The sequence below is a fragment of the Lactuca virosa genome, chromosome 8, assembly GCF_052849685.1.
Source record: "Lactuca virosa cultivar CGN04683 chromosome 8, Lactuca_virosa_CGN04683_v6, whole genome shotgun sequence".
Lineage (NCBI taxonomy): Eukaryota > Viridiplantae > Streptophyta > Magnoliopsida > Asterales > Asteraceae > Lactuca > Lactuca virosa.
In genome coordinates, this window is record NC_136433.1 from 213253863 (window position 1) to 213325951 (window position 72089).

At 39.5% G+C, this 72089-nt stretch overlaps 1 protein-coding gene across 1 annotated transcript; it reads left to right on the forward strand.

Annotated features, from left to right (window-relative positions):
• Positions 1-28384: 28384 nt before the first annotated feature.
• LOC145134000 (VQ motif-containing protein) lies at positions 28385-29469 on the forward strand. Its single transcript, XM_079068935.1, has one exon. The coding sequence runs from the start codon at positions 28513-28515 to the stop codon at positions 29242-29244; it is 732 nt and encodes a 243-aa protein (XP_078925061.1). The 5' UTR covers positions 28385-28512; the 3' UTR covers positions 29245-29469.
• The last annotated feature ends 42620 nt before the right edge of the window (positions 29470-72089 follow it).

Sequence of the window (72089 nt, forward strand, 5' to 3'; positions counted from 1 at the left end):
AGGACACAGAGTCAATGCATAGTTTTCTAGTACAGAACATACTTTCCAAATCAGAACTTTGGGTATACAAAACTAGAAACTTACTAGTACAGGGTTTAATCCATTTTATTAAACCATGATAAACTTCAAGGACCTTAGGTGATTAACTCTATAATACTTTAGTTTATACAACATGGTTATATATCAGTGACATCTAATAGGTAGTTGGATGTGTGCTTTCCGCCTTACTTCCTGTTCCTTTTTTGGTTGTGGGCTTAGGGCAGATTCACCCAATTAACTATCTAATCGATATTAGATCATATATAGCCAGTATAAACTAAGTGATTATAGAAGTAATCACTGTGGTCACCATTTTATTATAAGAATTAAGGCTTTCTTAAAAGAATCTTTTCATTAAATATAAAAAAACCATTACAATTAACTCCATGAGTAACAAGTGAACACGCCAGAGTTATATACAACAATGATCTAACAAACAATGGGATGTGTGCTATCCGCCCTACTCCCTGTTCCTTATTTGGTTGTGAGTTAGGGCAGATGCGCACAGTCGATTGTTTGTTTATTCTGAGTTTTATATCACTTGTATCCATTTAGTACTCAAGAAAGGATTGTAGGATCATTTTTACGTATCTTTCATCAAAGTAGAAAATATAGGATTTTCTAAGAGGAACAGGCGAACTTTTCTAAACAGAACTTACAACTCACTACATTTTTCAACTACATTTTCAACAGCAGTTTACCACAACATTTTGCAACTTACTTACATCACTAAAATCTTATGAACTCACCAGCTTAATTGCTGATCAACTCTTTCAAATAACTTGTATTCTCAGGAGCCTAGTAGACAGGTACTCGCACTGGGATTCAGAAGATGGAGCAGTATAGCTTCAAGTCTTGTTTGTTATTTGCTTATGTGTTCTATGTTTTGTGAACATACACTTTGTAAACACTTCCTTTCTAATGAAATGGTTGTTCATTACTTTGCTTACTATAATGCATGTCTTGTGATACTAAACGTGACGTCCTCCACCCCAGAACGTTTCCGCCGTTCCGGTTTTGGGGTGTGGCAGATTGGTATCGGAGCATTGTTTATAGTGAACTAAGTATATCAACCGATAAAAGATATACAACTATAAATACAATGGGGCTTAAGTGCTCTGGATAATGGTATATTTTAAGAGTATAACGATAAGTTATAAAAATATACCTACTTGCTTATACATGTACATACTAGACCAAGTATCACAAGAAGAACAGAACTAAAGTATTTAAAGGTTGAACACTGTCGTCAAACCTGAACAGTTATGTAATCATAGCTAGGATCAATATAGCCTGATCAACTATATTCATTCGAGATGTGACCGACATGTGATTGGGAGTGATGTGGTGCTGCAACAGTCTTAAAACTTACCTAAACACCAGTCAAGAGAATACTAGATCAAGTACATTAGAGTTAGAATACTATAGGAGTATTCTATGATACTATAACGCGATAACAAGTTTGAAACATACCAAGAGGATTACATTAAAATACTATAGGAGTATTTTAGGCTCTATATAAACAACTTACATGATAACTTAAAAGACCCTTGCGGATAGGTCTATAATTTTACAATGTATACTCCCAAGGTTATATATAATTGAGATTTTATAGACTTAGAATTTGTGATCTACGCTTCACTACATGTTCCTTGTTTGGTTGTGGTTTTGGAGTAGGATCACTTATTCGAAGGTCTATTTAATCTTAAGTTATATACAACTTGTATACATTGTGCAATTATAGGAGGACTCTGTAAGGATCACCCCATAAAGTTACCTTAAATCTCATAGATTCTTTAGTCACATCCATTATCACACGACAAACCCAGATAGATGTAACCACTTCCTCATAAGTAGACAACAGAAGAGTCAAGGAGGAACAAGAGCGAGTTCATGAGAAGTTTTCAAAGAGGGATCAACCGAAGTAACCAAAACGTCTTACACGTCACACTAAGAAATAATAATCTTGTTAACTAAATGAGCGAGTGGAAATACTGCTCACATTATGTGTTAGAATTATTTTCATACATGCAACTGGTAACAGTTATTCAGGTAACAAATATTCATTCGAGGATAGTCATTTCAAATTCATAGAGTTTATTAGGTATAGACTCTTTTATGAATTACTTCTAAAACCCTGTGGAAGGCAGGACCCGATACACTCAGAACTGGGATAACCTTGTCTTTTCAGCTTTCGGCTTGTGTCCACTGCTATAGACTTATTCCATCTCATCTTTGTATTCTTTTAACAAAGATGCCTCCTCGCAAATCGAACAGACGCACTATTCCAATAACTCCAACTCAACCGCCACTACCCCCGCCACAGTTCGACCTAGCTGCTTTTCAGACAGCGGTAACAGCAGCAACGATAGCCGTTCTAACCCAAATTCACGCAAGTAGTATCGGTGGATTTGGTGGCGGTGCTCGCCTAAACAACCACGGAGATACCCACGAACACCCAAGGAAATGTGTTGTCTTCTAAACCAGCCACATTCGATAGTGCCAAACGTCTGGCCCAGCGACTCATCGACCATGAAGTCCATCATGGCGTAGAAGTCCCGATTCCCGAGCCATCGAGGGAAGAGGATTATGGACAGAAGTCGAGGAACAAGAGGAAGAAGAAGCGAACAACAAAGGACACCCCGCAGGAGGAACGAACGAGTACTATGTACACCGCCACAACACCTGCTACTCCAGCACCTGCCCCAGTCAATATGCTGGAACCTTTCCGAAGTGTGGGAAGTGCAACTATTACCACACCGGAGTATGCCGGAAAATGCAGTGTCTGAACTGCCACAGAAAAGGACACACAGTCCGTTTCTACAGGGCACCGGCTCAACCGATCTCCCAAGTCCACGGAGTTGAAGAAAACCAGGCCTGCTATGGCTATGGTGAGACTGGACGACTGGACACTACCATAGGGACTGCCCGATAACAAAGAACTCAGGCGCGGATGGAAGAATTCTGATGATCACCGCAGGAGAGTCGACCTCGGAGTCGCCATCGAGCAGCGGTACGTTTCGATTTAGTAGTTGCTTTGAAAATTAAATTATATTCATATAAGATAAAAACTTGGGGATAACACTTAAAAGTAATTATAATAACTCACCGATAGGAACAAGTCACAGTATTTAAGAGAACTAAAGGATCCGTTTAGAGAAGCTATGATAGCTGAACATATACATCAGGTTTGTGCATAACTAAGATGTTGCAGACTTAGAGTGAGTAATTCCGCCTTAATTCCTGTTCCTTGTTTGGTTGTGGATTTGAGGCAGAGTTACTCAGTCGACCGTCTTATTCACCTTAAATATGCATAACTTGTATATGACAGGCGATCGTAGTGGTGCCGAGGAGGATCATGATATAAAGTATCATCACCAGTTATCACAACACTTTCATTTGTATGTATGCGCACATAGCGGTACGATACGTAGGAGTGTTAACATCAAAGGGAAAGCAGAAAACACTGGATCATTTACAAGAAGTACATTGTCGAACACGCTAAGAGTACACTATCGAACACACTAAGAGTACACTATCGAACACACTAAGAGTACACTATCGAACGCACTAAGAGTACACTATCGAACACACTAAGAGTACACTATCGAACACACTAAGAGTACACTATCGAACGCACTAAGAGTACACTATCGAACACGCTAAGAGTACACTATCGAACACACTAAGATTACACTATCGAACGCACTAAGAGTACACTATCGAACACACTAAGAATATACTATCGAACACACTAAGAGTACACTATCGAACGCGCTAAGAGTACACTATCGAACACGCTAAGAGTACACTATTGAACACGCTAAGAGTACACTATCGAACACACTAAGAGTACACTATCGAACACACTAAGAGTACACTATCGAACGCGCTAAGAGTACATAGTCGAGCACACTAAGAGTACATTTTCGAGCACGCTAGGGATACATCATCGTATACCATACATTTCTTTCCAATCGGCCAAACTTTGCTCAGCAAAGAGTCCGTTACTATCATTCGTCATGAATTGGCGTGGTCCTCACCATACTAAGTTCATATGTTGCTATCGCCTCGATCGTCAAGTTATCAAAACTTTCGTCATTCGTATCGACAGTCCGACCTAAGCCTCAATTTTACCTTTCGTATTCTAAACCCCGGAGTACTCATGCGAAGAGTACTTTGTCCTCTGAAACATTATCGTCGGATGTCCGCAGACCGTCAAGAAATACCACTCGTCCGCCAGACCAAGTTCGAGCAGAGAGGCTATGGACGAATACAGCCCACCTTTCGCTATTCAGTTTATACGCGAGGGTGGTATATGATTATGATTACGCAGATTTAGTATGTGTGTTTCCACCCTATCTCCTGTTCCTTGTTTGGTTGTGGACCTGGGGCAGAGTCGCACATCCGGCCGTCTTACTAATCCTAATTATATACGAATTGTATACACGAGGTGATGATAGATGGACCGAGTACGAATCCTATCATGAACGCCAGGGCAAAGTTGCCAGGTCTACGAGAGGGTATTCTGCAAATCAGAGGAGCGCAATCCCAGTAGTACTGTAAGAAAGCTACTTTCGGGATGAAATTCCATCTAACGGGGGGATGATGTGACAACCCGAAAAATTTTTGCTTTGAAAGCTCAGTCAGTCAACTCAACTGAGTGTCAGACTCATTGGTAATGAGTTCTAGCCTGGTTAAAGGTCATTCTAAGGAGTTTTAAGCCTAGTACACTTAAGGAATGAGTGTTAGAATGTACCTGCTAGAGACACTGTTCAACGAATCAAGCCTTAACCTCATCAAAGAGAGTTCACGGCCACAATGCCAATGAGTTTACGACCGTAAAATCATGTGATCGTAAACTCAAGTGTATATATATGACCCTTGGTCATTTCTAGCCATTCTTTCACTTCCAACTCAAGAACACTTCCAAATCCTCTCAAGTATCATCGAGTTCATCATCTTAGATCATAAAAAAATGTAAGTGTTCTTTCCTTGATTTGTTGTTACACTTCATCTCCTAGTTACACTCTTTGATTTCATCCATGAAAACATTCATTTTCATCTAGATCTTCAAATCTTCAAGTTTCACCAAGAACACCAAGAACACACACTAGTGTTCTTGGCCAAAATCGACCATTTCGAGCCTCTACATCGTAAGTACTCTTCCCTATACTTGATATCCAGTTAAGGTTCGTGCTTAGGACCTTCAAAACATCAAGAATGAAGGACCAAAAGGAGTTTACGGCCAAGCCATCTCCCATGGCCGTAAACCCCTATAAGTGTGTCATTTGAGCCTTAAACTCTTCCTAAGGCTTGGACTTGAGGCTAGAACACTCCCAGGTGCTTTGTAAGACCTTGAACCATCACTAAACTCACCATTTAGAGAGTTTACGACCCAAGAGTAAACGCCCTTGGCCGTAAACTCCTCAACACTCTCCATTGAGTTGGTCTTTCTCACCATTGTGTAGAGTAAAATTCCCTCAAGCTTCCCTAGCCTTCAAACACCCTCATATGCAACTTTGACCATGATTTTACGGCTGTAAACTCCCTTGGCCGTAAACACCAAACCATGACCTTAAACACCCTTTAGATGAATCACATGTGATTCCAACACTTGGTCAAAGTGTTTCCTAGTCCCGTGAGGTGTTTCCTTGCATTTGGTTGCTTCCAAGCACTGTATTCATGCCAAAATATGTGATTATATGTCATTTAGGACTTGTTGTGTCTCGGGACTTCATTCGTGTAACTTCTCATCCTTACACGCGTATTCATTGAATCACCCACATCAGGTGAGTTCATACCTCGTAATGAATCTTTTAACTGTTTTAAATGCTTTTAAGGGGGGGAATACAAGTTGAACACAATGTTATTTGTGTAAATGTTTGTTATAAACATTTTCAAAAGATTACTTATTTCATTTATAAGTTGTCAAATCATTTCAAAAACTCTTTTCAAGTTCTGCTACTTTATAGTTTAACAAAACTCCGTTTTTAAAGTACAAGCGTAACTTAGTGGTAAAATGAGTATTTTAACAACAGTTCAAGTACATTACTAGTAAACTATAATAGGTATAGTTTAAGGCTTCAGTTCATACTACAACAGATACATATAGAAACATACTATAACAAGTACAGAAGAGAACATACAATAACAGATACATAGAGAAACATACTATAACAAGTACAAAAGGGAAACATACTATAACTAGTACACAGAGAAACACAGCACACTAAGTACCAGGAAAAGCACACTAAGTACCAGGGAAAAGCAAATTAAGTACCAGGGAAAAGCACAGTAAGTACCAGGGAAAAGCACACCATACTAAGTACCAGGGAAAAGCACGTAAAATATATCTTTCCGTTTTGCATTAACTTTAGCACGATTACACGTGTCTGGGTTAGCAGACACGAGGTGATCAAATATAATAATATACCTTCTCAGTTACATACGAATTCACATTTAATCCTTTAATTAACCAACTTGAGATAAAAGGAAAAAAGACTCCCCGAGGTGTATTGTCCATTTAATACTGCCTGGAGTCTGTATTTTATTACTTTATAGCCAGCAGTGTCACTGCTGAGGTAAAACATTATTTTCCCTATTACATTTGCTTTGTGAACTTCTCACACATTCATTAAGGTAGAATCTATATTTAGTTAATGAGAGTCTCATGCGGGAAAATACACACTTATACAAGAACCAAACATACATAACATTTGATGCCTTGGTAGAAGGCTACGTTTAGTAGAAAGGGCCATAATGCTAATCTTATGATTCCTTATGTATACATCAAAGGATACATATATATATATCAATAGGATCCGACAGGTAATAGGATGTGTGCTCTCCGCTTCATTTCGTGTTTCTTGTTTGGTTGTGGGCTTGGAGTAGATTCACCCAGTCTATTATCTATTCGATTCTAGATATATATGTCCAGTATACATTGAGTCATCATAAGGGTACCAGGTATGGGTCAAGTCATAGGACACAGAGTCAATGCATAATTTTCTAGTACATAACATACTTTCCAAATCAGAACTTTGGGTATACAAAACTAGAAACTTACTAGTAAAGGGTTTAATCCATTTTATTAAACCAGGATAAACCTCAAGGACCTCAGGTGATTAACTCTATAATACTTTAGTTTATACAACATGGTTATATATCATTGATACCCAATAGGTAGTTGGATGTGTGTTTTCCGCCTTACTTCATGTTCCTTGTTTGGTTGTGGGCTTAGGGCAGATTCACCCAATTAACTATCTAATCGATATTAGATCATATATAGCCAGTATAAACTAAGTGATTACAGAAGTAATCACTGTGGTCACCATTTTATTATAAGAATTAAGGCTTTCTTAAAAGAATCTTTTCATTAAATATAAAGAAACCATTACAATTAACTCCATGAGTAACAAGTGAACACGCCAGAGTTATATACAACAATGATCTAACAAACAATGGGATGTGTGTTATCTGCCCTACTTCCTGTTCCTTATTTGGTTGTGAGTTAGGGCAGATGCACACAGTCGATTGTTTGTTTACTCTGAGTTTTATATCACTTGTATCCATTTAGTACTCGTAGAAAGGATTGTAGAATCATTTTTACGTATCTTTCATCAAAGTAGAAAATATAGGATTTTCTAAGAGAAACAGACGAACTTTTCTAAACAGAACTTACAACTCACTACATTTTTCAACTACATTTTCAACAGCAGTTTACCACAACATTTTACAACTTACTTACATCACTAAAATCTTATGAACTCACCAGCTTAATTGCTGATCAACTCTTTCAAATAACTTGTATTCTCAGGAGCCTAGTAGATAGGTACTCGCACTGGGATTCAGAAGATGGAGCAGTATAGCTTCAAGTCTTGTTTGTTATTTGCTTATGTATTCTATGTTTTGTGAACACACACTTTGTAAACACTTCCTTTCTAATGAAATGGTTGTTCATTACTTTGCTTACTATAATGCATGTCTTATGATACTAAACGTGACGTCCTCCACCCCAGAACGTTTCCGCCGTTCCGGTTTTGGGGTGTAACACCTTTAAATATTTTATAGCTTGGATTACGACATCCCTCTTCCAAGTTATAAAGTATTGTGTTGGGTCCTAGCCTTAATATTACATTTGGGTGTCTTATTAAGGATTCTATATCTAATCTAAACTTGTCTTTCTTCTTTTCAGATGTCTTCCAACAATGTTGCTTATGGATCAAACCCTACCAGCTCCTTCTCTCTCATGAACCTTTGTGGGAGAGTCATCTTTGATGGTTCAAACTTTAATGATTGGATCAGGAACATCAGGATGGTCACACGTTACGAGGACAAGGAATATGTCATCGACAAGGAATATGTCATCGACAAGGAGCTGAAGGAAATTGATGAGTCTACTGCTACTCCAGAGGAGATTGCTGACTTTAGGGCACATGAGAGAGATGCTACCAAGGTAGAATGTATCATGTTGGCCACAATGAAAGCTGAACTCCAGAAGTCCTATGAGGACTTTTACCCTTTTGAGATGCACATGGACCTGATGGACAGCTACCATCAAAGTGCTCGTCAAGAGAGGTATGAAATCATCTCTTCCATGATAACAACCCGAATGAAGGATGGTGAACCCATCACGGGCCACATGCAGAAAATGCAAAGGTTTGTGGACCGTTTGATGTGAACTTCCCCGAGGAGTTGGCTATTGATATCATACTACACTCCTTACCTACTTGTTATGATAAATTCTGAATGACCTATCACATGAACAATGAGGAGGTCACACTTAGCAAATTTCAAGGGATTTTGAAGACCCCTGAAACTGGTCTTAAAGGCAAATCGGTTGTTACCACTCCTACTCCTACCGCCGCCCCTGTTCTGGCAATCGGGCAAAGTAGAGGGAAGAAGAGGAAGACCCCTTCGAAGGGTACCAAGGGAAAGTCTCTTGATGGCTCCTCCTTAAGTGGAATCAAAGGTGGTTCTGTCACTCCTTCTTCCAACCCAAAAGAAGCTCAATGCTTCTATTGTCAGGAAAAGGGGCACTAGAAACGAAACTGCCCCAAGTACTTGCAAGATGTTAAGGATGGGAAGGTCAAGCCTACCCATGCAGGTATTTACACTATATTGTCTAATAACTCACCACATACTACTTCTTGGGTTCTTGATACAGGTTGTGGTATTCATATATGTTCTGATTTGTAGGGCCTAAGAAAAAGTGAGGATGTGGAGCATGGAAAGATAAACTTGATCATGGGGAATAGGAAAGCTTCACTTTTCACCAAGATTGGAGTTTATTCTTTGTTGCTAAGTAGTGGGTTAGTGTTAGATTTGAATAAGTGTTGTTACTCGTCTGAAATGGCGAGAAATATTATTTCTTTTCACGATTTGTACAAACAAGGGTTTACTTTTTCATTTGATAATAATTGTGGTGGTATTAATGCTTTTTATAATAATGGTCTTTATTTTAAAGCATTACCTTGTGATGGTGTATATGAAACTGTGTCGGTTTTAGATAACTTAGGAAATAATGTGTTGTATATCGATTCTTCCACTAGTTTGTATAAGGCATCCTTGTGGCATTGTCGTCTTGGACATGTTAACAAGAAGTGCATAGGCCAACTCCAGAAGGCTGGAGTCTTGGAGTCATTTGAATTAAAGTCAGATGATAGTTGCCAGTCTTGTTTTCTTGGAAAAATGACAAAGTCACCCTTCACTGGTACTTCTGCTAAGGGTGAAGGTTTGTTGGACCTCATACACACAGATGTGTGTGGACCCTTCAGAACCACCACAAGGGATGCTAACTGCTTCTATGTGACTTTTACTGATGATTACAATAGATATGGTTATGTCTACTTAATCAAGCATAAATCACAAACCTTTGAAAAGTTCAAAGAGTTTAAACAGGAAGTGGAGAATAAGTTGGGCAGGAACATTAAGATGCTCCGATGCGATCGAGGAGGAGAGTATCTTAGTACAGAGTTCCTTGACTATCTTAAGGAATGTGGAATTGTTTCACAATTGACACCTCCTAGAACACCACAGCTTAATGGTGTGGCTGAGAGGCGCAATCGAACATTGTTAGACATGGTTCGTTCCATGATGAGTCGAGCTTCGTTACCAATCTCATTATGGGATTATGCCTTAGAGACTGTCGCCCATATCCTTAATCTAGTCCCTACCAAGAAGGTTGCCAAAACACCTCACGAGATGTGGACTGAGAAAGTTCCCAATTTAGACCACATCAAGATTTGGGGTTGCGAGGCTTTCGTGAGACGTGAGACTCAGGACAAGCTCGAAGCTCGTAGTGAGGGGTGTATTTTCATCGGCTACCCACAAAATTCTTTTGGTTACCTCTTCTACAGACCCAGTGAGAAGGTGGTCTTTGTGGCAAGGAGAGGGGTCTTTCGAGAGAGATTTTACCTACCAAGGAAACAGTGAGAGGAAAATTGACCTTGAAGAACTTCAAGAGTCAAGCGGTGAAGGAACCTCAAACCCTAGCGATCAGCCCGAGGAGGAAACTCCTGTTGATGAATCCGTACCTCTGAGGCGTTCCACAAGAGTTAAGAATCCACCTGAGCATTACTATTGTTTTCATATTACTGCGGAAGGTGATGAATTTATCAGTGATAGTACACTGGTAAATTTGGATGAACCTAACAGCTTTAAGGAAGCCATGGCAGGCCCTGATAGCGAGATTCAGTCCATGTATGACAATCAAGTTTGGAACTTGGTGTATAATGTACCGGGTCGTAATACGGTCGGGTGCAAATGGATCTTCAAGAAGAAGACTGACATGGATGGGAATGTACACACTTATAAAGTGTGATTGGTTGCGAAGGGCTTTACTCAAACTCCGAGCGTTGACTATGATGAGACCTTCTCACCAGTAGCGAAGATTAAGTCTATTAGGGTTTTGCTAGCCATAGCTGCATTTCATGATTATGAAATATGGCAAATGGATGTTAAAACCGCTTTCCTTAATGGAAAATTGGCTGAGGATGTTTACATGAGTCAGCCAGAGGGTTTTGTCGATACAAAGCAGCCTAATAGAGTGTGTAAGCTTGAGAAATCCATCTATGGATTGAAACAAGCATCTCGCAGATGGAATCTTTGTTTCGATGAGAAAGTCAAAGAGTTTGGCTTTTCGAGGATCGAAGATGAGTCCTGTGTATATGTTAAGGCTAGTGGGAGTATAGTTAGCTTTTTGGTATGGTATGTGGATGACATACTACTCATAGGAAATGACATCCCAACCCTGCAGGAAGTTAAGTCCTGGCTTGGGAAGTGTTTCGCTATGAAGGACCTTGGAGAAGCTGCCTATATCCTAGGGATAAGGATATTGAGAGACAGGAGTAAGAGACTAATTGGACTTAGTCAAAGTACCTACTTGGATAAGATGCTGAAAAGGTTCAGCATGCAGGATTCCAAGAAAGGTGACTTACCAATCCAGAGCAACGCCAGACTGAGTAAGACTCAGAGCCTAAGTATAGAGGCTGAGATAGCTGAAATGAGTCGAGTGTCGTATGCTTCTGCTGTAGGCTCGATCATGTATGCTATGACTTGTACTCGCCCTGATATGGCCTTTGCTTTGAGCATGATCAGCAGATATCAAGGGACTTCGGGCAAGGCTCACTGGACTGCGGTGAAGAATATTCTCAAGTACCTACGGAGGACTAGGGATTAGTTCCATACCCTTGGTGGGCGTGATGACTTGACAGTAGTGGGGTATAGTGATGTTGGTTTCCAGACTGATAGGGATAATTTCCGCTCCCATTCGGGTTGGGTCTTTACCCTAAACGGAGGAGCAATTACTTGGAAAAGTTCCAAACAGGAAACAATAGCTGATTCAACTTGCGAATCAGAGTACATAGCAGCAAGCGAGGCAGCAAAGGAGGAAATATGGCTAAAGAACTTCATTGGAGACCTTGTAGTTGTACCAGCTATTAAGGAGCCTACGGAGATTTTCTGTGATAACGAGGGTGCAGTTGCCTTAGCTAAGGAACAAAGGGATGAAGGCAGATCCAGGCAGATCGACAGAAAATACCACTTCATTAGACATCAGATAGAAGAAGGACTCCTCGTAGTAAAGAGGGTATCATCGGATGAGAACCCAGCAGATCCTCTCACGAAGGGATTGTGTAGGGCTAAGCATTTGCAGCATGCAAGGCGCATCGGGCTGAAGGATGATATTAGTTTTACAGATTAGATAGTTTTTTCTGAAACTTGTAAAATGTAATTGACATTTGATGATTAAATAAAAGTTGTTGTTTATTTATGAGTAAAGTGTTGCTATCTTGTGTCAATTATTTACTATTGTTTCAATTTTGCATGTTTTCACTTCCAGAATAATTACTTTATTCAAACTCTCCACAGTCAGTCATATGTTGGAAGTAGATATGAATCAAGACGGTCATGAATTGGGTTTGTAGATGTCTAAGATGTTAGAGATAGCAAAAGTTGCTACAACATTCATGAGTGCTCATAAGTTCTGAGTTTTGGATTCAACCCACGCTCACTTGTATCACTTCATGGAATTTATCTCGAGTGATCGTAAGACGGTAATATCATATAAATCTTCAAACCTAGATATATGAGTTGTTGATTATGATTTGGTTGTGCATTGATTGTACGAAAACGCATCAGTAACTCGATGTTATAAAACGTGCTTTTGTGTATGACTCAACAAGTAGTTAGTACAAGCATATGAGTCGAAGTTTATCTGTTCCTTTTAGTCCTTGGAGGATTAAAAGCGATATCTGGTCCCCTCGATGATTTTGTTTTGACCTATGTACCGGGCTCGGTCAGAACCAAATTGATGTGTTCAATTTAGTTCTATGTCGAACAAATCGGAAATCGGGAAACAAACTGCTGGACAATAAGTACGACATTGTTCCATGTATTTGTCCAGCTGATATCTAGAACAGAGGATTATATGATCACTTATCTTAAATGGCGCATCATCATCTTAGTTCCACGAGACTTTGAAAGAGCTACGATTGCTGGTCGGTTCCTGAAGTCATACTTGCAACTATAGTTATTAGACTTATCCAACTGGGAGACTGTTAGACAAGGTGTCTAAGTCCATAACTATATTTGGTATGTACTTGACCTGGATTGGCATGGTCCATTTGGGTTGCATGGCATCTCAACAATTGGATAGACAAAATGAGAATAAGGACACTTATGATTTGTTAATATATTCTAATATATTAATATGAAATCATATTATTTAATTAGTATTGATCAAGAATTAATTTGGAATTAATTTTGTGATAAAAAGAGACTAATTAAATATATGAGGATTGATTATGTAAATCTTTCATTCTTATATAGTGGGCTTATGGTCCATGATTCACTAGATTGGGCTATGACCCATTTGGTGCTCCATAGATGCTCCATGGAGGTTAAAACCCATGGATCATGGGGGAAATGAAAAGCCATGTACATTAGGGTTTACATAGTGTAACCCTACATGTGACACACTATAAAAGGAATCTCGTATAGAGAAAAATCGGCCACTAAGACAAGAACAAGAGGGCTAGCCGATTTTTGAGTAAAAGTGTTCTTCTCTCAAGTTATTCCAAGAGTTGTGGTGTTGTGTGAAACATTTGAGGCATCACATTTAGGGTGCTAGGCTCACAAGGTCTTAAGGAATCCAAGCAACTACAAAGGTATGCCATTCTACTAGTTTTTATATTACAAGTACCCCATGCCATGCTAGTTAGGATGAGAACCTTTGAAAAATCAAATTTGCATGTATATTAGAGAAAACATAGATTCAAGGTTTCTAGGGTTGCATGTACACCATAGGAGTGTTAGAATGCTCAAAATCCATCAATTGTCTATTATATGTCGACATATTGCGTCGTTTGGGTTGAGGTTGTACTGCTCCGTGCGGTAGCCAACAAACCCTAGACCAAGCCAGTTGTGAGCTGAGGGTCGGGGAGGGCATGGCAGATTCATACTGAGGGCTCATGAGCATTCCAGATACGAGCTGATGGCTGGGAAGGACATGCCAGACTCGTACTGAGGGCTTAGTAGTATTCAATCTGAGGACTGATCTGGCCGGGGAGCAAGCCAGACATAAGCTATGGGCCGAGGGCAAGCCAGACTTATGCTTTGGGCTCAGGGATAATCCAGTCTGTTAGTTGTGGACCCATTGCATGCTATTATTGTATATGTGCTATTTGTTTGTGTGTTGCTATTTTGGGGGAAACTCACTAAGCTCTGGGCTTACAGTTTTGGATTATGTTTCAGGTACCTCAAAGGATCGCAGGAAGGCGAAGGCGTGATCGTGCACCTCCTCGTGTTTGGTTTTACGATTTTGGCAAAAGTATGATATTAAACATGATTTGAAAACTATTTTGTAGACAATGATGATTTATGGGTTGTTTTAAAAGTTTAAAATTTTCATTAATTTTATAGATGTTACAGATTTATAACTTATTTATTAACTATATAATAAATTAATAAACCAATCTCTCTTTCCAAAAAGCATTTCGGTCAATTACTAGGTTTGAGGGCAACCCAAAAGGACTTTGCTAATAATTCAAGATTATACTAATTTAGTTATTGGCTTAGACACCTAATCCAACATAAATATGAATTATAACCAAAATAGGCATTTTAAGTGAAGAAAAGTAGAAAGTGTAAAAGTATGCAACCCTCATGTTCACAGGCTTATAAGTTGAGATCGATGGATTATCATAAGAAAGTTAAACACAAAATATTTAGTAAATATAACAATCTTTCCAAGGTTATAAAAATAAACTCATTTGGAGCTCATATGAGAGAGTTATGGAGGATTAAAGTTGGCTCCAAATTTATTATGTGTGTTGTAAAAACATTGACTATCGTTGACTTCAATTTGACTATGTTGACCTCAAATTTAAAGGAGATAAATACATGTTTTCTTTTCATTTTAACAAGAAACCTTTGGAGAACTTAGTGTGTGAAGCTCAAGGGGATAGTAGTGTTTGACAACACAAACAAAAGGAGAATCAAAGGAAGATTAATGAATTTTAACTATCAGGCATTATATTTGAAGTTACTAATCTACTACTTTCCTTTATACGGTAGAAATTCACACGATTAATAATGTTACTTGAACCCTAAAATCATTAAGTGCCATGCATGTTCGATTTAATGAGTAGTTATAGTGAATTGAACTTGATTAATTGTGGGAAAAGTTAACATCTTGTGATTAAACCTATAATTTTGATTGTTGTGAAAATTAGGTCAATGAACGCCCGAGATGTGGTGTTCATGATTGATATATGACCTTCAAAATGTTTTAGAAGTAATCTAGTACAAGTATAATCATTTTTATGTCAAACTATGGAAAGTAGGTTCCAACCAACTGAGTGTCAGACTCATTGGTAATGAGTTCTAGCCTGGTTAAAGGTCATTCTAAGGAGTTTTAAGCCTAGTACACTTAAGGAATGAGTGTTAGAATGTACCTGCTAGAGACACTGTTCAACGAATCAAGCCTTAACCTCATCAAAGAGAGTTCACGGCCACAATGCCAACGAGTTTACGGCCGTAAAATCATGTGATCGTAAACTCAAGTGTATATATATGACCCTTGGTCATTTCTAGCCATTCTTTCACTTCCAACTCAAGAACACTTCCAAATCCTCTCAAGTATCATCGAGTTCATCATCTTAGATCATAAAAAAATGTAAGTGTTCTTTCCTTGATTTGTTGTTACACTTCATCTCCTAGTTACACTCTTTGATTTCATCCATGAAAACATTCATTTTCATCTAGATCTTCAAATCTTCAAGTTTCACCAAGAACACACACTAGTGTTCTTGGCCAAAATCGACCATTTCGAGCCTCTACATCGTAAGTACTCTTCCCTATACTTGATATCCAGTTAAGGTTCGTGCTTAGGACCTTCAAAACATCAAGAATGAAGGACCAAAAGGAGTTTACGGCCAAGCCATCTCCCATGGCCGTAAACCCCTATAAGTGTGTCATTTGAGCCTTAAACTCTTCCTAAGGCTTGGACTTGAGGCTAGAACACTCCCAGGTGCTTTGTAAGACCTTGAACCATCACTAAACTCACCATTTAGAGAGTTTACGACCCAAGAGTAAACGCCCTTGGCCGTAAACTCCTCAACACTCTCCATTGAGTTGGTCTTTCTCACCATTGTGTAGAGTAAAATTCCCTCAAGCTTCCCTAGCCTTCAAACACCCTCATATGCAACTTTGACCATGATTTTACGGCTGTAAACTCCCTTGGCCGTAAACACATGGCCGTAAACACCAAACCATGACCTTAAACACCCTTTAGATGAATCACATGTGATTCCAACACTTGGTCAAAGTGTTTCCTAGTCCCGTGAGGTGTTTCCTTGCATTTGGTTGCTTCCAAGCACTGTATTCATGCCAAAATATGTGATTATATGTCATTTAGGACTTGTTGTGTCTCGGGACTTCATTCGTGTAACTTCTCATCCTTACACGCGTATTCATTGAATCACCCACATCAGGTGAGTTCATACCTCGTAATGAATCTTTTAACTGTTTTAAATGCTTTTAAGGGGGGGAATACAAGTTGAACACAATGTTATTTGTGTAAATGTTTGTTATAAACATTTTCAAAAGATTACTTATTTCATTTATAAGTTGTCAAATCATTTCAAAAACTCTTTTCAAGTTCTGCTACTTTATAGTTTAACAAAACTCCGTTTTTAAAGTACAAGCGTAACTTAGTGGTAAAATGAGTATTTTAACAACAGTTCAAGTACATTACTAGTAAACTATAATAGGTATAGTTTAAGGCTTCAGTTCATACTACAACAGATACATAGAGAAACATACTATAACAAGTACAGAAGAGAACATACAATAACAGATACATAGAGAAACATACTATAACAAGTACAAAAGGGAAACATACTATAACTAGTACAGAGAGAAACACAGCACACTAAGTACCAGGAAAAGCACACTAAGTACCAGGGAAAAGCACATTAAGTACCAGGGAAAAGCACAGTAAGTATCAGGGAAAAGCACATTAAGTACCTGGGAAAAGCACACCACACTAAGTACCAGGGAAAAGCACGTAAAATATATCTTTCCGTTTTGCATTAACTTTAACACGATTACACGTGTCTGGGTTAGCAGACACGAGGTGATGAAATATAATAATATACCTTCTCAGTTACATACGAATTCACATTTAATCCTTTAATTAACCAACTTGAGATAAAAGGAAAAAAGACTCCTCGAGGTGTATTGTCCATTTAATACTGCCTGGAGTCTGTATTTTATTACTTTATAGCCAGCAGTGTCACTGCTGAGGTAAAACATTATTTTCCCTATTACATTTGCTTTGTGAACTTCTCACACATTCATTAAGGTATAATCTATATTTAGTTAATGAGAGTCTCACGCGGGAAAATACACACTTATACAAGAACCAAACATACATAACATTTGATGCCTTGGTAGAAGGCTACGTTTAGTAGAAAGGGTCATAATGCTAATCTTATGATTCCTTATGTATACATCAAAGGATACATATATATATCAATAGGATCCGACAGGTAATAGGATGTGTGCTCTCCGCTTCATTTCGTGTTTCTTGTTTGGTTGTGGGCTTGGAGTAGATTCACCCAGTCTATTATCTATTCGATTCTAGATATATATGTCCAGTATACATTGAGTCATCATAAGGGTACCAGGTATGGGTCAAGTCATAGGACACAGAGTCAATGCATAATTTTCTAGTACATAACATACTTTCCAAATCAGAACTTTGGGTATACAAAACTAGAAACTTACTAGTAAAGGGTTTAATCCATTTTATTAAACCAGGATAAACCTCAAGGACCTCAGGTGATTAACTCTATAATACTTTAGTTTATACAACATGGTTATATATCATTGATACCCAATAGGTAGTTGGATGTGTGCTTTCCGCCTTACTTCATGTTCCTTGTTTGGTTGTGGGCTTAGGGCAGATTCACCCAATTAACTATTTAATCGATATTAGATCATATATAGCCAGTATAAACTAAGTGATTACAGAAGTAATCACTGTGGTCACCATTTTATTATAAGAATTAAGGCTTTCTTAAAAGAATCTTTTCATTAAATATAAAGAAACCATTACAATTAACTCCATGAGTAACAAGTGAACACGCCAGAGTTATATACAACAATGATCTAACAAACAATGGGATGTGTGTTATCTGCACTACTTCTTGTTCCTTATTTGGTTGTGAGTTAGGGCAGATGCACACAGTCGATTGTTTGTTTACTCTGAGTTTTATATCACTTGTATCCATTTAGTACTCGTAGAAAGGATTGTAGAATCATTTTTACGTATCTTTCATCAAAGTAGAAAATATAGGATTTTCTAAGAGAAACAGACGAACTTTTCTAAACAGAACTTACAACTCACTACATTTTTCAACTACATTTTCAACAGCAGTTTACCACAACATTTTACAACTTACTTACATCACTAAAATCTTATGAACTCACCAGCTTAATTGCTGATCAACTCTTTCAAATAACTTGTATTCTCAGGAGCCTAGTAGATAGGTACTCGCATTGGGATTCAGAAGATGGAGCAGTATAGCTTCAAGTCTTGTTTGTTATTTGCTTATGTATTCTATGTTTTGTGAACACACACTTTGTAAACACTTCCTTTCTAATGAAATGGTTGTTCATTACTTTGCTTACTATAATGCATGTCTTATGATACTAAACGTGACGTCCTCCACCCCAGAACGTTTCCGCCGTTCCGGTTTTGGGGTGTAACACCTTTAAATATTTTATAGCTTGGATTACGACATCCCTCTTCCAAGTTATAAAGTATTGTGTTGGGTCCTAGCCTTAATATTACATTTGGGTGTCTTATTAAGGATTCTATATCTAATCTAAACTTGTCTTTCTTCTTTTCAGATGTCTTCCAACAATGTTGCTTATGGATCAAACCCTACCAGCTCCTTCTCTCTCATGAACCTTTGTGGGAGAGTCATCTTTGATGGTTCAAACTTTAATGATTGGATCAGGAACATCAGGATGGTCACACGTTACGAGGACAAGGAATATGTCATCGACAAGGAATATGTCATCGACAAGGAGCTGAAGGAAATTGATGAGTCTACTGCTACTCCAGAGGAGATTGCTGACTTTAGGGCACATGAGAGAGATGCTACCAAGGTAGAATGTATCATGTTGGCCACAATGAAAGCTGAACTCCAGAAGTCCTATGAGGACTTTTACCCTTTTGAGATGCACATGGACCTGATGGACCGCTACCATCAAAGTGCTCGTCAAGAGAGGTATGAAATCATCTCTTCCATGATAACAACCCGAATGAAGGATGGTGAACCCATCACGGGCCACATGCAGAAAATGCAAAGGTTTGTGGACCGTTTGCTCAAGTTGAATGTGAACTTCCCCGAGGAGTTGGCTATTGATATCATACTACACTCCTTACCTACTTGTTATGATAAATTCTGAATGACCTATCACATGAACAATGAGGAGGTCACACTTAGCAAACTTCAAGGGATTTTGAAGACCCCTGAAACTGGTCTTAAAGGCAAATCGGTTGTTACCACTCCTACTCCTACCGCCGCCCCTGTTCTGGCAATCGGGCAAAGTAGAGGGAAGAAGAGGAAGACCCCTTCGAAGGGTACTAAGGGAAAGTCTCTTGATGGCTCCTCCTTAAGTGGAATCAAAGGTGGTTCTGTCACTCCTTCTTCCAACCCAAAAGAAGCTCAATGCTTCTATTGTCAGGAAAAGGGGCACTAGAAACGAAACTGCCCCAAGTACCTGCAAGATGTTAAGGATGGGAAGGTCAAGCCTACCCATGCAGGTATTTACACTATATTGTCTAATAACTCACCACATACTACTTCTTGGGTTCTTGATACAGGTTGTGGTATTCATATATGTTCTGATTTGTAGGGCCTAAGAAAAAGTGAGGATGTGGAGCACGGAAAGATAAACTTGATCATGGGGAATAGGAAAGCTTCACTTTTCACCAAGATTGGAGTTTATTCTTTGTTGCTAAGTAGTGGGTTAGTGTTAGATTTGAATAAGTGTTGTTACTCGTCTGAAATGGCGAGAAATATTATTTCTTTTCACGATTTGTACAAACAAGGGTTTACTTTTTCATTTGATAATAATTGTGGTGGTATTAATGCTTTTTATAATAATGGTCTTTATTTTAAAGCATTACCTTGTGATGGTGTATATGAAACTGTGTCGGTTTTAGATAACTTAGGAAATAATGTGTTGTATATCGATTCTTCCACTAGTTTGTATAAGGCATCCTTGTGGCATTGTCGTCTTGGACATGTTAACAACAAGCGCATATGCCAACTCCAGAAGGCTGGAGTCTTGGAGTCATTTGAATTAAAGTCAGATGATAGTTGCCAGTCTTGTTTTCTTGGAAAAATGACAAAGTCACCCTTCACTGGTACTTCTGCTAAGGGTGAAGGTTTGTTGGACCTCATACACACAGATGTGTGTGGACCCTTCAGAACCACCACAAGGGATGCTAACTGCTTCTATGTGACTTTTACTGATGATTACAATAGATATGGTTATGTCTACTTAATCAAGCATAAATCACAAACCTTTGAAAAGTTCAAAGAGTTTAAACAGGAAGTGGAGAATAAGTTGGGCAGGAACATTAAGATGCTCCGATCCGATCGAGGAGGAGAGTATCTTAGTACAGAGTTCCTTGACTATCTTAAGGAATGTGGAATTGTTTCACAATTGACACCTCCTAGAACACCACAGCTTAATGGTGTGGCTGAGAGGCGCAATCGAACATTGTTAGACATGGTTCGTTCCATGATGAGTCGAGCTTCGTTACCAATCTCATTATGGGATTATGCCTTAGAGACTGTCGCCCATATCCTTAATCTAGTCCCTACCAAGAAGGTTGCCAAAACACCTCACGAGATGTGGACTGAGAAAGTTCCCAATTTAGACCACATCAAGATTTGGGGTTGCGAGGCTTTCGTGAGACGTGAGACTCAGGACAAGCTCGAAGCTCGTAGTGAGGGGTGTATTTTCATCGGCTACCCACAAAATTCTTTTGGTTACCTCTTCTACAGACCCAGTGAGAAGGTGGTCTTTGTGGCAAGGAGAGGGGTCTTTCAAGAGAGAGTTTACCTACCAAGGAAACAGTGAGAGGAAAATTGACCTTGAAGAACTTCAAGAGTCAAGCGGTGAAGGAACCTCAAACCCTAGCGATCAGCCCGAGGAGGAAACTCCTGTTGATGAATCCGTACCTCTGAGGCGTTCCACAAGAGTTAAGAATCCACCTGAGCATTACTATTGTTTTCATATTACTGCGGAAGGTGATGAATTTATCAGTGATAGTACACTGGTAAATTTGGATGAACCTAACAGCTTTAAGGAAGCCATGGCAGGCCCTGATAGCGAGATTCAGTCCATGTATGACAATCAAGTTTGGAACTTGGTGTATAATGTACCGGGTCGTAATACGGTCGGGTGCAAATGGATCTTCAAGAAGAAGACTGACATGGATGGGAATGTACACACTTATAAAGTGTGATTGGTTGCGAAGGGCTTTACTCAAACTCCGAGCGTTGACTATGATGAGACCTTCTCACCAGTAGCGAAGATTAAGTCTATTAGGGTTTTGCTAGCCATAGCTGCATTTCATGATTATGAAATATGGCAAATGGATGTCAAAACCGCTTTCCTTAATGGAAAATTGGCTGAGGATGTTTACATGAGTCAGCCAGAGGGTTTTGTCGATACAAAGCACCCTAATAGAGTGTGTAAGCTTGAGAAATCCATCTATGGATTGAAACAAGCATCTCGCAGATGGAATCTTTGTTTCGATGAGAAAGTCAAAGAGTTTGGCTTTTCGAGGAGCGAAGATGAGTCCTGTGTATATGTTAAGGCTAGTGGGAGTATAGTTAGCTTTTTGGTATGGTATGTGGATGACATACTACTCATAGGAAATGACATCCCAACCCTGCAGGAAGTTAAGTCCTGGCTTGGGAAGTGTTTCGCTATGAAGGACCTTGGAGAAGCTGCCTATATCCTAGGGATAAGGATATTGAGAGACAGGAGTAAGAGACTAATTGGACTTAGTCAAAGTACCTACTTGGATAAGATGCTGAAAAGGTTCAGCATGCAGGATTCCAAGAAAGGTGACTTACCAATCCAGAGCAACGCCAGACTGAGTAAGACTCAGAGCCTAAGTATAGAGGCTGAGATAGCTGAAATGAGTCGAGTGTCGTATGCTTCTGCTGTAGGCTCGATCATGTATGCTATGAGTTGTACTCGCCCTGATGTGGCCTTTGCTTTGAGCATGATCAGCAGATATCAAGGGAATTCGGGCAAGGCTCACTGGACTGCGGTGAAGAATATTCTCAAGTACCTACGGAGGACTAGGGATTAGTTCCATACCCTTGGTGGGCGTGATGACTTGACAGTAGTGGGGTATAGTGATGTTGGTTTCCAGACTGATAGGGATAATTTCCGCTCCCATTCGGGTTGGGTCTTTACCCTAAACGGAGGAGCAATTACTTGGAAAAGCTCCAAACAGGAAACAATAGCTGATTCAACTTGCGAATCAGAGTACATAGCAGCAAGCGAGGCAGCAAAGGAGGAAATATGGCTAAAGAACTTCATTGGAGACCTTGTAGTTGTACCAGCTATTAAGGAGCCTACGGAGATTTTCTGTGATAACGAGGGTGCAGTTGCCTTAGCTAAGGAACAAAGGGATGAAGGCAGATCCAGGCAGATCGACAGAAAATACCACTTCATTAGACATCAGATAGAAGAAGGACTCCTCGTAGTAAAGAGGGTATCATCGGATGAGAACCCAGCAGATCCTCTCACGAAGGGATTGTGTAGGGCTAAGCATTTGCAGCATGCAAGGCGCATCGGGCTGAAGGATGATATTAGTTTTACAGATTAGATAGTTTTTTCTGAAACTTGTAAAATGTAATTGACATTTGATGATTAAATAAAAGTTGTTGTTTATTTATGAGTAAAGTGTTGCTATCTTGTGTCAATTATTTACTATTGTTTCAATTTTGCATGTTTTCACTTCCAGAATAATTACTTTATTCAAACTCTCCACAGTCAGTCATATGTTGGAAGTAGATATGAATCAAGACGGTCATGAATTGGGTTTGTAGATGTCTAAGATGTTAGAGATAGCAAAAGTTGCTACAACATTCATGAGTGCTCATAAGTTCTGAGTTTTGGATTCAACCCACGCTCACTTGTATCACTTCATGGAATTTATCTCGAGTGATCGTAAGACGGTAATATCATATAAATCTTCAAACCTAGATATATGAGTTGTTGATTATGATTTGGTTGTGCATTGATTGTACGAAAACGCATCAGTAACTCGATGTTATAAAACGTGCTTTTGTGTATGACTCAACAAGTAGTTAGTACAAGCATATGAGTCGAAGTTTATCTGTTCCTTTTAGTCCTTGGAGGATTAAAAGCGATATCTGGTCCCCTCGATGATTTTGTTTTGACCTATGTACCGGGCTCGGTCAGAACCAAATTGATGTGTTCAATTTAGTTCTATGTCGAACAAATCGGAAATCGGGAAACAAACTGCTGGACAATAAGTACGACATTGTTCCATGTATTTGTCCAGCTGATATCTAGAACAGAGGATTATATGATCACTTATCTTAAATGGCGCATCATCATCTTAGTTCCACGAGACTTTGAAAGAGCTACGATTGCTGGTCGGTTCCTGAAGTCATACTTGCAACTATAGTTATTAGACTTATCCAACTGGGAGACTGTTGGACAAGGTGTCTAAGTCCATAACTATATTTGGTATGTACTTGACCTGGATTGGCATGGTCCATTTGGGTTGCATGGCATCTCAACAATTGGATAGACAAAATGAGAATAAGGACACTTATGATTTGTTAATATATTCTAATATATTAATATGAAATCATATTATTTAATTAGTATTGATCAAGAATTAATTTGGAATTAATTTTGTGATAAAAAGAGACTAATTAAATATATGAGGATTGATTATGTAAATCTTTCATTCTTATATAGTGGGCTTATGGTCCATGATTCACTAGATTGGGCTATGACCCATTTGGTGCTCCATAGATGCTCCATGGAGGTTAAAACCCATGGATCATGGGGGAAATGAAAAGCCATGTACATTAGGGTTTACATAGTGTAACCCTACATGTGACACACTATAAAAGGAATCTCGTATAGAGAAAAATCGGCCACTAAGACAAGAACAAGAGGGCTAGCCGATTTTTGAGTAAAAGTGTTCTTCTCTCAAGTTATTCCAAGAGTTGTGGTGTTGTGTGAAACATTTGAGGCATCACATTTAGGGTGCTAGGCTCACAAGGTCTTAAGGAATCCAAGCAACTACAAAGGTATGTCATTCTACTAGTTTTTATATTACAAGTACCCCATGCCATGCTAGTTAGGATGAGAACCTTTGAAAAATCAAATTTGCATGTATATTAGAGAAAACATAGATTCAAGGTTTCTAGGGTTGCATGTACACCATAGGAGTGTTAGAATGCTCAAAATCCATCAATTGTCTATTATATGTCGACATATTGCGTGGTTTGGGTTGAGCTTGTACTGCTCCGTGCGGTAGCCAACATACCCTGGAGCAAGCCAGTTGTGAGCTGAGGGTCGGGCAGGGCATGGCAGATTCATACTGAGGGCTCATGAGCATTCCAGATACGAGCTGATGGCTGGGAAGGACATGCCAGACTCGTACTGAGGGCTTAGTAGTATTCAATCTGAGGACTGATCTGGCCGGGGAGCAAGCCAGACATAAGCTATGGGCCGAGGGCAAGCCAGACTTATGCTTTGGGCTCAGGGGTAATCCAGTCTGTTAGTTGTGGACCCATTGCATGCTATTATTGTATATGTGCTATTTGTTTGTGTGTTGCTATTTTGGGGGAAACTCACTAAGCTATGGGCTTACAGTTTTGGATTATGTTTCAGGTACCTCAAAGGATCGCAGGAAGGCGAAGGCGTGATCGTGCACCTCCTCGTGTTTGGTTTTACGATTTTGGCAAAAGTATGATATTAAACATGATTTGAAAACTATTTTGTAGACAATGATGATTTATGGGTTGTTTTAAAAGTTTAAAATTTTCATTAATTTTATAGATGTTACAGATTTATAACTTATTTATTAACTATATAATAAATTAATAAACCAATCTCTCTTTCCAAAAAGCATTTCGGTCAATTACTAGGTTTGAGGGCAACCCAAAAGGACTTTGCTAATAATTCAAGATTATACTAATTTAGTTATTGGCTTAGACACCTAATCCAACATAAATATGAATTATAACCAAAATAGGCATTTTAAGTGAAGAAAAGTAGAAAGTGTAAAAGTATGCAACCCTCATGTTCACAGGCTTATAAGTTGAGATCGATGGATTATCATAAGAAAGTTAAACACAAAATATTTAGTAAATATAACAATCTTTCCAAGGTTATAAAAATAAACTCATTTGGAGCTCATATGAGAGAGTTATGGAGGATTAAAGTTGGCTCCAAATTTATTATGTGTGTTGTAAAAACATTGACTATCGTTGACTTCAATTTGACTATGTTGACCTCAAATTTAAAGGAGATAAATACATGTTTTCTTTTCATTTTAACAAGAAACCTTTGGAGAACTTAGTGTGTGAAGCTCAAGGGGATAGTAGTGTTTGACAACACAAACAAAAGGAGAATCAAAGGAAGATTAATGAATTTTAACTATCAGGCATTATATTTGAAGTTACTAATCTACTACTTTCCTTTATACGGTAGAAATTCACACGATTAATAATGTTACTTGAACCCTAAAATCATTAAGTGCCATGCATGTTCGATTTAATGAGTAGTTATAGTGAATTGAACTTGATTAATTGTGGGAAAAGTTAACATCTTGTGATTAAACCTAGAATTTTGATTGTTGTGAAAATTAGGTCAATGAATGCCCGAGATGTGGTGTTCATGATTGATATATGACCTTCAAAATGTTTTAGAAGTAATCTAGTACAAGTATAATCATTTTTATGTCAAACTATGGAAAGTAGGTTGCAACCAAAGTTTGTTGCTAATTCATGTATTCTAGCGTGTCACACAGACCGTGTGATTTTATCCTAAAATCACACAATCTGTTTGGAATCTAGATCATAAAATCTTCATTTTAAAGGCACACGAATCATGTGGAATTTATGCCTTAAGGTGCACAAGGCCCGTGTAGTCCCGTGGATGGAATTTTGGTCCGAAAACTTAACATTTTCATGTGTTGCGTGTTGATGCTAACATTGATAAGTAAGTTTGGGAGCAACATTTATAACATGTTGCAGGCTTCATATAGACATCAAAGTCTAAGTAAGACTCAAATTTGAACAAGACATAGGTGTCTTAAAGTATGCTACAAATAACATGGGACAAGACTTAGATTCTAAAACTATACATTGGAATGACTTGAGCAGGTTTAGAAGCTAGTATAGCAAACAAAAAGGAAGTGAAGTTAGTTGACCTAACATCCTAAGGTGAGTACGTGTGTATTTTTAATCGAGTAAATAGCAAGGTTCTAAAAAGCTCGTCATGACTCCAAGGCTTGTACTTGCTGCCAAGATTTAACAAATTGCCTTATTAAGTGATATATGTATATAAAAATGATTAATATAAGAAAATACATATAAAATTATTAATTATATACAACATTGTCATTTTAAGTCACGCGTTACAAACGACGTGGCTCACCAACGCTCGTAAAAACTTGAGGTTTGACATTGTCGCCAAGTCACGCCTTATGTGATTTAGAACCTTGGTAAATAGCGAACAAAATTTTCTATCATGTCTATATTTTCATAACAATATGTTTATTAATTGAATATTGTTTTTGTTTTTCTACAGATATTGTCAAAGAGCATCGCCACAAGTATTATTTTAAAAGTATATGGCATGTTATTTGATTTTGGAAAATTGTTTATTGATTAGGCTTTGAGTTCTTATGTCATGAATGAATTTATAGTTTTCAAGTGTCCGGACTACTTTATTAAGAAGACTCTATTGGGATGATACCTTCAGATGTCTAGCAAAGATGCCATTAGAAGACTGTATTTCCATATAGAGTAAGAAGCAGAAACCTGGTAGTTTAACATGGTAACCTGGTAGTTTAACATGCTTGAATTATTGTTTTCTTTGCATAAAGCTTGAGTTATATTATAGGGTTTTTACATGATAACTATATTGTAAAGTCTAAAACCCATATATCTCACGAGACTTTATGTCTTACGTATTTGTTGTTTTAAAATGCTATATACTTAGGATCCGGAATCAATGACTAGAAGGATAAGGATTAGTTGAAGATTTTTGGAGACTTAGCTTTTGTAATGATCTTTCTTCTTTTAACTATAGTTGTGATGTTGACATGTAACACCCAAGACTTGTAAATTCTGATAAAACTTTTGATTTTTTGATGTTTTTGATAAATCATATTTTATTCATGACTATATGTCATGAAGTTTATAACAACCATAATACATGAATGTTTGATAAAGAATGGGGTGTTATATGCAACAACCACGAAGTAAGACTACGGTTTTCAGCACACCATAGTTGCAATGCTCGATGAATGAGCTAGCTGAGCTGACAACATTTTTGGGCCTAATCCTCAATCAGATTTTAGGTCAACTTATCGTTATTAAATAGATCTAGATGTATGAATGTTTCCAGAAAATGAAGAAAGTGTGTTTGACATTTGTCAATAAAATCATTTTCAAGTTCGTTTGTGGACGTAACTCGATTTCTCTAATAGAGAAACGATCATAAAATCCTTATTTTCTTTATTTCTTGTGTATTCTTTTGTGTATGTTTATCGACCTCTATACCTATCAAAACTGTGTCTCTTTGAATTTCGATTACAAACTTAATTGCCTGAATTCATTTTCAAAACCATATTCAAAATACTTTGAATTGATCCTTTCCACTTAGTAATATCATGTTCAAAGTTCAAAGATCAAAGTTCAAACCCGTTTTAATCTCCTTGGGACCCATGCCCACACAGCTAGACATTTTGTGTTATCAACTACATGAACTTATCAATAAACCAAATTTATACATAACAAAATCCATAGTCCACTCTCATTTTAAATTTGTATTATATATCTATTATAATGATGATATGTAATTTGGAATTAAGTTGCAAGTCAAGCTCTACTGGCAAGCAGAATAAATGAGACCGTCAAGATAATTAACTATCCGTACATCAATGGTGACGAGAGCTTTGACGCGTGTCCCCGATAAACGCGTTTCCCTTTCTCACCGCCCTATTTATCTCCCCTCCCCCTGGTCTACTCCCCCTATCTCTCTCTCTTCTACAAACTACTCTCTACATCCCATATGCATCAAAACTAAACCATTCCATTCACACAACAATCAATCAATTTCTAGAACATTAATCCATAATCTACAATGGCTTCATCCAATAATTTAGCCACGATTGAGCCATGGATGTTCAGATCCACCATCTCCGACTCATGGTACCCTGATGCCTTCGCAAGAGAAACCGAAACAGCCCTAACCAGAGCCCTACAGCAATCGCTTTTTAACAACCACCACCAATCAGGAATCGAAATCGTCTCCGCCGCTGACAACTCCATTTCCTCCTCCTTTATGATGAAGCAGAATGATTATTGCAGCACCACAACTCCGTCGGCTTCCACCGTCACAGCTAGCGGATCCGGTTCCGAACCGGAAACCCCCGGATCCAAACGCCGCGGAGCCACCCTCGGCGTATCGATTGGTAAATCCTCAAAGCGGAAGTCGCGTGCTTCGAAGCGGTCCATGACGACGTTCATCCAAGCCGACCCGGCTAATTTCCGGCAGATGGTACAGCAGGTCACCGGAGTGCAGTTACAAGGAATCGGAAACGGGAATGGAAACGGGCAGTTGCCGGTTTCTACAGTGCTGAAACCGGAGCCACTCCGGCAGCCATTCATTAATAAGTTTCAAGGATGTTTGCCGACGTTAGACACCTCCGCTTATCTGCTTGAACATCAGAACAACAATAAGTACATGAACATGACGATGAGTACGAACGGGTTCTCTCAACCGCCGACGATGAATCTGGTGGCGGAAGACGGTGGCGCCGGAATGGATTTTTACTCCTTTTGTAGCTTCCCTACTCTTGAATCATCAATCTAATTGTAATAAAGATAAAGATGTTTTTGTTTCTTTCTGTGGGTGTTCTTTTATTGGTAGTAGCTGTTTAGGGAAAATCGTTTTGTCAGAGGAGCAATTGATAAATATCCAGAACAATCATGCTTTAATGAGTTGTGCTCTTCGCATTAAGATTGTGTACTTCTGTGAATTTAGGTGAAAATCGATTCTGACATTTTGTCTAATCTTTCAACGAAGTTTGAAAAACAAGATTGCTTCTGATTTTCATTATTTGTACATATATCGTTAAATAATTGAAAATAACAATTCAAAAAAATCAATTTAAAGAAAATATATAGTTTATTATGGAAGATGATGTTTGTTTTTTTGCATGATGGTTACTTCTATTGTAGGAACTTTTGGTAACATAAATTACTATTGAGAAGTAAGTAATAAATTTGTACGTATTATGATGATTATGCTTTAATAAAATTGTGATAATAAAAATTAATGAGTTAAAGTTTAAGATAATAAAATTTTACATATTATCGGATTATAATTTTAATTAGTGGGTACAAAATGAGATTACTTTATCTGAAATTACTGAAATATTTTAAAGATGGATTGTGATTTAATTTATATATAGTCAAATGACATCATGTAGTAGTATGGTTGATTTGTAGTACACTTAACATAAATGCGGCATCACTTGGACAAGTGCAAACGGTTTCTAGGAATTAGCCATTGCTTTTGGTATTGATTGTCATCTATTGACTCGTAATGTCAATCCTCTTTTTAATTTTATAATCATATATTTTCATATAATTTTTACGCTTTTTATATTTGTAGAATGTATTATATTTCTTTTTGTATAGTTATTTAATTGTGAAATTTAAGTCGTTTTACTAAAAGATTGATGAGTTATTAATTTAGTTCTTATAAAATTATCAATGCGGATCAAATCGTAACTAATAAATAAAGAGTTTATGTTGAAATCCGTTGTCCAACTACTAAGGTGGTGAGTAGGGGCGTAGGGCTTCGGGAAGAGCTCGGGATTGGAGGGAAACCGAAAGAAAACTGAAACCAAAATAGAAACCGAAGATTTGGGTTTTTGTTTTTCAAAAACCGAAAATTTCAGACTAGGTTCGGTTTCTTAAATATCACAAACCTAAAATAACTTGAACCGAATTATGAAATTATATAAAATAAAAAAGTATATACGTATTTTGTTTTATTGTTGTGAATGTTAAGACACAATTAGCAACTTGTCACATTGTTAAGGCGCTAGACACATAAACCACAAGTCAAGGTTCGAATCTTGCCTTTGACATGGAGGCTTTTATTTTAGATTAGCAACAACTCATCCCACATCGTTGCAACACTGTTTCTTCAACTATCAAACTTGTTTCTTTAATTCTCACCAAGTTGGGGTAGGAATGGATTCCAGTTTAAACCCGAAACCGAGCCGAGAAAACCGTGAGACCTAACCTATCGATGTGGGTGTAGGGTTTGGCTTTAAATATTTGAAAATTGATACTATCAGTTTGGGTTCGGTTTTAGGTCTAAACCGACTTATGCTCACCCTACAATTGTTACAAGTTTAATTTTGTTATCCACCATCTTTTTATGTTATTCACCATAACATAAAATTTCACATTTGTAACAAGGGAATCGTTACTGCAATTGCCAAAGTCTTTTCCTATGCCGAGCACATATTTTGTTTGACACATAATCATAAGAATATGAAACTAAAATAAAGGAGAAAGGATATACAAGACCATTTATGGAAGTTTGCAATTGTAACAACTGTTATACATTTTGCGAACCCCATAGATAGAAATATGGTGGCAAAGCGATGGGCAAGATGAAGGACAACCTTGTATGATATAGGTGGTTATTAGAATAGGTTATGTTTTTGTTTTTATTGGATGTTTTTTATTAATGGAAAACAAATAATTTGTTAGTCTTGGTCCTTAAACCGATGATTTTTTGTAGTATAAGTTATAAGCTATAGTTCACATTTATGGCAGTGCTCATTATTTGGAAAATATTTTGGTTATAAGTGGTTATTATATGCTACTTTGGTTTTCTTTTAAGTTAATTTGTCTTTTTATTACATAACCATTAAATCCGGTCGGCGGCGTAAACGTGGGGCTGTGCCATACAGTCACTGCATACGTTGGACAATACAAAATAACAATATAAAAATATAAACTTCTGTTGATACGGAATAGAAATTACATTTTCTTTTTTTCTATGAGTACTTCATTACATGATAATCAAAATGTGATACATGCCTTAACAGATAGGCATCAATTACATAAATACGGAACTGTGATTGATAACCAAAACTCCCATGAATATAAAAATATAAACTTCTGTTGATACGAAATAGAAATTAGATTTTCTTTTTTCTACGAGTACTTCATTACATTATAATCAAAATGTGATACATGCCTTAACAGATAGACATCAATTACATAAAGTACGAAACTGTGATTGATAACCAAAACTCCCATGAGTATTCCTGATTGTGTGTGTGATATTCTAGCTCTTATGTTCCTAAGAATACATTCGATTTGAAAATACATCAATATAAAGTTGGTGAGTTCACAAGTTTTGACTCCGTGTATTTTTATAACAAAAGTATGTTTATTTAGCATATAGCTGCTTATCCATCTTATAAAAATGTACTTTTTATAACAAAAGAATATGTGTTTACAGTGTATAAGTGTTTACTTGACTTATGTGTAATCGTACAAGTATGTGTGTTGTGTATAACTACTGACATATGTGTAGTCGTACTTGTAAATTGTACAAATATGTGTGTTGTGTATAAGTACTATATGACTTATGTGTAATCGTACTTGTAAACGATACAAGTATCCATTATGTGTAAAAGAATTTACTCATAGTAAAATATAAGTTATATAATAGCAAAAGTTTGTATAATTAGTATATAAGTGTTTATGAAACTTATATAAAATATAGATACTTGTAAACCGTATAAGTATGTGTCCAAACTACATATAAGTACTATTTCAACTTATATGAGTGCTTTTAGAGTGTACTCGTGTTACAATAAGACCCTATAACCGAGCTATATGACACATTCATGCTTCTGTTTGGCACCAACATGGTGCGCCCCACGCTATCGTGGTGTGCCGCAAAAATTTCTCGTGACGCTTCATCGACGTCGTTACTGTGGTGGACAGTTATCACCCACCGTCAAGGTTGTAGCTAGCAACCATAGGTGGGGGTATCAAACAATATAGATCTATACATGACATTCCTTGCTCACTCATGATTAACCCTTATAGGTCAGAGGTCTTTGCTATAGCAGTACGCTTAACAGATGAATAGGTCTCGTGTAGATCTTCCCGGGTTTAACATATCTAAAAGTAAGTGTGTATATATGCCTTAAACATTAAATACTAAATTCACTAGGCAAAAAGTTTAACAGTGTGTGATAACTGTGATAACAGTGTAAAGTTTCAAACAAAAATCGGCCATCATAACGGCTGTAAATTGAATAAAACCATGTTTTAAACAACGTAAAACCATTGATTCCCAATGTGTATAATAAGTCTAAATAGATGTATATATCGCTTTAATTTAACATTTAACGATAAGACAAGTATTTAACGATTTATAATCATATAACTATAAATAAACATTTATAATTATATAACTAAAATAAATATTTAACATTTATATAATTAATAACTATCGAATATATAGCATGTATTCTCCTTCAAAAAATATTAAAGAGTTTAAAAGTGGGGCTGTGAATACTCACATTCGTTACGTGCTTTAAATCGTTTCGTCTTTTTGTTGGGATTCGACTTTTTGCCAAAAATCAAATGGACATCACTCTGTTTAACGAAACTTTGCAAGAGGATTGTAGATCGAGTCAAAGTGGATCTGAAAATGTAAAAGTATTCATCAAAAACTGCCCGGAAAAACTTTCCGGTCGCCAAAATCATCTCCGGCAGCGGCCGGTAATCGGTTTTCGGTGGTTGTTTGATGCGATGAAGGAAAGGGAAAACATGTTAGGGGTTTTCGGGGCTGGATGGTGGTCAGGGCAGGAGGTGGTCAATGCTGGCAACTCACGACAGAGTAGCGGTGGCAGTCAGCGACTCTGACGCCGGAAAAGTGAGCCGAGAGAGAGAGATAGAGAGAGAGAGAGAGAGAGAGAGAGATTGCGTGAGAGAGAGATCAGAGAGAGGGCAACCCCCTCTCTCTATTTATAGCAAGTCTTGCTCCACAATATTTTGACAAGTGTCACTATTCCAATGATGACACGTGTTGCTTCCTCGATCCGCGTGTAAAAATCCGACAAAAAACGACATCTCACATTTTTTTTTCGAAAACACTAGTTTGATGTCCCAAAAATTACAGTTTGGAATATGTAAACATATTTACCTAACAAAAGACGTAGCTATGTCAAATTTGTGTTCGATATCGTTTGTCGGGGGATTCGCGGTTAAGTGATTCGACTTATTTTTGCGAAAATGTTATAACTTCGTGATACAAAACTTTCGAAAGTAGAATCAAATACTATAATATTGTCTGATTCCAAAAATATTTTGAAATCACTTAACGAAATTCTTAACTATTACAACAGATCGTTTGAAGTGACGTTTTCAAGTCGTTACAAGTCGCAGACTGTTATTTGACAATTCGTTTTCTATAAACGGTCATAACTTTTACGTAGGATCTCCGTTTTCCATGTTTTATATATCCATGGAATCGTGTTCTCGTTCTCTATCTGATTAGATTGTTATTTGTACATAATAATACTTAATACATAAATCTTATTTTTAATGTATCAATTCATTACATATGCATTGTGAATAGTGTTTGTTTTTCAACGATTGAGATCTATCGAAGACTAAAGTGGTATTCTGTATGCATTTCCAAGTGTAAAAACTTCAATTGAATTAAAAGTATGAAATATATTACATTAGGTTTATTACATTGTGTGTTCACGGTGATTTTAATTGAGGAACGATGACCTAATTTTACGAGTTGTCATATTCTCCCCCCGTTGAAAAAATTTGTCCCGCAATTTAGCTTGTAGTCGGGGTATCATTGAAAAGTTGGGGGTGTTTACACTTTATTTAATCCTCGCATTCCCAAGTAAATTATGGTCCTCGTATAGAGTTCCATCAAACCTTCACTACTGGAATGTGGCTTTGTTTTAGTCGCTTGATCTCTCGATCCATGATCTGAATAGGTTCTTCAATGAAATGAAGTTTGGTGTTGACTTGGATCTCATTGATAGGGAAGGAAAGAGTGTCATGAGACAGACACTTCTTGAGATTAGACATATGAAAAACATAATGCACATTGTTAATCTCTTGAGGCAATTTGAGTCGATATGCAACATTACCAATTCTCGAAAGAATTTCAAATGGTCCTATACATCGTGGGTTTAACTTCATTTTCCGAACCGTATCATTTCCTTCCAAGTAGAAAAACTTAACATGACTCAGTTTTCGACTTGGAATTATAGAGGTTTATGTCTCACGTCAGCGTAAATCTTTTGAATCACGTGTTGCCTTTAGAAATCCTTGATTTGCACAATCTTTTCTATAGTATCACGAATTATTTATGGTCTTGTCAACAGCGTATATCCTACGTGCTTCTTAGCCAGCTGGGTATCTCCGACTTTTTCCCAATATATCAGTTAGTGACACTTGCGTCTGTAAAGGCACTGAAAAGGTGCAACTTTAATGCTAGTGTGATAACTATTATTGTAGGAAAACTCAATCAATAGTAAATAAGTTCCCATGTGTTTCCAAAGTCTATCACATAGGCACAGAGCATGTACTCTAGTATGTAACACCGGATCTTTCAGGTATTATTTTTATTTATTTTAAAAGCTTAGTTTCAATAAGTTATACCCTGCGTTGGGCGTGGGATAGTCCTACGTTGGGCGTATGAGGAAGTTTGGAAACATGATTTAAATGATCTACGTAGGGCGTAGATCAAGGTACGCAGGGCGTAGGAGCCTAAAATCAAAACCCTAATCTTGGGGTTTTGAGCCCTATTTAAAGGCTCTAACCCTTGAGGCCCTTTCCATTCTCAGCCTCTATCCTCCCAAATGACCTCCTTAGAAAACCTAATCCCCATTTGTGAGTTTTGAGCCTTTGGGGTGTTTTGTGTTCACCTTTGAAGGAAGAAGAACAAGTGGAACCACTTGGGAGCTTAAATTAGTGTAGATCCAGAAGTTTCATCCACTCATCCGTCTCCATAAGGTATAAAGTTTCCACCTTGATGTTGTCTTGTGGTAGATATAGTAATGCTTAAGAATTTCATGCTTTTGTCCCCATAACCTTGGTTCTTATGAGTATGAGCTACTGCAGGCCATGTGTGTATCTTTTCCATGCGTTCTTAGGGTTGTTAAGTCATAAACATGAGAGTTTGGTCACTCTCGTCCATCCATGCATGAGTTTTTAAGCAATAGAAGGCTTTATGGACTTAGGGTTTGGATTATTTCTCTTCGTATGCATGCAAATGGATAAATTCAGAGACTTTATCTATTAAGATGTCTATTTGGTTTAGATTTGGAAGTATGGAGGGTTGACCTTCTATTTTGATGACTTAATAATTAAGTTAGGTCATCAAGTGTTTACGCAAGGAGTAAAATTCCTTACGCTGGGTGTAGCCCTGATTTTCCCCATCTTTGCCACATTAGGCTATACACATGGCGTAGAGCTACTACGCCAAGCGTAGGTCAGCTGGAAATTGACCGTTGACTTTTTGACCGTTGACCATTAACTTTGACCAAGTTTGAATGTAGGTCAAATGGGGAATTTTGATATGTAGATTGAGACTTGGTCCATGCTTTTGTATATATGACATGTATAGTTGGTATTTGGATCAATGATTAGTTTAGCTATCTTCTAGACTTTGAGGTAAGTTTTCCTCATTGTACTCGAGGGTCAAAGGCACCAATGTCGGGCCACTAGATTGTGTTATGTATCCTTGTGTATAGGATGGTTTTATGTGGTAGTGATTTATTATATTTTTAGATCTGTATGATTATTTGTACTTTCTGGTTATTGTTTATTTGTTGTATATGTCGACATAGTGTGGTTGGGTTGAGGCGGTACTACTTTGTGTTGTAAGACAACACACCCGGGACCAATCCAATCATAAGCCGAGGACCGAGAGAGAAATCCAATCTTATGTTGTGGGCTCGGTAGCAAGCCAGTCGTGAGTTGTGGGCCAGGAGTGGACAATCTAGTCTCATGATGTAGGCTCAGGGGCAATCTAGTCTGATGTTGTGGGACCAGTGTGTATGGATTGTAAATGTATTTTTTGATTGTGAGGTATTTTGGGGGAACTCACTAAGCTTTGGATTATAGTTGTTGGTTTCATGGTTTCAGGTACATCAGATAATCAGGGCAAAGCAAAGGTGTGATTGTACATATCGTCCTGCTGATTTATGTTTGAGTGATTTTTGATACTCTGATTTTGTAGATTTGTTTTGAAAACAATGGCTTACTATCTTATGGTTTGTGGAAATGGTTTACAAAAATGAAAATTTTATCATGATTTTTGGGATGTTAAAAATTGGTATTAGATGCATGGTTTGAGAGAATTAGATGAACATTCATGTGATTCCAGACTCAAACTATGGAACTACAAAATAATTTTTCATAAATACATTTAAAATAAACAAAGGAGAGGATGTGATGTGTAGAATCAGTCGGAGCCAAAGGAAATTTATTCCCCAAGTTACCCACACTTGTTTTGTATATTGATGACATGAAAGAATCACGTGCTAGTTGTAGGTTAGGAATATTCCGATATTTCATGATATAATTTCCTGATTTATGATGCCTGGTAGCCTAGGAGAACTTCGTGGTATGCTATATGGAACTGACATTATTATTGTGGTTGCTTAGTGTGTGCCTCATATTTATACATATCTAAGATTTTATATCCTGAGAATGTTTAATTTAGCCTTATTTCTTGTTCATTTTTCGGTTGTGGGCTTAGGGTAGAATCAAATATTCGATTGTCTATTGAATCCAATGTTATGTAAGATTAGCATACGGAAGGTGCCTGCAGGGTTAATGGAAGTTTTATGAGTAAGTATGGTTGTTAGAAGGCCAGTATAAGGAATGATTAGCCACCCTGAGAGGATGAGCATAGGATGTATGTGTATCCTAGTTTCTTGGGCTTTGTTGTTAGGGAGTTCGTGATGATCCTTTGAGACAGATACGAGTAGGTGTGGAAGGTAGTATGGGCATGTAATACTGAAAGCATAGGACCCGTACACGTGTCAGGGAAGTCAAGAATTTCAAGGATTTAGTACTTTCGTATTGATGTGTTAGTATGAATTGTGGCTTTTCTAATGTACACAAGTTTGTTTTTTCAGTATGGCGATCACTAGAGGATCAGAATCAGGAGCTGACGTCCCGGAGAAGCCAAGGTTGACTGATGATGAGGTCCATGTGTAACATCCCGACTCCCGGGTATAAATTAAGAGTTCATTATATTCATTTTGAAAGGGCAACTCGACGAGTTGGAGGTCCCAACTCGTCGAGTAGAGACTGAGATTGGCCGCATGATTTTAGAACCAACTCCACGAGTTGGTGGACTCAACTCGACGAGTTGGAGCTGAGTGTGAAAACCCTAAATTTTTAGGGTTTGCACCCTATTTAAATGACCTTAAGTCCTTTACCCCGCCTCCCTCATCACCTTATCACCCAGAGACAAACCCTAATCGAGTTACCTTCATCTTAAGAGTGTGTTAAGGCTAAGAGTGTGTGTTTTTTGTGCATTCCTTAAAGAGTGAAGAGCTTGGAATAAGAAGGAGTATATCGATCCGGCATCCATTCAGGGGTAGCAGCCATTTGAAGGTAAAAAGCCATTACCTTGATCACTTGTTTATTAGATCTCTCCATTAGAGAGTTCATGGCCATTTCTAGCTTCTTCTTGAGTCATTATTTGTTTTGAGCATGCTTTGAAGCTAAGACTTCAGATCTGGACACTATTAGGACCTTTAGGCCTAAAGACTCAAGCTTTATCAAGCTTTGGCCAATCTTCATGCCTTAAACCCCTTGTTGATCCTTGTTTTGGCAAAGTTAGCCCCTAAATGCCATGCATGGACGTAAAGATTGCACTTTACATGGTATCTCATCCCTAGAAGGCTAGATCTAGAGCTCGGGGCCTTAGTCTTCGCTTAAAAGCGTCTGAATGAGAGAAAAGGCTGAAGGAACTCGACGAGTTAATTAGGGTTTTACTCGATATTCTGGACAATGTGCAAACTCGGCGAGTTAGTGAGACAACTCGGCGAGTTGACTTGAATTTTCCCGAGTTCTGAGAACAGAAGGAACTTGACGAGTCGCATAGATGCACTCGACGAGTTGATTCTGTTGGGTTTTTGAGCATTCTAACACTCCTAAGTGTACATGCAACCCTAGAAAACCTTGGATCTATGTTTGTCTAAAATACATGCAAAATACTTTTTCCAAGGTTCATAATCCTATCTAGCATACATGGGGAACATTAATCATAAAAGATGACTAGGATTACATACCTTGTAGTTGTTTTGATTCCTTGAAAACCTTGAGAGCCTAGCACCCCAAGTGTGATGCCTCAAATGTTTCACACAACACCAAATGCTCTTGGAATAAACTTTGAGAGAATTGTATAACACTTGAAATCGTCCTTGCCCTCTTGTCTCGCTAGTGTAGCCGATTTTGGTTGCTCTAAGCATGCTTATATAGTGTGTTGTATTAGGGTTACACCATGTAAACCCTAATGTAACATGGCTCTTCATTTCCATGACCTATGGGTTTGTAACTCCCATGGAGCATCTATGGAGCATCCTATGGACCTTAGCCCAACTAGATAATCCATGAAGCATCTAGCCCACTATATAAGTATGGATGATTTGCACAATCAACCCATATATTTAATTAGTCTCCTTTTGATCACTTAATTAATTCTTGATCAATACTAACTAAATAATATTATTAATATATTAGAACTTATAATATATTAATAAACCACAAGTGTTATTTATCTCATTTAGTCTATCCAAATGCATGATGCCATGCAACCCAAATGGACCACGCTGGGTCGGGTCAAGTACATACCAGAAATAGTTATGGACTTAGACACCTTATCCAACAGTCTCCCACTTGGATAAGTCTAATAACTATAACTGCAAGTATGACTTCAGGAACCGATCAACAATCATAGCTCTTTTCAAGGTCTCTCGAACTGAGAAGATGATGATACGCCATTTAAGATACGTGATCATATAATCCTATGTTCTGGATATCAGCTAGACAAATACATGGAACAATGTCTTACTTATTGTCAAGCAGTTTGTTTCCCGATTTCCGATTTGTTTGACATAGAACTTAATTGAACACCTCAATTTAGTTCTGACCGGGCCCGGTACATAGGTCAAAACAAAATCATCGAGGGGCCCAGATGTCACTTCTAATCCAAGAAGGAACAGATAAACTTCGACTCATATGCTTGTTCTACTACTTGTTAAATCACACACAAAGGCACGTTTTATAACATCGAGTTACCAATGCGTTTTCGCACGATCAATGCATAACCAACTCATAGACAACAAGTCATATCTCTAGGTTTGAAGACTTATATGATATTACCATCTCATGATCACTCGAGATAAATTCCATGAAGTGATACCAGTGAGCGTGGGTTGAATCCAATACTCAGAACTTATGAGCACTCATGAGTGTTGAGGCCATGTCCGACATCTTAGACCTCTACAACCAACTCATGACAGTCTTAATTCATATCTACTTCCAACATATGACCGGCTGTGGATAATTTGAATAATATGTAAAACACAACATAAATATTCTGGAAGTCAAAACATGCAAAAGAAATAATGGTAAACGATCGACACAAGATAGCAACACTTTACTCATAAATAAAACACACCTTTTATTCATCATCAAATGTCAATTACACTTTACAAATTTCAAAAATTATCTAACTACTAAACCTAATACCATCCTTCAGCCCTATGCTCCTTGCATGCTGGAGATGCTTAACTCTGCCCAGTCCATTCGTGAGGGGATCTGCCGGGTTCTCATCCGATGATACCCTCTTTGACACGAGGAGTTCTTCTTCTATTCGATGTGTGATGAAATGGTATTTTCTGTCAATGTGTCTGGATCTCCGATGATCCTTTGGTTCCTTTGCTAAGGCAACTCAGTTTCACTATCACAGAAAATCTCTATGGGCTCCTTTATAGCTGGTACAACTCCAAGGTCTCCAATGAAGTTCTTTAGCCATATCGCCTCCTTTGCTGCCTCGCTTGCCGCTATATACTCTGATTCGCAAGTTGAATCAGCCACTGTCTCCTGCTTGGAAGTTTTCCAAGAAATTTCTCCTCCGTTTAAGGTAAAGACCCAACCCGACTGAGAGCGGAAATTATCCCTATCAGTCTGGAAGCTAGCATCACTATACCCTACGACTCTCAAGTCATCACTCCCACCGAGGGTAAGGACCCAGTCCTTAGTCCTCCGCAGGTACTTGAGGATATTCTTTACCGCAGTCCAGTGAGCCTTACCAGGGTTCCCCTGATATCTACTGACCATGCTCAATGCAAAGGCCACATCAGGATGAGTATACGTCATATCATACATGATCGAGCCTACAGCAAAAGCATAAGGTACTCGACTCATTTATGCTATCTCTACCTCGGTACTCGGGCTCTGAGTCTTACTCAATCTAGCGTTACTCTGGATGGGTAACTCTCCTTTCTTGGAATCTTGCATGTTGAACCTCTTCAACACTTTATCCAAGTAGGTACTCTGACTAAGTCCAATTAGTCTTTTACTTCGGTCTCTCAGAATCCTTATCCCTAGAATATAGGCAGCTTCTCCTAGGTCTTTCATAGCGAAACACCTCCCAAGCCAAGACTTCACTTCCTGCAGGGTTGGGATGTCATTTCCTATGAGTAGTATGTCATCCACATACAGTACCAAAAAGCTAACTATACTCCCACTTGCCTTGACATATACACAAGATTCATCTTCACTCCTCGAAAAGCCAAACTCTTTGACTTTCTCATCGAAGCAAAGATTCCATATGCGAGGTGCTTGTTTCAATCCATAGATGGATTTCTCAAGCTTACACAATCTATTAGGGTACTCTGTACTGACAAAACCTTCTGGCTGACTCATGTAAACATCCTCAGCCAACTTTCCATTAAGGAAAGCGGTTTTGACATCAATTTTCCATATTTCATAGTCATGAAATGCAGCAATGGCTAACAGAACCCTAATACACTTAATCTTGGCTACTGGTGAAAAGGTCTCATCATAATCAACTCCCGGAGTTTGAGAAAAGCCATTTGCAACCAGTCGCGCCTTATAAGTGTGTACATTACCATCCATGTCGGTCTTCTTTTTGAAGATCCATTTGCACCCAACTGTCTTGCGACCTGGTACATTGTCAACCAAGTCCCAAACCTGGTTGTCATACATGGACTGTAGAAGAGGTAACCAAAGGATTTCTGTGGGTAGCCGATGAAAATACACCTCTCGCTTCGAGGTTCGAGCTTATCGTGAGTCTCGCGCCTCACGAAAGCCTCGCAACCCCAAATCTTGATGTGGGCTAGATTAGGAACTTTTCCAGTCCACATCTCGTGGGGTGTTTTGGCAACCTTCTTTGTAGGGACCAAATTAAGGATATGGGAGGCAGTCTCTAAGGCATACCCCCATAATGATATTGGTAGCGAAGCTCGACTCATCATTAAACGAACCATGTCCAACAAGGTTCGATTACGCCTCTCAGCTACACCATTCAACTGTGGTGTCCTGGGAGGTGTCAATTGTGAGACAACCCCACATTCCTTAAGATAGTTGAGGAACTCTGTACTAAGATACTCACCACCACGATCAGATCGAAGCATCTTAATGTTCCTGCCCAATTGATTCTCGACTTCCTGTTTAAACTCTTTAAACCTTTCAAAAGTCTCTGACTTATGCTTGATTAAGTAGACATACCCATATCTACTATAATCATCAGTAAAAGTCAAATAATAACGATTAGCATCCCTTGTGGCAGTTTTGAAGGGCCCACACACATCCGTGTGTACGAGATCTAACAAACCTTCACTCCTTGCACAAGAACCAGTAAAGGGTGACTTTGTCATTTTTCCAAGTAAACATGATTCACAACTATCATCTGACTTTAGGTCAAATGACTCCAAGACTCCATCCTTTTGGAGTTGGCCTATGCGTTTCTTGCTTACATGTCCAAGACGACAATGCCATAATTATGCTTTATCCAAGTTATTATCATTAGTAGAATCAATACACAACACATTATTCCCTAAGTTATCTACAACAGACACAGCTTCATACACACCATCACAAGGTAATGCTTTAAAATAAAACACATTATTAAAGAAAGCATTTATTCCACCAATTTCATTATCAAAAGAAAAGGTAAACCCTTGTTTGTACAAAGCATGAAAGGAAATAATATTTCTTGCCATTTCAAGCGAGTAACAACATTTATTCAAATCTAAAGTAAACCCACTACTTAGCAACAAAGTATAAACTCCAATCTTGGTGACATGTGATACTTTCCTATTTCCCATGATCAAGTTTATCTTTCCATGCTCCACATTCTCACTTCTTCTTAGTCCCTGCAAATCAGAACAAATATGAATACCACAACCGGTATCAAGGACCCAAGAGTTAGAATAGGGTGAGTTATTAGATAATATAGTGTAAATACCTGCATGGTTGGGTTTTACTTTCCCATCCTTCAAATCTTGCTGGTACTTTGGGCAGTTCCGCTTCCAGTGCTCCTTTTCATGGCAATAGAAGCATTCAACCTCTTTTGGGTCAGAAGAAGGAGTGATGAAACCTTTCTTGGTTCCACTTGAAGAGGAGCCATCAAGGGTCTTACCCTTGGTTACCTTCGAAGGGTTCTTCCTCTTCTTCCCTCTACCTTTCCCGATTGCTAGGACAGGTGCGGAGTCTGGAGTGGGAGTAGGAGTGGTAACAACCGACTTACCTTTAAGACCACTTTCGGCGGTCTTCAAGAGTCCTTGAAGTTTGCTGAGGGTGACTTATTCCTTGTTCATGTGGTATGTCATGCGGAATTGATCACAACACGATGGTAAGGAGTGCAAAATGATATCTATTGCCAACTCCTCGGGGAAGTTAACATTCAGCTTCATTAAACGGTCCACATACCTTTACATTTTCTGCATGTGGCCCGTGATGGGTTCACCATCCTTCATTCGGGTTGTTATCATGGAGGAGATGATTTCATATCGCTCTTGACGAGCACTCTGATGGTAGTGGTCCATCAAATCCCGGTGCATCTCAAAAGGATAGTAGTCCTCATAGGACTTTTGAAGCTCGGCTGTCATAGTGGCCATCATGATGCATGCCACTTTGGTAGAATCTCTATCATGTGCCTCATATTCAGAAAGCTCCTCAGGAGTAGCAGTTTGCTTGGGCACTTTAAGCTCCTTGTCGAGAACATATTCTTTGTTCTCATACCGAGTGACCATCCTGATGTTCCTGATCCAATCTGTAAAGTTGGATCCATCAAAGATGACTCTCCCACAAAGGTTCATGAGAGAGAAGGAGCCGGTAGGGTTTGATCCAGTAGCAGCATTGTTGGAAGACATCTGAAAAGAAGAAAATATAAGTTTAGTTTAGATATAAAGATAGTCCTTAATAAAACACCCAAATATAATATTAAGGCTAGGATCCAATCACAATATATTATAACTTAGAAGAGGGATGTCGTAATCCAAGCTATAACATATTTGAAAGGTAGGTGAATGACGATTCACCAATTTCCACCATAAAAAACGAAATATATAAGTGTTAGGTTTTATTTGGTTTTTAGAAACTCCTAGATTCTTTGAGATTCATTGAACTTTTCAATGGCATGTTTCAATCTCGAGTGTGCCCTTCATGTTTTGTGACTGGGATACCGAGGATCACAAAACAAGGTGTGAAGTAACCATGAAAATTACTTGGTACCCTTAATGTTTTTCACTTAATCGATGTGCCGGTTAACCGCACGTGATCCACCGACCTAGGAAAAACCTTAAGTCACCCTTTGCCTACCTTGTTAAGTCCAAGTTAGTGTGTCGGTTAACCACACACGCTCCACCAACGACTTAATCAAAGTGCAAAGTGTAATTTCATGGGTTAGCACCTTATTCACATTTTCCTAAAGTAACTAAGATTGGGAATTTATAAAAACATTTAGTTACTTTATAATAATCATTGTACTTTTAATGAGAATTTTAAGTCATTGCCCTACCCGTTCGGCTAACGACCCTCCACCAGTCAAGGAAGCGGTGGGTGAGAGTGGACATCCATTAAGCTGCCATTTTATAGGCAACAACCTTATACCCCCCTTAAAGACCGGCTTCGTGAATGAGGCCTACTAATGGTAAAACGACTTGATCTTACACACACACACACACACACACACACACACATATATATATATATATATATATATATATATATATATATATATATATATATATTATTAACTTATAATATTATAAAGTATAAGGGTTGAATTTGAACTTTTAAAATTCTAGGGGTTGGAACTAAAGTTTACTAGATGACTTTACATGTTCCAAAACTTGAGGGCAAGTTTTGTAACTTTACAAAACCTTTCAATTCATAACTTATGAGTTATTAAAATGAAGACTCTTCATTTTTGTAACTTATGTGCTCTTTTAATGGATTTAATACAAAGTGACTTTTGGTTATCCATAACTTGAGGACAAGTTATGGACTCCATTAAAACACATAAAGATCATGAATTAAGCATTAAACAAGTAATTCCTATGATCTATCAAGAACTCATAAGAACATGAATCAACATATCAAAATTTCAAGAACATATGAACACATATAATCATGTAATTTTGATATTAGCCATTGAAAATGGATTATAACAACCATTACACCATCTAAAACAAGTTTTAAAACACCAAAACAGTTTAGGGTAATGTTTCTAGTCCATTTCCTCCAAGGACACTATCAAGATCATCTCTTCTGTCCTCCAAGGACACTTAAGAATGTTCTTGATCTTGATTCGTTGATTCTTGCCTAATTGATCTAATCTAGCTTGTCATGCTCAAGGCATACGAGTCATTAGATCTGGTACATATCATGGCATATATGATCGATCCCATAGCAGAAGCATGTGGGAGACAACTCATTTTCTTTAGCTCATAGTAGAACTAGGACATTAGCATTGCTCAATGTCATGCCAACCTAAACTCCTTTTTGAGTTCTGCATGTCGAGTTTCCTCAACATTCAATGTACTTTGGCTTAATCCAATGAATCACTTTGATCTATCTCCATAGATCCTTATTATGTACGTGTTTTGTATCTCCCATGTATATCATAGCAAAACAGTTCTCATACCAAGCTAAGCTTTTACACTTGCTAAGTTAGAATATATTTTCTTATGAATCGTACACTATCTATGTACAATACAAGGGTGACTATAGTGCTCCCACTAGCACTGACATATATATGGCTTATCTATGTTTCTCGAAATTCAAACTCCTTAAAATTTCTCATTGAAACAAAGAATCCAATTACTCCCACTAGCTTTGACATATATATGGCTTATCTTTATTTCTCGAAATTCAAACTCTTTGAAATTTCTCACTGAAATAATGATCCATCTTGCGAGATGCTTATTTCGGTCCATAAATGAACTTGTTAAGCTTACACATCTTTCAAAACCTATCTTGGTTTAATTATGTGTTTGTTTCTATCCATGATTGTCTCTACTTGAAGATCCGCTTGCACCTAAGGGTTAAGGTCAAGTGCTAGGTCTACCAAATAACAACATACATGGATTGAATCTCGCTTTCCAATTCCTCTTTCTATATTGTTGCCTTTAGGGCCTACCATAGCTTCCGATAGCTGGTACACTCTGATTGCTATCTACCAGTGACTCAAATACCTTAGCAATATAAACTCTTATATAACTAGGTCCATGACGTCTTCTATCAGATCTATAAGGAAAAATGGAAATATGTCAGTTTCCTTAATAGCTCTTTCAATTCCAAATTGAATGTTATGTCCAACTTTAGGCTCTTCGTTGGTTGGATCTCGAATCTTATCAAGATCAATGTGGCTCCCACTAGCCCTTTTGGAAATCAGCTCCCTCTCTCGGAAGACTGCCCTTCGAGCAACATACATTTTGTTCTCATAAGGATTGTTAAACAATTATCCAAAATGATTGATAGGTTCTCCAACGAGATAACACATCTCTATTCAATGTACCAGATTGTTGAGCGCTTCAACGACGAGCGTAAGCCTCATAATCGTAGACTTACATATATGGAAGTGAGGATAGAATCCCACTTCACATATCATAGAGTGTTTCAGGAACCTACTTAGTTGGCACAAGACCAAAGGACTTCTTGTAACACTATTCATGGTACAATCCACGATTTGTTAGCAAATACAGTGCGACTCATCTAGTACAAAATCAATGAACGATTTGTTTCTCTATCCAACTAACACTTCCTAGTGGCAGTGTTTTGGGAGGAGACAGATCATGAAACTCTTTCACAATTACTTAGATGATCGATAAAGTTTGCACTAGAATCCCACTTCACATATCATAGAGTGTTTCAGGAACCTACTTAGTTGGCACAAGACCAAAGGACTTCTTGTAACACTATTCATGGTACAATCCACGATTTGTTAGCAAATACAGTGCGACTCATCTAGTACAAAATCAATGAACGATTTGTTTCTCTATCCAACTAACACTTCCTAGTGGCAGTGTTTTGGGAGGAGACAGATCATGAAACTCTTTCACAATTACTTAGATGATCGATAAAGTTTGCACTGAGATTCTCACTATGAGTGTCTCATCCTATTTCCCAATTGATTCTCAACTTCACTTTATGAGAGCTCTGAACACCTGAAAGGTTTCAGACTCACATTCATACGAAGTTGGTGTCACCACGTATTGCGATTAATTTGAACGGTCCATTAGTGTAAACTAATTCCAACAGATACTCACATCAACCAGTGAAACATTCATCATCTATCTTGATAAACAAGATTTGCATTTATCATGAGACTCGAGGTCAAATGATATCCAAAATCCGATCCAACTGGATACTTGGTAATGCATTTCTCGTTTATGTATCCAAGACTATGATTCCATAAATACATTTCACCCAAACATTTGGATGTATTTGAATAAGTACTTATTGTGGTCAATCTTAACGATCCATTAGTTGAACTAACATCAACAGATATTCACAATAATACACCTTATTTAAATGTTCGAATCAATTTTGAACGATTGCTACTATACTAGCTTCATAGATTTCATGACTTTCTTTTAACATGTTAGAATGCTCTACATTTAAATAAGTCAGAACTATCTCATGAATTATAGTATAAAATTTTTTAGTTATATTACCATAGACTAAACTCTTGAGGAGAATTGTCATTTGATCCCATGAATGTAGCAAGGGCTTGGCATTCATGATCAAATTATCTTCTCCATGTTCTAGTCTTCTTACTTCATTTTAGTAACTGCACATTCTTGCAAATGTCAGTACTAATCCTTAGTAAAATACTCAAGATTTAGAAGTAATGTTTTGATGGCATTATAAATTCATATATTTTTTTGAATAACAAACATGAAAGAACTAGTTATCTTTTGATCCAATGGAAAGTAGCATGGGCTCGTGATCCATGATCAAATTTAACTTCTTCATGTTCCAGTCCTTTCACCTCAAATATACATTTGGGCAAGTTTGATTTCTTAGTCCTTTTCTTGTTATGGAAACGAGCAACTATCAGAACATGTCTTAGAATAAGCCTTCCTTTTTCCTAGGTATTAGGGCCTAGATTAGGTATACCCACACTAATCGCCTTTTAAACCGTGTGCAAATGGCTTTCTTCTTCTTGACACTTCTATTAATGATAGTAAAATATGGGAGTGTTTTGAAGTTTGAGTTTCTATGACTGCCATGTTAATTCCAAAAGGAAACTTTAACATGCTCCACAACTCCTTCATGGTCATTCCAAGTTGTTCATATCAAAATCAAAATGAATTGATTATATGTACATGTCAGCTAGTCGATTAATCCTAGTCAACTCCTAACTCAAGGAAATTCCATTTTACTTCAATATGTCATTTTACAACGTACATTTGACAATTGCTCTTTCTAACACTTTAGAATGCAATGTTTGAAGTAACCAAGGAATAGCTTTAACAAAGGCATGATCTTTCTTTTCGTTTATGAGAACTACTCCCAAACTACGAATTTGACAAGATTGATCATCCTCATAGCTAATCCTTTCAAAGGTTTTATAGCAGTAGATTTTAGTGGATAAGGTTATAGACATCATTCAATAACAAATTCCATTATAGTTTGTTTTACTTATCCTTAGAAAATAATCACCCTAAATAAATTATTTTATTAGGCTAGGATCCATATTTGGCTCCATGATGTGTAAAGCGATGCCGTAAACACACCATAAAGTTATTTAGGTAGGCAAAGCCCTTTGCCAATTTCGATCACCACGAAATTCCTAGATCTTTGAGATTCATTGACTATCAATGGCATGTTAATCTCGAATTATGTTCATCTCAAATTCAATGACGGGGTCGCCGCGGATCATTGAACAGATGGTGAATCGACCATACAAAACCGCATGGTCCCCGGCTCAAGTTACGCTTGAGATTCGTGAGTTCCACATCATTCTCTACTTATACTCTCCAATTGATGTGCCGGTTAACCACGCGAGCTCCATCAACAAGTTATAAAGAGAATGTGCAACTTTTATGGATAACATAAAATTCACATTAAATAGATTGAGAATTAACCTTGCAAAATCGCATGGTCCCCGACTCTTGCGAGTTCCATATCATTTTCAACTATACCCTATATTGATGTTCCGGTTAACCACACGAGCTCCATCAACAGAATATAAAGAGAATGTGCAATTTTCATGGATAATATAAACTCACATTCTATTAATAAAACGGGATTTTGTTTTATACTTGTATTTAAAATACTTTTAGATTGACCATTATCACTATCAAACCCTTTCGGTAACTCCATTCACAAAATGCAATTGGGCGGTGAGGGTGGTAAGCGCGAAGCATATTAAAAACCGACCTCATTAGGAATCAAAGAGACCTCCTTAAACCCCTACATTAGAACGGGTGAGCCTAGTCGATGTAAGACTGACAATGTCAATTTTTAAACACGCGAGGGCGCATGTTGTAACTTTCTTATACATATAATAGACACGATTCTAATATATATAAATATAAGGGGTAAATTTAAAACTCTTTAAATTTAGTTGTCTATTATTAATTCTAATTAATTGCGAGGACGCAATGTAACAATTAATAAATCAGAAGGGGGTAATATTCAAATTTATAAATCTTTTTTATAAATAATATTAAATATTTAAATTCACTATTTAAATAATAGATAAATATTCAAATTCAAATAAACACATAAATATTCAAATTCAAATAAACATATTTAAACAATATTTATCTATTAATAAATATTCAAATTCAAATAAACACATAAATATTTAAATTCAAATAAACATATTTAAACAATATTTATCTATTAATAAATATTCAAATTCAAATAAAACATTTAAATAATATTTATCAATTTCCAGATTTAAAACATTTTAAAATTTGGTAATTATCCATATTTGATAAAGCTTCATATTTGAAAAATGGAAAAAATCTGAAAACCCTAATTCTGCTGAGCTCACGTCGTGAGCTCTAAGCTCTCACGTTGTGAGCTGCGACTAAGGTATTATCAATTACGAATTTTTCAATAATCCTTCTACCATTCAATTTCAAACAAAGTTTTACAGAAAACATGGATCTAGGGTGAACATAACCATGAACCAATGGCTCTGATACCACTGTTGGGTTTTCTACGCATCAAATACACTCTAAAACTAGGTAGCGGAAAAATCGAAACAACGATATACCTAAGTGTACATGCAACATATGGATCTATGGCTTCATGCTAATTACATCAACCCTAGAAAACTAAAACATAAGTAAGAAAACATACCTCTTATGTAGCCCTTGATCTCCATGCTTGAGATCTTGAACCTCCATGAAGTTGCTTGGATGAAAGGATCCAAACCAGAATCCCTCTAATGGTATCACACCCAATGACACCAAAGAGTGGAATAAAAATAACTAGGAGAAGGGTCAATTTCACAAACCCAAAGGGGTTAGAAATCGTCCCTAAGAGGGGGAGGAAGAAGGGATGGCGAAACTTCAAGCCAAGGTGCCAGGAGGAATGAAATCCCTAAGGCCCTATTGATATCCTTGGATGCCTCCTAGGGTTTAGTACTCCTTCCCATGTGGGATGGAGGCCTAACCACGAAATTTCACTCCTTTCCCATGTGGGATGGAGTGATTTTCATCCAACCCTAATTCCATAAGGTTCTGGAACATTCCTGATTAACCAACTATCGATTAATGAACATTCAACCCTTTAATTAATTAAACTGTTAATTAATTCCCAAAATATATTTCCAAAATATATTTCCAATTAGTTTCTAATTAATTATTAACCATAATAATTAATAAACCAATTTCTCCTTTATTTATTCTACTCAATTTGGGTCTTGAGGGCAACCCAAAAGGACCCTGCTTATTATTAGAAATATTAGCAATAGTTAATGACCTTGGACACTATTCCAATAGTTTGGTCATGGACTCGTCGAGTCCCCCCATGGACTCGGCGAGTTCATGCTGCAGATTGCATAAAAACGAATTTTTTCACAATTTTGCATCAAGTACCAAAAAAACAAGCCTAGGCTCTGATACCACTGTTGGGTTTTTGAGCATTCTAACACTCCTAAGTGTACATGCAACCCTAGAAAACCTTGGATCTATGTTTGTCTAAAATACATGCAAAATACTTTTTCCAAGGTTCATAATCCTATCTAGCATACATGGGGAACATTAATCATAAAAGATGACTAGGATTACATACCTTGTAGTTGTTTTGATTCCTTGAAAACCTTGAGAGCCTAGCACCCCAAGTGTGATGCCTCAAATGTTTCACACACAGGAAGGCGCCGACATGATTGTACGCACCATCTTGTTGATTTATGTTTTGAGGATTCTAGGATATGTGACAAACAGTTTTTGTGGTTATGTTTTGAAACAATTATAAATTGAGTATGATATATTAAACTGTGTTTTGTGTGGGTTTAAAAATGAAAATTTTATTTGAAAATTTAGAGTGTTACACCATGAGATGATCACCACTCACGTGACCATGGAAGTTAGGGAGGCGATCCCGGAGATTTTTGGGTCTGTCAAGACCACTAAGATTGAGCTTTTTGATGAGTGTTGCACCGTCGTTACTGAGGTTGTTGCTGTCACAGCCATTGCAGCGGTTGTTGTTGTGGGACTCCAGGGGAAAGGGATGGTTCACTATCAGGATTTATGCAACACGAAGCCCCCAGAGTTTAATGGGGTCAAGGACCCGATCGTTTCCGTGAGTTGGCTATCTAACATGGAAGGTTGTTTCTTTACTTGCTCGTGCCTAAAGGACTAGAAGGTCAAGTTCGCCTTGAACCTTCTTTGTTTAGGGGCGAATGATTGGTGGAAGCTGGTGACCGGTGCGTATTCTTCTGCGGAGAAGGTCATAGTGAAATGGAAGCAATTCACGGAGATGTTCCATATTGAGTACATTCCATTAGTTTAGAGGGAGAGGTTAGGATAGGAGTATCTGTCGTTGAAGCAGACGACAAAGTCAGTGTTGAAGATCACCAATATGTTTACAGAGAGAGCCCTATTCTGCCCCGAGTATGCTGCTTCGAAGAAGGTTAAGATGTCCCACTACTTGAGCATGCTCAAGACGAAGATCCGTGAGTTTGTATCAACCCAAAGGTATAGTTCTCTCTCCGAGCTGTAGTCTTTCGCTCGAAAGAGGTAGATTGAGATTGAGAGCCAGACGAGAGAGAAGAGGCAAACCCCATTTCAGACACATCCAACATTGAAGCAGCTTAAGCCCGCTGGATCACGATCCGGAGGACAGAGGGGTCGCACTTATGGCAAGTGTGGGAAGATGCATGAGGGGGTGTGCCGATCAGCGACAATGTGCCATAATTGCAACTGGGAGGGGAATTATGCGAGGGATTGTCATTAGCAGGCTCCGCCACCGAGCACCAAGATTTTTTACCATTGTGATCAGGTTGGCCATATGAAGACCAACTATCCCTTGCTCGCCGCTAGACCAGTGTAAGCACCAGCTCTAATCACTCTTCAGATCACAGACGGATGTCATGGGAGAGCCGAGACCTTGAGGACCACGGGTCATGTGTTTCGGATCACAGCAGAGGATGTCAGGGGGGCGCCTGACGTCGTTACCATTATGCATTCATTATTTATTATGTTAAGTTATTTCTTGTATGCTTATGTTTGTATTTCTGATATATACATTCTTAGCGAATTCCTTACCTGCTCTTGTGCTTTTTGACTCGGGTGCCAGTCGGTCTGTTGTATCTCAGTCCTTTTGTATGGGTTTCGATATGATCCTTGGGGAGTTGGAGTGTCTTTTGCGAGCTTCCATCACCAACGAACACCAAATTTATGCTTTGAGAATTTTTCGTAATTGTACATTGGATATTTTTAGGGTTTCCAACCCGATTGAGTTGATTCCCATCCCTATAGGGATGTGTGTGTGATTATGGGGAGGGACTGGTTGAGCTAGATTGGGACAGTGATAGATTGTGAGAGGCAGCTAGTGGTGGTTTGAAACCTAAGTGGGGGAGAGGTAACAATTTACGGCGAGGGTACCAGGGTTGGTTCAACATTCTGTTTGGCTGCAAGGGCGAGTGTAGCACCTGGTTCCTGGTATGTATTTTACTTAAGTATTTTTGCATTTTTGACCTTGGACTCGGCGAGTTGAAGGACCAACTCGCCGAGTAGAAGCGGGATGAGACGCGGGATTTAAGTGATGGACTCGTCGAGTCCGGTCCCGGACTCGACGAGTAGGCTCTGTATGGACAAAACCCTAATCTGAGGGTTTGCACCCTATTTAAACAACCTTATACAGCCTCCATCGCCCCTTTATGCTCCCAGAAACCCTCTATAGCCAACCCTAAGTGTTTTGGTGCAAGATTTAAAGCTTTTGAGTGATTTTTGGTTGTTTTGCTCACAAGGAAGAAGGAAAAGCATAGAAGGATCAAGAGGAGACTGAAGGATTCGAGTTGGTTCATCATTTGCAGTCTTTGACAGGTATAAAGTCTGTACCTTGCTCTTTCATTTGTTAGATCCCTTTTTGGGGAGATTTAGGGCTTTTATAAGCCATTTTGGTAACCAACCATGATTGCAAACATGGTTGGGGGTCAAGGCTTCGGATCTAGCACTTGGGAAGAGTCACAAGGCAGATTTGGGTTGCTTTTGCACCCAAGAAAGGTCCCATGCATCATAAGAGCTTATTTTATGTCCTTTTGAGCTCAAAGTCCCATGCATGCACGTAAAGTTTGTAACTTTACATGCTAGAACGATTGAAGGAGCTTAGATCTATCTTTTGGTCAAGTGTTGTACATCAGAAATCGAGGATTTAGGGTATGGATGTCATCGACTCGGCGAGTCCGTTCTTGGGACTCGACGAGTCCAAGGCTTTGAGTCCCATATCTGTTGAGGACCAAAGAACTCAGTTGGGTGTTAGAAGGGTTGTAGCAGGACAGAAAGAGTGACCCAACGCATTGGACTTAGTTTTAGACCTGGAGTTCATGGGACTCGACGAGTGCTAGAACATGCTCGGCAAGTCCAAGGCAATCTCCTTATGTTTGAAGATGAACTCGACGAGTTGTTCATACAACTCGGCGAGTCGAGGTCAAGACTTGTTCATCAGTTGAAGGTGAACTCGACGAGTGTTCATACGACTCGGCGAGTCGGATGAAGGTTCATTGATGTTCGTAAGGAAGGGGAACTCGTCGAGTCGTTGCCAAACTCGACGAGTCGAGTTGTGGATAAGGACGAGTAAAGGGAAGGGACTCGACGAGTTGACGGACCAACTCGGCGAGTCGGGTCAACTGGAAGTTGACTTTGACTTTGACTTGGACTTGGTCAGGGGTAAAATGGTCATTTTACCCTAAGAATAGATTTCAGAATCTGATTAAGTGTTTTGTGGGGATTATAGCCGGAGGATTTCCGGAGCAGCAGCAGACAGAGATTTCCCGCACAGATTATCAGCGGCTACTCGTTCGAGGTGAGTTACCTTCCAGTAGCGGTGGGTCTACGGCCACAATGTCGGCCCACCAGTAGGAGTTATATGTTAGATGATTGTCTTTGTGATATCATCTAGGTTTGCTACTACCTGATATGTTATATGCTGGCATGGTATGTTATATGTGATAGTAGTAGAGTTCGGTTGTTAGGACCGAAGGGTAGGCCAGACACCCCAGATATGTCTGACAGTATGTGATGATATGGTTGTATGCTGGCATGATATGTTATATGTGACAGTGGCAGTGGGAGGGAATAGTCCCCAAGCTCGGTTGTTAGGACCGAAGGGTAGTTCGGATACCCCCAGATATGTCTGATAGTATGTTTATGTTATGATATATGTGATAGTAGCAGTAGGGGGTGGAATAGTCCCCGGGGGTCGGTTGTTAGGACCGACGGGTAGGTCAGCACCCCAGAATGGCTTGACACGGGTAGGTCGGCACCCCAGAATGGCCGTACCGGGTAGGTCGGCACCCCAGAATGGTCGTATCGGGTAGGTCGGGCACATCGCCCACTGTCGCCTTTACCGCCCACAGGTGTCCATGACATAAGCGACATATCCTGCGCAACCCTGCTGAAGGTAACGCCTTTCCCTCGCTGCTGAACATAAAGCTGGCCCTCGCTGTGGCCTCTCGCCCTGAATCACTAAACAGAGCAATTATGGGGTGCCCGACCTACCCGATACGACCATTCTGGGGTGCCGACCTACCCGGTACGGCCATTATGGGGTGTCGACCTACCCGTGTCAAGCCATTCTGGGGTGCTGACCTACCCGTCGGTCCTAACAACCGACCCTCGGGGACTATTCCACCCCCTATTGCTACTATCACATATATCATAACATAAACATACTATCACACATATTTGGGGTGTCCGAACTACCCTTCGGTCCTAACAACCGAACTTGGGGACTATTCCCCTCCTACTGCCACTGTCACATATAACATATCATGCCAGCATACAAACATATCATCACATACTGTCAGACATATCTGGGGTGTCTGGCCTACCCTTCGGTCCTAACAACCGAACTCTACTATTATCACATATAACATATCATGCCAGCATATAACATATCAGGTAGTAGCAAACCTAGATGATATCACAAAGACAATCATCTAACATACAACTCTTACTGGTGGGCCGGCATTGTAGCCGTAGACCCACCGCTACTGGAAGGTAACTCACCTCGAACGAGTAGCTGCTGATAATCTATGCGGGAAATCTTTGTCTGCTGCTGCTCCGGAAATCCTCCGGTTATAATCCCCACAAAACACTTAATCAGAGTCTGAAATCTATTCTTAGGGTAAAACGACCATTTTACCCCTGACCAAGTCCAAGTCAAAGTCAAAGTCAACTTCCAGTTGACCCGACTCGCCGAGTTGGTCCGTCAACTCGTCGAGTCCCTTCCCTTTACTCGTCCTTATCCACAAATCGACTCGTCGAGTTTGGCAACGACTCGACGAGTTCCCCTTCCTTACGAACATCAATGAACCTTTATCCGACTCGTCGAGTCATATGAACACTCGTCGAGTTCACCTTCAACTGATGAACAAGTCCTGACCTCGACTCGCCGAGTTGTATGAACAACTTGTCGAGTTCATCTTCAAACATAAGGATATAGCCTTGGACTCGCCGAGTCTGTTCTAGCACTCGTCGAGTCCCATGAACTCCAGGTCTAAAACTAAGTCCAATGCGTTGGGTCACTCTTTCTGTCCTGCTACAACCCTTCTAACACCCAACTGAGTTCTTTGGTCCTCAACAGATATGGGACTCAAAGCCTTGGACTCGTCGATTCCCAAGAACGGACTCGCCGAGTCGATGACACCCATACCCTAAATCCTCGATTTCTGATGTACAACACTTGACCAAAAGGTAGATCTAAGCTCCTTCAATCATTCTAGCACGTAAAGTTACAAACTTTACGTGCATGCATGGGACTTTGAGCTCAAAAGGACATAAAATAAGCTCTTATGATGCATGGGACCTTTCTTGGGTGCAAAAGCAACCCAAATCTGCCTTGTGACTCTTCCCAAGTGCTAGATCCGAAGCCTTGACCCCCAACCATGTTTGCAATCATGGTTGGTTACCAAAATGGCTTATAAAAGCCCTAAATCTCCCCAAAAAGGGATCTATCAAATGAAAGAGCAAGGTACAGACTTTATACCTCTCAAAGACTGCAAATGGTGAACCAAACTCGAATCCTTCAGTTTCCTCTTGATCCTTCTATGCTCTTCCTTCTTCCTTGTGAACAAAACCACCAAAATCACCACAAATGCCTTAAGATCTTCACACACTCGGTTAGGGTTTGCTATGGAGGGTTTCTGGGAGCATAAAGGGGCGATGGAGGCTGTATAAGGTTGTTTAAATAGGGTGCAAACCCTCAGATTAGGGTTTTGTCCATACAGAGCCTACTCGTCGAGTCCGGGACCCGACTCGATGAGTCCATCACTTAAATCCCGCGTCTCATCCCGCTTCTACTCGGCGAGTTGGTCATTCAACTCGCCGAGTCCAAGGTCAAAAATGCAAAAATACTTAAGTAAAATACATACCAGGAACCAGGTGCTACAAATCTCCCCCACTTATTTTAGACTTCGTCCTCGAAGCCTGCTGCTCGATCCTGGAATAGCTCTGGGTAATGCTCCATCATCTCATCCTCCGGCTCCCAGGTCCATTCCGAGCCCTTTCGGTGCTGCCACTGCACCTTCACGAGCTCCACCCTCTTGTTTCTCAGATCCTTCGACTTCCGGTCGAGGATTGCTACAGGTCGCTCAATGTAATTCAGGCTGTCATCGACCTGAATGTCCTCTAAGGGTACTACTGCTGAGTCGTCCATCAGGCACTTCCGCAGCTGAGAGACGTGGAAGGTGCTGTGGATCTGGCTGAGTTCGGCTGGCAGATCCAACCTGTACGCCACCTTGCCCACCTGGGCTATAACCCTGAAGGGTCCAATATACCTGGGACCCAACTTGCCCCGTTTCCTGAATTGGATGACGCCCTTCCATGGCGACACCTTCAGGAGAACCATGTCCCCGACCTGAAACTCCAGGTCCGATCGGCGCTTGTCGACATAGCTTTTCTGCCGACTCTGAGCAGTCTGAAGTCTGCTCCGAACTTGCTGAATCTTCTCTGTCGTCTTGAGCACCACTTCGGTGCTCCCCATGACCCTCTGGCCAACCTCACCCCAACATATCGGGGTTCTGCACTTCCTCCCGTATAACATCTCGAAGGGAGGACGGTCAATACTCGCATGATAGCTATTATTATACGAGAACTCCGCCAACGGAAGGTAGGTATCCCAGCTACCTCCGAAGTCTAAAACACATGCCCGCAGCATATCTTCCAAAGTCTGGATGGTCCACTCGCTCTGACCATCCGTCTGCGGGTGAAATGCAGTGCTAAAGTGCAGACGAGTACCCAACTCATCGTGGAATTTCTTCCAGAACCTGGAAGTAAACCGCACATCTCTGTCTGAAATCACGGAGACTGGCACTCCGTGCCGAGCCACCACCTCCCGAATGTAGATGTCGGCCAGCTTTTCGGCCGATATGCTCTCCTGGATCGGTATAAAATGGGCACTCTTGGTCAACCGATCCACGATGACCCATATGGAATCCACTCCCCGCGTGGTCCTGGGAAGTTTGGTGATGAAGTCCATAGTGATATCTTCCCACTTCCATAGGGGAATATCCAACGGCTGCATCTTGCCATGTGGCCTCTGGTGCTCGGCCTTGACCTTCCTGCAGGTCAAGCACCGCTCCACATACCATGCTACATCCCGCTTCATGCAGGGCCACCAATAGTCAAGACGAAGGTCTCTATACATCTTCGTCGCCCCGGGATGAATGGAGAATCGGGATTTGTGCGCCTCCTCCATCAGAACCTGGTGCACACCCCCGTGGTATGGAACCCACACCCTGCAGTGTAGTGTCAATAATCCTTGGCTGTCATAGTCGAAGGAGAAAACCTGACCCACTATACGCTCGCTCTTCCGATGTTCCTCCTTCATAGCCTCCTGTTGGGCCTCTCGGATCTACTTCAGCAGCGGAGTCACCACGGTCATCCGCATGCAGATATCCTGGATAGGCGCCGCCTTGCGGCTAAGCGTGTCGGCCACAACGTTGGCCTTCCCCGGGTGGTAGAGGATCTCACAATCATAATCCTTTACCACATCAAGCCACCGACGCTGCCTCATATTTAGATTTAGCTGGTCCATGAGATACCTCAGGCTCTTATGGTTCGTGTAAATGGTACAACAAACACCATAGAGGTAATGACGCCAAATCTTGAGGGCGAACACCACAGCCCCCAGCTCCAAATCATGTGTCGGGTAGTTCGCCTCGTGAGGCTTCAGATGCCTCGAAGCGTAAGCAATGACATGCCCTCTCTGCATCAATATTGCGCCCAAACCTGAAATAGACGCGTCGCAGTACACAACAAAATCCTCTACACCCTCTGGCAGGGCTAAGATTGGCGCCTCGCACAACCTCTGTCTCAGCGTCTCGAACGCCGCCTGCTGCTCAGGCCCCCAACGGAAAACTACGGCTTTCTTCGTTAACCGCGTCAAAGGAACGACTATTTTGTAGAAATCAGGATGAATCTCCGATAATTGCCGGCTAATCCCAGGAAACTCCGAATCTCGGATGGAGACTTCGGAACCTCCCATCTCATCACGACCTCTACCTTGGCCGGGTCGACCAAAATACCGTTCTGGTTGACAATGTGCCCAAGGAACTGCACCTCGCGCAACCAGAACTCGCACTTGGAGAACTTGGCGTACAAGCTCTCCCTCCGTAGAGTCCCCAACACCTCTCGCAGATGCTCCTCATGCTCCTCCTGCGTCTTGGAGTAAACAAAGATATCATCAATGAAAACTATCACTGACCGATCCAGCATCGGTCTACACACGCGGTTCATGAGGTCCATGAACGCGACATGAGCATTGGTGAGCCCGAAAGGCATCACCACGAACTCATAGTGGCCATAACGCGTCCGAAACGCATTCTTATGCACATCCTCCTCTCTGACCCTCATCTGATGATACCCTGAACGCAGATCAATCTTGGAGAACCAAGATGCTCCCTACAGCTGGTCAAAAAGGTCGTCAATCCTTGGGAGTGGGTAACGGTTATTCACCGTCACCTTGTTCAGCTCCCTGTAATCTATACACATCCGATGCGACTCGTCCTTCTTCTTCACAAACAGAATCGGGGCTCCCCAGGGTGAACTGCTTGGTCTAATGAATCCCTTGTCTAACAGCTCATGCAGCTGTGTAGACAACTCCTGCATCTCAAGAGGAGCCAACCAATACGGTGCCTTGGCTATCGGCGCCGCACCAGGGACTAGGTCGATCCTGAACTCCACCTGTCGCTCCGGAGGTATCCCAGGCAACTCCTCGGGGAATACGTCCGCAAACTCTCGCACCACGGGCACATCGCCCACTGTCGCCTTTAACGCCTCCCGGGTGTCCATGACATAAGCGACATATCCTGCGCAACCCTGCTGAAGGTAACGCCTTTCCCTCGCTGCAGAACATAAAGCTGCCCCTCGCTGTGGCCTCTCGCCCTGAATCACTAACTCTCCCCTCCTGGGGTCCTGACTCGCACCGACTGCTGTGCGCAATCTATCACTGCCCCCATTGGGGATCAACCAATCCATGCCTATAATCACCTTGTTCCCTCTCAACGGAATAGGAACCAGGTCTACCAGGTAACGCTCCTCGAACAATCTCAAAACATAATCTCGGAAGACCTCAAATGCTCACACTGACCGGTCATCCGCAATCTCGACCTCTAGATGGCAATCCAACATGCCTGAAGACTCAGGAAACTTCTTGCTAAGCGCAAGAGAGACAAATGATCGGGTAGCACCCGAATCAAACAATACCTGAACTGGGATATCGTTCACATGGAACGATCCTAAACAGAACACATATATAGCATATCAAAATCACACCAGCATATCATAAAAGCATAAACATGAGGTCATACCCGTCACCACATCGGGTGCAGCGCGTGCCTCCTTGGTAGTCAACTGGAAAGCCCGACTCCTCACCACTGGAGCCTCTGCCTTGCCCTGCCGGCCATCAGTAATCCGCAGGGTCGCTGGAGCTGGTGCCTTCACTGGCGCTGCTGCTGTCAACTGGGGGCAATTGTCCTTCTTGTGGCCCCTCTGGTTGCAGTGGAAACATAGCAACTCAGATGTCGGAATAGTGGGTGCAGGGGCGGTACAATCCCTGATGAAGTGCCCCGTCTTGCCGCACTTGTAGCAGCCCGATGATCCCAACCTACACGCCCCCTCGTGCGGACTGCCGCATTTCCTGCAGCGGCCCTGTCCTTACTGGCCTTTCGGCCTACCATATGATCCTTTGGGCTTCTTCCCCGAAGCCCGAGTCGTCTGTCCCTCCTCTACCTTCCTTTTCCGGATATGCTCCAGATCAATCTCCCTCTCCCTTGCCCTGGCAATCATGGAATCCAGGGTAGGGCAAGCTGAAAAACTAACATGCTCCCGAATGTCAGCTCGCAGCATGTCATGGTAGCGGGTCCTCCTCATGTCCTCATCTCCCACATACTGGGGCACTAGCAACGCCCTCTCCTGGAACTTGGCGGTGATCTCCGCCACAGTCTCCGTAGTCTGTCTCATATCTAAGAACTCCCTCGCCAACTGCTGGAGCTCCACTGCTGGTGCAAACTCCGCCCTGAACCAAGTCACAAAGTCCGTCCATGTCATAGCCTCAACCGTCGGGGCTCCCAGAGAGTCACCAACCGACTCCCACCAATCCCTGACCCTATCTCTCAAGCATCCTGCTGCATATCTCACCTTCGACCCCTCAGGGCAGAAGCTGGTCAACTGTGTAGACTCAATGTATGCAATCCACCGTCTGGCCACAATGGGGTCCTTCGCCCCATGGAAATCCGACGCACCACTGCCCCTGAATTCCTTAAAGGACAGTGTGCGTGATCCCGACTGGCTGGTCGCCATGTCGCTCCTGAACGCCCGGAGACGATCCTCCATCAGCTCGACAATCCCTTCCTTGATCGACCCAAAGATGATCGGGGTCGCATCAAGGATACCTCTAGTGATCTCGGACACGATAAACTCACGTAGCCTCTCATCCACTGGTTCGGAACCTGAGCTCGAACCCGGTCCCTCCCCTGAACTGCCAACTGCTGGCCTCGGATGTAGTACCACCATTCTGCAATAAATAATGACAACCGTCAGTGATACTGATACATCTAGAGGGACTACCCCCATCACAAGTTCCCTGGTCTTGCCTTTGCCTTCCTCGATTTGAGTACGGATCCTCTGCTTTCAGTAGTACGGGCCCATACTACCTTCCACATCTATCCGTACTTTCCTCAAGGACCGCCTTGACTCCACCAAGTCCCTTCTACTACTACTGATCTCTGCTACTCTCATCCTAGGCTTGCCCTAGGGAAATCTCTGACTCTACCCAAACCATTCCTCAGCTACTGAAGGCCTCCTTGTAATGCCAACTAGCCATTACCTGAATACCATCACATGTAACGAGGCTCAGATAATCTTTCGAGTAAAAGACTCGTCCCTACAACGGTTAGACTCAAACGAGAGCTGCGCAATAGGGCCAAATCCAGCACTTTGAGATTATTCAATCCTGATCACATGTGACGTGACGTATTCACCTAATAGCTAACTCCTATCACTCGGAGTCTCACAAAGCACAAAGCAAGCAGCATTCAGACAAAGGGAATGATCTCAAGCAATCCTATCCTCATAACAGGAAACTGCACCAACACACAATGCTAAGCTCACACTATCAGGTATAACCTAAACAGACTATCCTACTGCTGTCTACTCAATACTAGCATGCAATTCTCATAAGCTGAAACACATAAAGCAGGCACATAAGGCATCATTCCTAGATCCTTAGTCCTATTCTAGCATGCTGTTCTACTGAAGCTGATAAACATAACATAAACTTGTACGGGTACTTTGGGGAATACTTACTTGAGCTCGGCCGGTCGCGCACATCACACACTTCGTTCTTTCTCAAAACTCCTTTAACTTATATTTTAGAAAACCATTTTCTTGTAAAAAGCTTTTAATCCCTCGATTTGAGTCCAGACACCCCCGAGGGTGTGTCTGAATCCCTCAAACCAGGGCTCTGATACCAACTTGTAACATCCCAAATTTCGAGTCCAAAAATTTCATTTCAATTAACTGATTATAAAAGCATTCATAAGAAAACCACATAAATATATCATGTCTGAAAACTCAAGTCATAAAACAACATCATGTCAGAGTAAAATCCCAGAATATCTCTAGTGCGGAAATCAATGCGAGTGTGTATGATGTGCTGCTACCGCGCCGGCTCCTTCCCCTTCGCTGAAGAGGTACCTGAAACCAAAACTATAAACTGTAAGCACGAAGCTTAGTGAGTTCCCCCACCGTACCACATACCATACAATCGTATAGCGTACATACTGCCGGGCAATTCTGGGATGCCCGACCTACCCGATACGGCCATTCTGGGGTGCCGACCTACCCGGTACGGCCATTCTGGGGTGCCGACCTACCCGTGTCAAGCCATTCTGGGGTGCTGACCTACCCGTCGGTCCTAACAACCGACCCTCGGGGACTATTCCACCCCTACTGCTACTATCACATATATCATAACATAAACATACTATCATACATATCTGGGGGTGTCCGTACTACCCTTCGGTCCTAACAACCGAACTTGGGGACTATTCCCCTCCTACTGCCACTGTCACATATAAAATATCATGCCAGCATACAAACATATCATCACATACTGTCAGACATATATGGGGTGTCTGGCCTACCCTTCGGTCCTAACAACCGAACTCTACTACTATCACATATAACATATCATGACAGCATATAACATATCAGGTAGTAGCAAACCTCGATGATATCACAAAGACAATCATCTAACATACAACTCCTACTGGTGGGCCGGCATTGTGGTCGTAGACCCACCGCTACTGGAAGGTAACTCACCTCGAACGAGTAGTTGCTGATAATCTGTGCGGGAAATCTCTGTCTGCTGCTGCTTCGGAAATCCTCCGGCTATAATCCCCACAAAACACTTAATCAGAGTCTGAAATCTATTCTTAGGGTAAAATGACCATTTTACCCCTGACCAAGTCCAAGTCAAAGTCAAAGTCAACTTCCAGTTGACCCGACTCGCCGAGTTGGTCCGTCAACTCGTCGAGTCCCTTCCCTTTACTCGTCCTTATCCACAACTCGACTCGTCGAGTTTGGCAACGACTCGACGAGTTCCCCTTCCTTACGAACATCAATGAACCTTCATCCGACTCGCCGAGTCGTATGAACACTCGTCGAGTTCACCTTCAACTGTTGAACAAGTCTTGACCTCGACTCGCCGAGTTGTATGAACAACTCGTCGAGTTCATCTTCAAACATAAGGAGATTGCCTTGGACTCGTCGAGTCTGTTCTAGCACTCGTCGAGTCCCATGAACTCCAGGTCTAAAACTAAGTCCAATGCGTTGGGTCACTCTTTCTGTCCTGCTACAACCCTTCTAACACCCAACTGAGTTCTTTGGTCCTCAACAGATATGGGACTCAAAGCCTTGGACTCGTCGATTCCCAAGAACGGACTCGCCGAGTCGATGACATCCATACCCTAAATCCTCGATTTCTGATGTACAACACTTGACCAAAAGGTAGATCTATGCTCCTTAAATCGTTCTAGCACGTAAAGTTACAAACTTTACGTGCATGCATGGGACTTTGAGCTCAAAAGGACATAAAATAAGCTCTTATGATGCATGGGACCTTTCTTGGGTGCAAAAGCAACCCAAATCTGCCTTGTGACTCTTCCCAAGTGCTAGATCCGAAGCCTTGACCCCCAACCATGTTTCCAATCATGGTTGGTTACCAAAATGGCTTATAAAAGCCCTAAATCTCCCCAAAAAGGGATCTATCAAATTAAAGAGCAAGGTACAGACTTTATACCTCTCAAAGACTGCAAATGGTGAACCAAACTCGAATCCTTCAGTTTCCTCTTGATCCTTTTATGCTCTTCCTTCTTCCTTGTGAACAAAACCACCAAAATCACCACAAATGCCTTAAGATCTTCACACACTCGGCTAGGGTTTGCTATGGAGGGTTTCTGGGAGCATAAAGTGGCGATGGAGGTTGTATAAGGTTGTTTAAATAGGGTGCAAACCCTTAGATTAGGGTTTTGTCCATACAGAGCCTACTCGTCGATTCCGGGACCCGACTCGACGAGTCCATCACTTAAATCCCGCGTCTCATCCCACTTCTACTCGGCGAGTTAGTCCTTCAACTCGCCGAGTCCAAGGTCAAAAATGCAAAAATACTTAAGTAAAATACATACCAGGAACCAGGTGCTACAAAGGATGCATAATCGACATTCATTCCATAGTATAAACCCGCCTTGACCGAATAGAATTGGCGCTTTGCTTTATCCATGCCAGTATTTCGACCTATCAAACACTTAAGCGTAATCCCAAAGAAGAAATTCCAAACACTTGGAAGATTCGCCTTTTTGAAACTACTTACAAGTGTGATTGGAGGTTGATACCCCATTTCATTAAACATGTGAAGAATTGTATCAGTTGAAGGAGTTTCAAACTGACCTTCCAGTGGTAACTATAAAATTTGGGCGAATTGTGTCTTCGTCACACACTTAGTCTTGTGAGATTCAATATGAAACGTGATAACCAACGTTTTGTGGTACACAGCAGTAGTAGCATAAAATATCAACAACTTCATCGGAATCAGGAACGACACAGATAAAGCATGAGCGAGACAAGAATCCTTCATACATTGAGCAAGAATATGCAATTCTTCAGGGTAATTCTCAACCACTGGATCAAACCACACAATATTCGATTGAATCTTCATTGTCAGCATAGAAATTTCATCTTCGGTGGTCTTGAATTGATCAACAGTTTGATTAACAATTGACATAATGATGGAGGAAATTTTGAGTTTGATCGCTGAGAGAAATTAGGGTTCTTGCATAAATGCCGGGAAGCTGAAAGTCAGAATGAATGATCAGCCAATCTTTTATAATCGGCATGAAATTTGAATTCAAAATAATTTCCAATCACCAAATGCCACATGTAAAGTTGGTAGTTGAAATGACATCACCACTTGCTGCCACGTGTAGAAGTAATGAGTGCTTTTATCGAGGCACGATAACGTAACAATAACATCCCATCCAACGACTAATTGTGTATTCCCAAGAAAAATTGATCCGTCACCTCTTTTCGTTTCTAGTCAAGAACCATTCGTCGGTATGGAGGTTAGGCTGATTCACTTATGGGAATTTGTAACACCAGTCAAATGTAGGTCGAAAATAAATTGATCAATAATCATAATTGGGATGAACAAAGTGGTAGACATTGTAACAAGGTTTCCAAAAATATAAAGAACACTGAAATCCGAGTTATAACGAAGAAGTTATGACCAATCGAAGATCCGCGACAAAACCGGCAAAACACTGTTCAGTGTAAAATCTGAATTTTTGATAAAAAGGCTTTTTAGCCTTAATAATCTAAATGAAAGTTGTAGAATATGTTAAACCGAGAACTTTCATAAAAAGAACGTAAAAATCTGACTTCGTATGAGGAAGTTATGATTTTTCTAAGTTTCGGTTTAGCAGTAGACAGCTAAAAATTCGAAATAAAAATCGATCGATATTTAACCGACACAGCTTAAACGAGAATCGAAGGTCTCGTCAAAAGTAGTACAACGGTAAAAAGACAGACGATAACGGACGTTGGATGAAGAAGTTATGAATTTTTAACGGATTTCCTATCCTGGTCTGTTATTAAAAATAAATTCAAAATTAGCCAACGAAGTCTAAACGGAAGTCGTAGAGTATAATTTTACCTACGCGTGCATATAAAGAACGTCAAAAACGGAGCTCGTATGCGAAAGTTATAAATTTCGCGAGTTTCAGGCACAAAAATCGAAAAATCTTGAAAACCGGGAAATTTTGCATGGCTGGCATCCGGATACATCACCTCGCATGCGAGACCTCCCCATGTCGGACACGTGTTCGCTGCTGATTGGACCGAAGTACTCATGGCACCTCCTGATTGGACCGAAGTTCGGTCCTCTCCTGATCCGACGCGCATCCGAGACCGCCTCCAGCTTCGCTTCTTCTTCTGATGCGTGGCTGCTGACTCCCCTTTGCCCTCGCCAGCTGTCCGAACCGAAGCTTCTCCCCTCGCCACCTGTCCGAACACGCGGCAGCTTCTCCCAGCCTCGGACCAAACCCTCGCACCTATATAAAGGGTGCGAGACTCTCCGGATTTTTCACTATTTTTACACCATTTTTGGTCCTTTTTCACCCCTTTCACTTCCATAAACTCACAAACAACCCCCAAGGCCCCGATATCATATCTAAAACCCGAAGCAAGCCCCGAAGCCCCAGAATTCTCAAGAAGCTAACCTCTTTCCAGTCGAAGTGTTGCCCGCGTAAAGCCCGGTTTTTAATCAAAAACTCGCGGTTTCTTCGAGAAAGATCATTTATAGAAACGAAACGTTGCCCAAATCACCACTTATCAAGCGAGTTCATACCCCTATAATCTACCTTTTCAATGGTTTTTAAATGCTTTTTAGGGGGGGGGGGGGGATACAAGTTGAACACAATATAAATTGTGTTAATAATTGTATGTGATAATAATCACACAAAGGGTTTCCTTATGCTTTTAAGGATTACCAAATACTTCCAAAATGACTTAAAGCCATGTTAAATCTTTAAAGTCATGTAAACTCCGTTAAATTCTTTGAAAAAGGTTTTATAAACTATTTCAAATTATAATTGCCAAAATCATGTTTATATATGTATAAATATATAAATAAGATTTGAAGGGCTTAGGACTAATGAATTATCTTATTTCCTTTTCCTTGTTTGGATGTGGAATTAAGGTGGTGTTATTTGTCCGAAGGTCGTTTCCTTCTTAATTATATATATATATATATATATATATATATATATATATATATATATATATATATATATATATATATATATATATATATATTATACATATATGAATATAAAAGGTTACTTCATTCGGTATCATTACCTTTGTATCATGCTGAGCAAAGGTGTTCATCCATGAGAAATCATGCTAATCAGATAGAACATGTAAATTATAATAGGTATAATTTATGATTCAAAACTAAATATACAAGTATGATTCACGATTGTATACTTTCCAAGGAAATTACTAACAATTCATTTATCTATACTAGGATATGTATAATACTTTTAGTATATGGATAATATATTAAAAAAGTAATAATACATCATACCGGGTTTGCATTAACAAGGGTACAATACAACGTACCAGGGTTAGCAATCACAGGGTAATAATACATTATATCGGGTTTGCATTAACAAGGGTACAATACAACGTACCAGGATTAGAAACCACGGGGTAATAATACATCATACCGGGTTTGCATTAACAAAGGTACAATACAACGTACCAGTGTTAGCAATCACGGGGTAATAATACATCATACCGGGTTTGCATTAACAAAGGTACAATACAACGTACCAGGGTTAGCAATCACGGGGTAATGATACATCATATCGGGTTTGCATTAACAAGGGTACAATACAACGTACCAGGGTTAGCAATCACGGGGTAATAATACATTGTAATCTTGTTGAAACAATAAATTTGTGAGACTCTTCATGGTGTACTTATCTAAGTACGACCTTAAGTCCTGACTTATTAACCAGAATCTCCTAGAGGGAGAGCGTGAATTTGTGTATAGATCTATATGGGACTGACAATCCTGCACCTTCACTGTTCGCTACAGTTTGGCCGGCAGGCCTAGGGTGACAAATGTCATACCGTTTCCGACGCCTGAAGAACGTCGCATCAGGCACATCAGTCATATTAGTATGGTTAATAGAACTCACATGGACAAAACAACGAGTAAATTACTTAGTAATATACTTCTCTTAAAACAGTAAGAAAAGATAATTACATCCTATCTATTTTACTGACCAAATATACCTTCTGTTAGTTTTTACTTATAGTAAAAACTACGTATCATGAAATCAAGTATGGCAAATATACTTGTACCTCTGGTTTTGGAACATTTAAAACTACAAATCAGTATTATGGATAATACAATATTTTCCAGGATTAATACCAATGTTTTACTGTAGAACGGATATAACTAAGAATTCTTTTACAAATGAAACGGTTTATGGGATTAAACTACTTTTACAAATGGAACAGTTTTATGGGAATATAAAACTACTATTCAGAAACGGTTTTATGGGGATTTAAAACTACTTAACAGATGGAACTTAGTCATTCACTCTCTTTAAAACTAGTATAACATAAAGGACCTTTAGTGGTTAATTCTATAATTCCTTAGTTTTTACATCAGAGTTATACATAAGTAATATCCGATTGACAGTGAAATGTGTGACTTCCGCCTTACTTCCTGTTCCTTGTTTGGTTGTGGGCTTAGGGCAGATACACCCATTTAACTGTCCATTCGATATTAGGTTATATATAACTAGTATAAACTAAGTAATTATAGAGGGAACTATTGAGGTTATCAGTTTATCACCTTAGGAAATATAGGATTTTCTGGAGGAACCAGCGAACTTTTCCAAGAACTTAGAGTATACTTTATATAACTAAAATACTTATGAACGCACCAGCTTAAATGCTAATCTACTCTTTCAAAATAACTTGTATTCTCAGGAATCCAGTAGACAGGTACACTCCCGAAGCTTTTGAGAAGACTACCTAGTACCGTACTGCGACTCTTGTCTTCTACTGTATCTACTTTGGTGTTTGAATATGTAATGTTTAAACACTTATGTAAAACTTATACTTATTAATGCAATGGTTGTTTTTACTTTGATTACTATATTTCATGTGTTGTGATACTTACATGAAGTCCTCCGCCCCCGAACGTTTCCGCCGTTCTGGTTTGGGGGTGTGACAAAATTGTAAGCGAAATCATACGCCCGACTTTGTGAAATCTTGGTCTAAGTTGGTATTACCCATAACCTGAAGGATTTCAGTTGTTAGTGTTCCAATCGAAAAAAGAGAATCAAAATAAGAAAATTTTGGATTTAGTGATATCAAAGGATCTTTGATATAAAGGCAGTAATATCCTGGGTAATGATTCTTAATTCGTCATCAAGAGAGATGTCAAATTTCTTGTGTGGTGTCCTGTGAATTACAATCGAATACTTATAAAGAAGTATCGAAGGGCCACTTTTAATAAGCTCTTTGGGTGGCTTCATTTTCATACAAATTCGTAACTCAACATAATAATGAATACTTGTAAGAAAATACTTGTATGACCAATGTAGTCAAGAACAAGTAAGATTTGGAACATTTTGAGTGACAAAAGCTCTAAGTGAATGTTCAAACAGAAATCTCATCTCATGAAAAATTAAAAACCTGGATCTTTTAGGAAGAAATAACTTGGGTTTAGTATATTTCATTAAGATCACTCAAAAGAAATAAGAATGAGATTTTAAACATTCAAAAATGGTACATTGAAACATAAGGTTTCGTTAAAATCTTGAACAAAAAAACGTTCACCGTCAATTCATAAAGTTGAAGTTTGTTGGGTCTCACCCTCATCATGGAAAAATGATTTAGGATCATAAACACATATTTGTGACATACCTACATCCCGATTGGTTTTAAACAAAAACGTCTTGGGTATGCATCATCATGTGTGCAAGTGTAAGAACTTTAGGAAGAAAACGATTTGTATGCAAGTCCACTTTACCTCTGTGAATATTAGGACCATGCAGCCGTCTCTTAACTCAAATTGAGAAGAAAAAGATAGCTCGAGGATTATTGCAAATATAGCCTATTGGGAAGAATTTTTTGTAAGAAATATTTCATTTGGGCTTCATACATAATAAGTCAATGAGGCTTTGGACAACATGCTGCAACATGCTTCTAGAGACTCCTAACTAGACTCCTAACTAGTAACGGGTTAACAATTATACTTGATCCATGTCGATATTTGCAATTGGCATGCTTACGAGCAATAAGTTGCACAATGAATTTCCCAATCGAAACAACAAAATCATGAAAGAAAAAAAATATTTTTGTAATTTTAAAATTTTATGAAATGAAATGACAAAAATAATGAAAATATTTTTGAGTTTTTGATTTTAAGAAATAAAGAACGAAAAAGAAAAATATTTTTGTGCTTTTGATTTAATAAAGTAAAAGAGACCAATTAAAGAAAATATTTTTGTATTTTTCAAAAAAAAAACCTATTGCTATCACTCAATATTGATGACGAATCATTATCCACGCGCAAACCCCAACTCTTTGTAAGTGGTAACGAGTAACCTTTTACTCATAAATGGGAACCACTCGTAAAGACCAACCTGTAGGTTTGTATCGATCGGATACACTTCAAGTATTAAGAACAAACGTAAAATAATCTAAGAAAAATAAAGAACAGGAAGTAAATGACACAGGGAATTCTCGAAATTGTCTTTAACCAAGAAAGGGTTTTGTCTTCACCAAGAAGACGGGTTGTCAGAAAGACGATTATGACACCAAGCCGTGTTCATAACATTAGGGTTTAGCCTAATGTTGTGTACATACTAATCTATACAAGTATATCCCTTGATTGAAGGGATTGCGTCTAATCTATACTAAGAACCGATCTTATCACAAAGATACCAGATCTGTTATCTATTCTATACTTATATATACTTATATATATATATATATATATATATATATATATATCATTACCTAATATACAAAATATTACATAGAATAACTACGCTATGTGTTGATCCTGATAAGCTTGATACGTTGGTGTTGTCAATGTTGTAGACGCTGACGCTGACAGACATCGTGTGGATTTTTGACTCATCAGATCATAAGGTGTGACCTTACAATATCCCCTATTTTATGATGTCAAAACTAATATTCAATGAATTCCTCAGTCCGTGCTCCCCCTGAGAGTGAGAATGAATTTTTAACGTTTCAGTTTTAACTAATGCTCCCCCCGAGAGGATGAATGACTTATCAAGTAGTTGAGGCAACATTTATCAATCACAGTGGACGGTGGATGAATAGGTGAAGGTGACGAGCTAGGTTGAAAATGTGGATCAGCTTGACTCAACTAGCTGAGAATCTTGATATTAGCTTGACTCTGGGAATCTTGATATTAGCTTGACTCGACTCCCCATTAGATTGTGTTTTTGTGTATAGATTCTCTCCCCCTTTTGACATCAGCAGTAAACACAGGAATAGAGTTGATGTAGCTTATAGTAAGATTGTGATGTCTCTTGATAGTATTGGCTTATACTATCATTCACTGACATAGTGTTGAGAGATTTCATCAGCGTGTGGTTTCATACGCTGACTCATTAATCACTTTTATTAGAAGAAATGGGCAAGAGTGGTTTGTTACGTGTAATACATTCTGGTATAAAATGTACCCATCGGCAAAGAATGTCGAAGTTTTATCAGTGTATGGCTAATACAATGAATCATTAACTTTTTAATTGACGAATTATTGGGAAAGAGTGAGTAGGTGCGT

What these genes read in the sequence shown, in the direction of transcription:
- LOC145134000 (XM_079068935.1), top strand. Translation starts at nt 28,513, where the DNA reads ATGGCTTCATCCAATAATTTAGCCACGATTGAGCCATGGATGTTCAGA.